A 72,089-nucleotide genomic window follows, 5' to 3' on the forward strand; every position below is an offset into this window, starting at 1 on the left:
GGGATAGATAGATAGATAGATAGATAGATAGATAGATAGATAGATAGATAGATAGATAGATAGATAGATAGATAGATAATGGATGGGTAGATGGAAAGGATGGGTAGATGGATGAAGAGAGAGAGATGTGAGGAGAGGGAGACAGAGACACAGAAACACAGAGACAGACAGAGAGAGAGACAGAGAGACAGAGAAAGAGATGAAGAGAGACAGAGAGATGAAGAGAGAGAGTGAGAGAGAGATGAAGAGAGACCGAGACAGAGAAAGAGATGAAGAGAGAGAGAGTGAGAGAGAGACAGAGAGAGAGATGAAGAGAGACACAGAGAGAGAGAGAGAGAGAGAGAGGGAGAGAGAGAGATGAAGAGAGAGACACACACACACACACACAGAGAGAGAGAGAGAGAGAGAGAGAGAGAGAGAGAGAGAGAGAGAGAGAATGCCAGAGCAGACATTCTGGATTTAGATTAAAATGTAATGATGGGAATGAGGGTCAATGATCCACACCACACACAGTCCCACAGTCCTGTCAACTGTATCAGGGAATAAGATGCCAAATACTAGACCCCAGAAGGAGATCGGCACCTCATAGTGATTAACTTCTGGTTATTTTCTTCCTGTTCAGGTTGAAGTTCTGTGGTTTAATCAGTAATCTGATTTACTTTTCAGTTTAAGAAGATTAGATCCTAGATATAAACTGGAAAAAGCAATCTTCTTGGCAGCAAGTTGATTCATCTGACTGAAATGTACTTGTTTCCATTTGTCAACACCTTGGATAGTGAATTGACTGCCAATCAAGCAATTATGGTATATAAGTGTAATGGAATCATATTCTACCACTAGAAATGGCAAAATGGGGAGAGAAATTGGGACAAATTCTATAAATTGATGTGGAGTAAACAGAATCAAAAGAAAGATTTCTACAATGACATAAAGAAAAACAAATTTGAAAGACTTTAGAGTTCTGATCAATGTATTGACAAATCACAATTTCAGAGGAACAGAGATGAAGCATGAACCATTTCTTATCAGAGAAGTGATGGACTTAACAGGAAGATTGAAATATACATGCTGGGTCATGGCTAAAGTTCTTTTTGTTGTTTATTCCTATTTGTTCTGAAGTTCTTTTCTTTTTTCAGTTGGAGGGAGAGAAGTGGAGGGGAGGAAGTTGTTAATAGTAAAATATATCATTAAAAACTCTTCCAAATGCAAAAAAAGATAGTTTTTATAAGTGCAAAGGGGAAATGGGTTAGGTAATAAGTAAGAGTCTGGAAACTAAATGAGTAGAGTCCACTTTAGATGACTATTTTCCTCTGTGGTTTCTGAAGTCAAACTTCTGGAAGGCCATGATCTTTCAGTTACTCCTATTGACTCATATGTCTGGAAACCTTACATTTATCTCAGATTCATCCATGACCCTAGTATGGAGTGATTAGGCCCTTATCACAGTACTAAATGACCTGACCATTTCCTGTGAAAGGGGAAGAAGGAATATTTCCCTGGCCCAACATAATATTAGAACAGAATCCAGAAGACCTGAGTTCAAATCCTTATTCTGCCACTAAGTACTTATGTGACCTTGAGTAAAGTGCCCATTGGCTTTTATTTTCCTCATTTGTAAAATGAATAGATTAGAGAATAAGCAGTTTCTAAGAGCCCTTCTGGGGCAGCCAAGAGGCATCTTAGTGCTAAAACACTTCTGGGTATAACATCAGGTATTTGAGCCATTATTGTCTCTTCCCTTCCAGGGAAGTTCTAATTAATGACATGGTCCTAGAACACTGTCCCACACTCCCCATTAGTACCTGGGAATCAGTAAGTAGTTTTAAAATGTTGTCTAATCCATCCCCATGGTAGCTGTCACCACCACACAGAACTACTTGGGGTTGGTGAGGAGGTAGGAAATCAAACCCCTATCTTAACAATGTAGATCTAAAACCCTATCACCCTTCCCAATCATTTTATGGTCACATAATGACTTCTAAGAATGCCTTTACTAGGCCCAATCATTAGTTCTCAGAGTAGATGAAAAATGACTGATTTCCACCATTTTATCTGACTCTTACAAAATTCTGTGAGATAGGTCAGATGTGAATTAGGATTATTCCAATCTCTGTGCAAGAAAGCTTCCCTTCAGAGGGATTAAATAAATAGTGGAAGATCCCGTGAAGCTAGAAGGTTAATTCAAGTCTCCTGACTTCACACAATCACTCTGAGAAGTGCTGCATTAATTTCCCAACAGTGAGAAATGTGAATGTCTGTTGGAAAGAGTTTGTGCAAAATCCTTCTCTGGAAATCTTTAAGATGAAAAAGAGATACTTATCATTCTGAGTTAATTTAGTGGCAATCTTGCCTAAAGGCTGGAGGAATGAACTGGGTGACCTCAAGAGAATGCTGCTCAGCTTGAACATTCCAAGTTTTCATCTTTTTTTCCCTAAGTCACCACATTGGCTTTAAAAATATCTTCAAAGATGTCCTACTTTCTGACCTAGGCTGTCTAGGTGGCCTTCAAAAGGACTCGCAGGCTGACTGATGTAAGGAAGAGGGCTCCCGCTATGGGAGGAGGGTCTATTCAAATTGAGAGGGACTTTCAGGGGAGGAGAACTGAGGGGACTGGCAGAAGGAATTCAAAATCCCTAAAGCCCAACAGTCCCGGAAGTCGGTCTGAGACTCCTTGAGCCGGCGAGCTGGGGGTCAATGTTGATTGGCGGTTCCTGGGTCAGCAGGTTTGCTGAGTGAATGACAGGGCTGGCCAGGGAGCGTGACAGTGACCTAAGGAGCACAGAGGGACAGAGCTTCTGCCTCACTGGACACACCATGCTGCCAGCTCTGACTAACGAGCTGCACTGATAGAACTACTGGCCTCTGAAGGGGAATCCTGGACTCCCAAGCAACCAAGCACTGGACTAATTTTCTACATTAGCAGGTCCAGCTGGTGGCCCTACCTTGCCCCATTTTCTTGGGCCAATTTCGTGTGAGTCAAGTGCAGTGTTGGCAAGAGGACCTGATTGTGGTTGGCTCCGCTGGTTTGGGGAACCAAGACCAAATCCCCAGTCCTGACCTCCTTGTTGGACTCTGTGTGGCCATCTTAGTGGCTTTCTAATTGATCTCCCTTAAGGGGGAGCAGGGGAATGAGAACTAATGCCTTGAGTGGTTCCGAGCTAGTACTCTGCCAAACACTTTGGGAATTCATTGTCATTTTTTAATACAATGATGGCAGGCTCACCTGAAACCTGGACTAGGCAGGGCAGAGAGAGGAGGGATAGGAAGGGGGGGAATATTCTTTTTTAAAAAAACAAACAAATGGGGGGATGATGACTCAGGCACATTCCATGGGGCTGAATAAGCTGCCACAAAATGGGGCCAGTGAGGCTCACAAGAGAGAAGTGGAAGAAGGTAGGACGCACCTGTGTGCTCAGGTCGAACTGAGACTGCAAACTAAAATTCAAGGAAGGAAGAGTCAAGCCATGCCATGTGCTGGCCAGGGAAATAAAAAGAAATAGCAGCAGAGCTAAGAGGTTTCACAAGCCTAGAATAGGGACAGGTGAAGAGGGAAAATAGCTAATGTTTTCTACAGCTAACTATGTGCTGGGCACAGTATATTAAGTGCTTTACCATTATTATCTTATTTGATCCTCACAATAGCCCTACAAGGTCGTTGTTATTATTTTCCCCATTTTACAGATGAAGGGACTGAGGCAAACAGAGGACAGCACCTTGCCTAAGGTTACACAGTCAGTAGGTTTTGGAGGCTGAATTTGAACTCAAGTCTTAACTCCAGGTCCAGTGCAGGGTGGTTGTGAGATATTTGTAACCTGTTTAGGATAGTGCTTGAATTAATGTTTGTTTTCTTCTTTTCCCTCTGGCCAACTAGGCCACTCGGGCTAGAATAGTGTTTTGGAGTCCAGGCAATACATTGGGACATTGACAAAGTGGAGCATGTCTGGAAGAAGGTGACTAGGAATGTGCTATATGAGGCCTGGTTGAAAAAATATTGCTTTAGTACTTGAGGAATCTGTGATTTCATCACTCTGGTTACTCCCTTTACAGACATGCAATCCCTTTTTACTTCTCAGCAGATTAATAGCCTAATTGAGTGACTTGCTAAAGGTCACACAACAAATGAATGGCAGAGGTTAGAATCACACCCAGGCCCCTTTGGTTCCAAGTTGATCATTCTTTCCACTATACCATGTGGACTTCCTTAAGAATTAGAAATGTATAACTTCAGGAAGACTTCATTTTATTTTACTTTATTTTATATTTTGGTCCTAATCTTTGGCTTTCTAAAAACAAAGAGGTTCTAGTGAGGAAATCTCTTCTGGCACTGCAGAATAATATTTCTGCCTTCTTACTCCCCTCCGTGGACCATGCATCCAGTAACACCAGCCTCCTGGCTGTTCCTTAAACATGACACTCAATTTCCTCATTTGGGCTATTTCCCTGCCTGTCCCCCATGCCTGGAATGCTTTCCCTTTTCATTTCTTCCTCCAGACTCCCCTGACTTCCTTCAAGTCCCAGCTAAAATCCCACCTGCTATAAGATAGCACAATGCCAGACACATATTATTCCCTTAATTAATACTTATCATCTATCATCGACTGACTACTGTCTGAAAAAGCCTGAGTGAGGCATCAAGGCACTGGCTGGTGACCTGCCCAGGGTCACACAGCCAGGATGTAGCAGGGGCAAGAGCTGAAATTAAGCTGGCAATGAGGCAGCTATTTAATGGGCAACAAATCCTTCAACCTTGGCAGGATAATTTTAAATTAATTATCATATGAAAGAGTATTTATATTTGTTCTTCTTGGACTCACAGAGTAGAAGAAGAAACATTAGGTAAAAGTTGCAGAGAAGTAGATTTTGCCTTACTATAAGTATAACATTAAATGGAGAAAGCTTCCACAATGAGAAAGATTTTTTATTTTTAAAAATATTTTCCAATTACATGTAAAAACAATTTTCAACATAACATTTTCTGAAATTATAAGATCTAGTTGTCTCCCTCTCCTCCCCTCACCCCCCAGAGATAGTAAGCAATTTGATCTGAATTATATAGTTATTATCATGTATATAGTATTATCATGTAAAACATACTTCTGTATTGGTCATTGTTTTAAGAGAATCCTCATAAAAACCAAAACCCCAAAATAAAACTGTAAATAAACTAATGTGAAAAATGGTATGCTTTTATCTGCATTTACCTCCCCAACAGTTCTTTCTCTGGAGGTGGATAGCATTCTTTGTCATGAGTCCCTCAGAATTGTCCTGGATCACTATATTGCTGAGAGTAGCTAAGTCTATCACAGTGGATCATTGTACAATATTGCTGTTATTGTGTACAATGTTCCACAAAAACCATTTTTAAGTAGAATATGTGGGCTTAGCCCAGAGAGTGAGTGAGTTCATCATTAGAGGCTTTCAATCAAATGGATGCTTCTTAGGGCTATGGTATTCCAAAGTTTCTTCTTCATGTATTGGCTCAACTAGATAATCTAAGGTTTCTTTCCATTGAAATGACATATTGAGGAAAGCAGCTCCTTTCCTACAATGATTTTCCACCTGAGTTTCCTAAAAGTGGTCAGACACAATGTAAAAAACAATGACTCAAGAGTCAATGGGAGAGGGGTGAGGCAGCTGGGTAGCTCAGTGGATTGAGAGCCAGGCCTAGAGAGGGGAGGTCCTAGGTTCAAATCTTGCCTCAGCCACTTCCCAGCTGTATGACCCTGGGCAAGTCACTTGACCCCCATTGCCTAGCCCTTTCCACTCTTCTGCCTTGGGGCCAATACACAGTATTGACTCCAAAACAGAAGGTAAGGGTTTAACATTTTTTTTAATTAAATTAATTCATTAGCTACATCTAAAATGTAAATATTCTGGCAGGGCTATGAGAAGACAGATGCACTATGTCACTGCTGGGGAGAGGAGGGAATCCAACAGAAGGTTTTAAACACCAACTAACTGCAAGGTTTGTGGTAGATTCTAGTAATACAAAGTCAAAAATGAGGCCGTCTGTTCTTATCAGAGACATTCTATTGGGAGAAAGGCATCAGAGGAATGGAACTGATGGATAATTATAATATAAGACTAAGGAGCAAGGGAGATAAATAAGAGATCAAATAAAGTGCTCTAAGATATCTGAGGAGAAATAGTAAAAGCCAAGGAGAATCAGAAGTTACAAGAAGACAGATTTTAAAAGAAGATAAGGAATCTGAAAGGCTGAATGCATTCCAGGCATGACGGAGAGTCCGCATGCATGTACAGAAGTAAGAGATGGCATTTCAGTTTCAGCAGCCCAGTTTGGCTGGAATGGAATACTGAGAGTGTAAAGAAGAGCAATGGGAAATACGACTGGAAATATAAGTAGACATGAAACTTTTAATTCCAGGCAAAGGATTTTGCTGTTTTAGTCATGTCCAACTCCTCGTGACTCTATTTGGAGTTTTCATGGCAGATACTGAAGTGGTTTGTCATTTCCTTCTCCAGCTCATTTTACCAAATGGGAAACTGAGGAAAACAGGGTTAAGTGACTTTTTTGCTCAGGGTCACACAGCTAGTACATGTCTGAGGCCAGATTTTAATTCAGAAAGATGATTCTTCTTGACTCCAGACCGGCCACTTAATCCACTACGCCACCTATCTGCCTTAAGAATTTGTATAATATACTAAAGGGAATAAGCAGCCACAGAAGTTTTTTGAGCACATCTTCAGACCCATGCCTTGGGTGGATTATTTTGTCACCTGTGTAAAAGATGAATTTGAAAGGGGAGACACTGAAAGCTGGCAAAACAATCAAAAGATGTTATAGTAGTCCAGCCAAGAAGTAATGACTGCTGGAACAAGGTGGTGATTACATGAATAGAGGGGAGAGAATGGACCTGAGAGGAACTGAACGGACATGGAGGAGTGTAATAGATGCTAATATTAGGGGATTTATGGTAATAGGACAGGGACACCAGGAAGCGAGCTAAAGGAAAGGCTGGATCTTACACTCCTCCCCACACCACTTCCTGTCCCCTTCCCAACTGATCCAAGTGCTCTTCTCAGGAATGGTAAGCTTGAAGGGTTTCCCCAATAATTAATCCCACAGTTTAGATCCTTTTAAGAGTGTTTTATTCTTTATGGTAGAGGAGGGAAAGAAGGGGAGGGGGAAAGAGGAAAATAGATTTCCCTAACTTCCTATGATTTCCAACTAATTGAAGATTTTCACAATGTGTTCAATTTAGGAAATAAGGTTATTTTCTCTATGGGGAGATATTTTTTTTAAATATATTTTATTTGATCATTTCCAAGCATTATTCGTTAAAGACATAGATCATTTTCTTTTCCTCCCCCCCACCTCCTCTATGGGGAGATATTGATAGCAAAATATGATAGAGATTCTTCAGAAATAAGCTCCAAATCTTCTTAGTACTCAGTCAGATAAATAATCATTGACCAAGAGAGGAATTGGTTTTCCTGCGTCCTTCCAACCGTCAGAGGAAAAGAGAAGAAGAGAGTTCAAGCTGCTGGGCTTCCTAACTGCCCCCTTTTCAAGATTCTATTGGAATCTTGTCTCCATCCGGTTGATTGGCAGTTCACCAAATTCCAAATCTCTTGCTTTTTTTTGAGATAAGATATGTAGCATTTAGGGCAATGTCTATTATAGCAGGTACTTCATAAATACTTCTTCCTTTGCCCTCTACGTTGCCCTTTCATCTAGCCTAAGTCAAAGATACATCCAATGTAGTTATCAGATCACGACCAACCAGTAATTTACAGCCACCAGGGCTCAGGATGCAACAAAGGTGTTGCACACCATAGATATTCAAACAATTGCACCATTATAAGCATACATGCCCCCTTTTTAACCCTTACCTTCTGTCTTAGAATACATACTGTGTATTGGTTCTAAGGCAGAAGACAGGGCAATAGGCAATAGGGATTAAGTGACACTTGCCCAAGGTCACACAGCTAAGAAGTGTGTGGGGTCACATTTGAACCCAGGACCTCCCATCTCTAGGCCTGGCACTCAATCCACTGAGCCACCCAGCTGCCCCCCACCTCCCACAAAACTCTTTTTAATCTACTGGTATAATATTTCTGAATAGCCTAGTGGATTCTAGACAATTGGTTCCTAGGCAATTAATTTTATGATTTGCAGCTAATGTGGTTTTAAATTAGCAATCAAATTATTTCAGCCATGGGACTAAGACTTTTAAATTTTCCTATTCTGATACATTTCATACTCTAATATTCTTCTTCTTTGGAAGTCCAACCCTCTCATTTTACAGATGAAAAAACTGAAACTCAAAGAGATTGAAACTTGTCCAGGGATTTGAACCCAGTGATCTTTCTCCTTTAACACATGGTTCCTCTATGAACTTGCTGGGTTGAAGAATCTGGAATGACATCCAAGTAAAGGTTTTCAACAGGAAACTGTATATACAGGACCGATGTTCAAGAAAATAAATAGTACTAGATAACCAGATTTGGGAGGCATCTACACAGAGAGAATAATTGAACCAATGCAAGCATCTCTGATGAGGAAGTCAGTGTAAAGAAATGAGTAGTCCCAACATGGAGCATTGGGAGCCACCTCTGCAAAGAAAACTAGAAATTTTCTGTAATAGGAAGAAAACCATGAGAGAAAAAGGACACAGAAGGTGAGGTAGGAAAGAATACCCAAAAAGAGAAAGGTCATGGCCAGAATAGTCAAAAGTTGCAGAAAAGGCTAAGGAGAATGGGGAAATGCAGTCATAAAGTTTAGCAAAGGAAAGGTCATTTTTAACCTCTGAGTTAAAGTTTCCATAAAAGTTTCCATAGAATGGTGGAATTAAATGCCAGATTTCAAGGGGTTGATGAGTGAATGGGCAATAAATAAGTGACAGCAAGTGTAGATATTCTTTCTAGTTTTATAAACACAGGAAAGATGTAGTATAATAGCTTAACACAGTGAGTTGTAATGAAAAAATTAATGAACTTGGAGTTGCAAAACCTGAATTTGAAAGTTGGTTCTCTTTTACTCCATTTGTGATTTGGGGGAAGTTGATTCACCTCTCCCAATACCAGTTCCCTCATCTACAAAATTAGAGTTTGACTAAATCAAATCTAAAATTCCTTCCAGTTCTAAATCTATGGTTCCATGACCCTTGAAACATATAAAAGCAGAGATAAGGGTATTTGGTGGTCATCTGATATTTAATATCAAATGCAGCATAAATTAGTGTTCTCATCAAGAAGCAGAAGGACATATACTTCTTTGATTGGTAATTACATGGATGCCATGCAATTGTGGAACATATCATAAATGAATTTTAGACTTTGCCTAATTCTTTCATTTAATAGATGGTAGTCATGGGACAGAGTAAAAGGAAAGTTTGTTTAGAGCAAATCTATGTGACTATGTTGGACCTGGTGAACCTAGATGGACCTGGATAATCAGCTGCCCCATGTGTTTAATTTTTTCTTCCCTATGGGTACTGACTACCCTCTTGGGTTAGTAGTAAAGAATATCCAGATTTTCCAAAGGACAGGATACCCCAGGCTCCTTGTCTCTTCCATCTTTCTACTTCCATCTACTAACTCTCTGAATAAGAGAATCAGGGACTTGTAATAGAACCATAGGACTAAAGAAAAATTTAGTAAAGAATTCATATGGGCAGAATAATAGGGCCAATGTATAGGATGGCAAATGGTGTTCTGACAGTGTTCCAATTTGAAGAAAGTGTATGTTAGGCTAAGGCTACTCTGGTTGAATCACTGCTCCCTGAGGCTAGAATCTTAGGAAGTCCTGGGGACAAGTCCAGTTCATCTCTTTGACTTTGGGAAGTGGACTCACTCTTGTCTTTAATCACTGTTATCTCCTCTTCTCCAAAAGTTTACACTATGTCTGGATTTAGTTCTAGGCTTGCATTTGTGGAAGGACTGAATTTTTCCAAGCCCTTGGCAATGTTATCTCACTATATATCCCTGGGAGGAGCCTATGATAAGTACATGTCATGCTTAATTCAGAAGCAGTGGAATTTGGACCAGAGCATGATATCACTCCAAGATAATAATAAATGTAAATGTTTTCCTTGCTTAATATAGTAAGGCAAATTACTTCCTCCCACAAGTTCAAGTATGAGTGATTTTCTTGGACATTTTTTTTATTTTTTAGTTACATGTAGAAAAAATTTTCGACAATTTTTTGACATTTTAGAATTAAAGTTTTCTCCCTCTCTCACCTCCTCTCCCTCCCCAAAGCAATAAATATTCTGATATAGATTATATCTGTACTTCCATGTAACACATATTTTCATATTGTTCATGTCATGATAGAGGTCACATATCACACATATAATAGAAATCACTTAAGAGGAATATAGTAGAAGATGGCATGCTTTGATCTACACTCTGACTTCCACAGTTTCTTCTTTGAGGAGAGTATTTTCACCATGAGTCCCTTGTGGTTATCTTGAAGAATTGCTTTTCTGTTGATTGTCTAGTCCTTCATAGGTGATCATCTTATAATATTTCTTTTTGTGTATACATTATTTCCCTGGCTCTGCTTATTTCATTTTGTATCAGTTGATATGTCTTTTCAGGTTTTTCTGAACTCATCCTGTTCATCATTCCCTATGATGCAATATGCCATATTACAACCATATACCACAACTTGTTCATCCATTCCTCAAGTGATTGGCAATGCCTCAGTTTCCAATTCTCTGCTACTAAAAAAACGACTAAAACTATTTGTGTACAAATAGTTTCTTTTCTGTTGTCTCTAATCTTTTGGGGATCCAGTAGTGGTATTGCTGGGTCATTTAATCAATTTTCTATACTTTTGAGAGAGATGAGTCTTTTATAGGAGATACTTGCTATAAATTTTCTCCTAAACTTTTTTGTTTCCCTTCTAATCTTGGTTGCATCAGTTTTATTTGTACAAAGTCTTTTTAATTTAATATAATCAAAATTATCTATTTAATTTTTATAATGTTCTCTATGTCTTGTTTGGTCATAAATTCTTCCCTTATCCATATGTCTGACAAGATAAATTTTTTCATGTTCCCCTAATCTGTTTATAGTATCACCCTTTATTTCTAGATCAAGTACCTGTTTTGATTATATCCTATTGTATGGTATGATTAGTTGCTACATATCTAGTCTCTGCCATGCTGCTTTCCAGTTTTCCCAGCAGTTTTTGTCATACAGTGAGTTCTTTCCTCAAAAGCTTAGATTTCTGGGTTTATCAAACACCAAGTTGCTATGGACGTTAATTGCCATGTGTTGATTGTCTTAATCTACTATATTGATTTTCCACTCATTTCTTAGCCTATACTAGATTGTTTTGATGATTACTATTTTATAGTATAGCTTAAGATCTGGTACAGTCAGGCCTCCTTCTTTATTTTTTTTTATTAATTGCCTTGATATTCTTGGCCTTTTGTTCTTCCAGATGAACTTTGTTGTTACTTTTTCTAATTCTATGAAATAATTTTTGGGTAGTTTGATTGGGAGTAACTTCTGATTGAGGGTACTAAGAAGAGCATTCAGCCCTATAATTTAGGAGAATTATATTCAAAGTTTCACTCCTGATTGATTGAATCTTAATTCTTCCTTGAGAGAGATGATGGAACTACAAGCTGTATTTATAGAGGAGAGAAGAACTGACTCCAAATTTTATGTATGCATCAGATTTTAGCTGAGTCTTAAAAACATAAATAGGATGAAGAAAGAAAGAAAAGTATTTTAGGAAGAGAAATCAAGATGAACAAAGCCAGAGATAGAAGCTTGAAAGTAATTCTCATAAACTGAGAAAAAAAGATTTCCCATCACTTTTCCATGTACAAATCTGAGTACTTGGCAACTAGAGGTAGCCAATTCATAGCTAGAGGGGTGGAGGGAATAGGAATATTGGAAGCACTAAGGAATGTGCTGAACTAGCTCATTTCACAGACTAGATCTGAGATGAGAAACAGACCCAGACATGTAAATCTACACCTTATAATTAACTGGCTGAGGTTTTCTCAGGACAGACTGTGGAATTGGCAGGTGTGGGGGAATATGCTTTCCTAAAGCATAAACCAATCCATAGAGTTATAGAGGGGTAACATTACAAAGAGGTAAATATATGAATGGGCTTAGTCAGTCATAACCTTGTTTCCTGTTTCAGGAGGGGCAGGACTCACATCCTGTACAGGTCTTCAGTGTAGGGAAGTGGTTGACCCTGTCTAATATAACCAAGAAAGAATAGTATAGAGGAGTAGTGAGAAGTGTGTTAAGTTTGGAGGGTGACCAGAATGGTGAGGAGGCTGAAAATCCTCCCAAGAGGATCCAGGGTTAGTTGAAGGAGCATGGATGTTTACTCTGTAGAATAAAAGACTTAGGGGAAATAGGATCTCTGGCTGCAAGCATTTAAAGGTTATCATGGGGAAAAGAGATTCAATTTGTTTTGCTTGGCCCCAGAGGACAGAACTTGTGGCTTTGGGTGGAAGTTAGAGAGAGGTAGATTTGGGGTCAGCCTCTGAAGAACTTGCTAATAGTTCGAGCTGTTCCAAAGAGGTCTTCAAGTAGATGCTATATGATCATTTGTTGGGAATAGACATGAATCCTGTTCAGATATAGGTTGAACTGGATGACGTCTGGGGTCCCTTTCAGCAGATTATATGATTCTCTGACTCAAAAGACCTTGGTTCAAATCCTAATGGATGCTAGTTAGCTGTGTAACTATAGAAGAATCATTTAACTTCTCTGAGACTCACCTGGAGGCTATTATCTCACCTGGAGATCATAATATTTGCTACTCATTTCAAATGGAGGTATCTGGTTCAGATTAGCAGCAGAAGAGAAAAAGGAATGTGGTGGGGAGAAGGCAGAGAATATGGCATTCCTCCCTGCTTCATAGGGATGTTGCAAAGAAAGTACTTTGTAAACCCAAAAGTGCTACATAAATATTATCATTGTTATTACTGTCATTATCTAGCAGGCCACCAAAGCCACTACTTTCTTGGCAATATTATCATTTGGCAAGAAATACATTCAGAGGAAGAACAAAAAACCTGACAAGGCACATAATTATTCCCTTACACATCTGGGTCTTTCAAATATCTATAGAGTCATAAGTTGTCTTTTTTTTTTCCTCTAAAAAAAGATATAAGGAAAGATTAAACAATGGTAACTCATTTTTTTCAACAACCACTTACTGAATGCCTTCTAGGTGTAATACATTGAGTACCATGTCAAGCAAAGCACACCAGTAGAATCACAGAATGGGGAGGTTGACTTCTGACTACTGATTGTTATCAGCTGAACCATACCCAGGAAGTAAAAGTGAGGCACTTGTGTATACTATTTGAGGAAACCTGAATAGGCCTCCCTTCCTCCAAATACTTCCCTCATTATGTTGTCTGAAATCATCTATGGTGTCTCCTGATGATAGTGTCAGCCCCTCTAAGGTCAGATTCCATATATATATTTAGCTTGTATTTTCTGTTTTATACATGTTTCCTTTCCCATTAGAATAAAATCTTCATGAGGACGGGGATTGGTTTTGATTTTTCTTTGTATTCTAAGCATTTTATACACTTCCTGGAACAAAGTAAATGGTCCAGAAATGCTTTTTGACTGATTCTCAAAGAATCATAAAGTAGCGGGTATCACTGTGAAGTACAAAATGTCTATGCTCTACTCCCAAATTGAAAGGGGTAGAGACAAAATCCTCACACACCATACCTAGTGGGCATGCTCTGGGGTAGGACTTTCTCCTCTAGCCTCATCTAGCTTGCCCTCTCCCTTTGGCTAGCAGGGTCAGTGTTTAGCTCCCATATCCTGAGTAGAGAGATTCAGTGGCACAATGGTTCCAATCAGCTTATTCCTTGGGGGAAAATTTAAGTGAATCCCAAGTCCAAATTTTGGAATTTTGTTTGGGAGACTTAAAACATAATTTATAAACCTAATCTGTCACTTGATATCCATCATAAAAGTCTCATAACTTCCTATGCCAGAACTACAGGTCTGAGCATATATAGATAGTTTGTCAAAGACAAACACTTCCATAGGCCTTCTCCCCATGTGCACACTCTGATCTTAAGTAACAGTACCCATTGAGATGATAGGAACAAACTTACTTATTAAAGGAGAATCAGACTAACAAACTATCATTGGAGATGGGGGAATAGGACAAAGATTTTTATTATTTGCATCTAAGTGGGTAGAGGGAGATGGGCAAAACCAAGTAGAGTATAACCAACAGGCTGGAAATCCATTGGTGAATTAGGGGGTGTCTACCCCAAGCATGGGAAGATTTCTCACTGCAGATTGAGCAGATGAGAACAGTGGCCATGAAGGTGACTGAAGCTGGCACTACGATCAGACATTGAAGAAATCAGGGTCACCTTCTGTATCCCAGGCCATTTCCTCTCAGCTTGATTTTTGTCCTGCCACTGAACTTCAGGGGACTCTGTAAGAGAGAGTGAGACTGATTACTTTGTGCAATTCCGCCTCATTTAAATCCAACTCATACAGGAGCCGAGATATCATCCTGTTGATCCTCTTCATAATGAAAGACAAACAACACAGCATCCTAATTTGCCTTCATGTTAACTCCCAATCATAGTGGCAACTGAATTTATCAATCCTTTTCCTCTCCCTGATGATAGTGTAAGAATTCTGGGATACATAAGGAAGGATGTTGGAAAAATGGGGAAAAGGTCTATGGAAGAGAAAATCATAGGATTATCAATTTTGAGCAGGAAAGGATTTGGGCATCAAGAGGGAACTTGTTAAAGGGAAGTTAAATGATTTCCCCAAGATCATAAAGTAAGCAATAGAGGCAAAATGGAATCAAGATTCTCTGCCTCCAAATCTATCCACTGTACCAAAATACACCCCACCAAAAGAAGAGATTTCAAAAACAAACTTGATCCTCCAGGGAAATTCTGTTTTATAAGAATTTAATTCAATAAACATTTATTAAGCACTTAATATATGCCAGACACTGTGCTAAATTCTGTTAAAGAAATTTTAAAAAAGAAGCAGTCCTCTTGGAGTTTGCTATCTAATGGAGGAAGACAATACATAAAGGGAATCTGAAAAGGGGGTGGTGCTGAATGGACAGGGGAGCAGGCATGTTGTTTTGTGGAATAGAAGCCAACTAGAACAGCTGATGGAAGTTACCAGAAAGATTTTGACCCCTCTATAAAGGAAGGCTTTAGGAGGAGTGTAGTGCTCTGAACTAAATCAGAACATCAATTTAATTAAAATGAGGGGAAATTTTTTTGTTAAAATTGTAATGTCTCATGATTTTCCTCCATTCCTTTCACAATGTTTAACAGAGTTTGCCTAGTTACTAGATAATACCTCTCTGTCTAGGTAGCAAACACTGTGAATTTCTTCCCTTCTGGTTAGTGATTATTGAGGGGTTAGGTCACTGTCATCCTTGAGCAATGCCATATTTTTAGAATATGTACCTAGAAAATACCACCTGATCTATACCTCTATGAGAGCTAGAACTGAAGAACCAAGTTACAAACAGATGTTTTCTCTCAGAAGTCTCAGTGAAACTACTCTGGCAACTAAGGTTTTTCTGTTCCTTTATTACCAACTATCTGCGCACCAACTTTTCCACTTAAATCTCTTTCACACACAAGTATCTTTGATCTTCATTCTTGGCTTCCGAGAGACAACTACTATTTGAATTATGCCTCTTTTCACAGGGACCTTGAAGATATTCCTGCTCTTTTCCAAATGTGAAACAGAGAGTATTCAACTGATCCAGAGAGGGTTCAAATTCAGTGGTTAATGGCAAGGTGTTAGCAAATATGTAACTAATAGTCGTGTTAGAATTGCTTTAAGAGGTGGGGGGGGGGGGGGGCAGCTGGGTAACTCAATGGACTAAGAGCCAGGCCTAGAGACAGGAGGTCCTAGGTTCAAATCTGGTCTCAGACACTTCCCAGCTGTGTGACCCTAGGCAAGTCACTTGACCCCCATTGCCTAGCACTTACCACTCTTCTGCCTTGGAACCAGTACACAGTATTGACTCCAAGACAGAAGGTAAGGGTTTAAAAAAAAATAAAAAAGAATTGCTTTAAAGGACCACAGGCTGTGTCAAAGTCCTGGAGTCAGGAATACTTGGGTTCAAATCTGGTTTTAGGTACTAGCTATCTGACCCTGAGCAAGTCACTTAATCATGTTTGCCTCAGTTTACTCATCTATAAAATGAACTGAAAAATGAAAGAACAAACCAGTTCAGTAACTGCAAAGAAAATCCCCAAATGAGGTTGCAAAGAGTGAGGCAGCACTAAAACAAATAAAGAACAATAGCATTGTATGGATGATCTCTAGAATCTTAAATAATCTACTTCTTATACAGTATGTTTTGAGACATGCTGTCCAAGTATCAGTCAACATTGGTACTACTCTGAAGTAATAATTGATTAGAAGAAAGAAATCCAATTAGGAAACCCCAGAAAAGGACTAGAAACATTCCATGAGGTAATGTGTAGACCCTTCCTGCTTCTGGCTTCTGGGTTTATAAGTTTTAGAGATTCTGTTTCCATCTTTACAGAGCAGTGAAAAGTTCAAAGTTTAATCCAAGGAACATATGTGAAGAGCTAGCTGATTAATATAGTCTCAGACAGCTCGAACTCACAAAGTCCATGAGAGTCATTTCAAACCCCTTTCTTTCCTTTTTAAAAATTATTGATATCTTTTGTTTCTTCATCTCATTAAAATTTCTTCCCAGAATCCTCCTGTCCTCTCTCAGGGCCATCTCATATAACAAATTATATTTTAATTTTTAAAAATTTTAAAGAAGAAAAAAATGCTGCTCTTCTCCCAAATTAGCAAAATTGATCCATATATTGAAGAAGTCTGAAAATCTTTCCTTTCTTGTCCACTCTAACACATACACATAATTTTCCTCCAGTCAGGACTCAGTAGGATGTCTCCTATTTGGAGATCTACAAGGAATCATATTTTACCACCTCCTGTGGCTACCCATTTCAATATCTCACACTTCTATTTCCTTTGTCTCCTTTAAGAATACACATTATGATGATATGATTGCACAAGTGTACAGAGAGAAAGAGAGATCAAAAGAGAGTAAATTGCCTTTGATATTAAAAGTTAATATTGCTATCAATGCTGCTACCCTGATATCTAAACATATTGCTGCTACCAAAAAGAAGAAATGTGTGCCATGTGCTGGGCTCAATTCTGACAGGGAACCCTTCCTGCAAATCCTGGGATACTGGGTGGCCATTTCTAATATGACCTTCTTCAAGCTGGGTGTGGTAGTGGGAATAGGGGGTCACACTGCCCCTGAATTCTGCCCCATCACAAAGACTGCCATTATCGATGTCTTGGTACATAGGGCATGAGGCAGGATACATCCCCAATAGCCTTTGTTTGTCAAGGAAAAGATGTCTGAATGGGTGTCATAGATGGAAAGAAAGCAAAATTGTGGAATCCATGTATCTGTGTGAACATTCAGGCTCTCCAGTCCCAAGGTCCTAGAGATGCCAGAGCAATCTCAGTGCTGATAATGCCGTGTGAACTCTAGACCAGGGTATCTCCCTCTTTGTCTATGGTGTCCCCTAAGCAAGGTTTGAATGAAATCAGAAATGCAGCTCGTACCCATCCAAATTATGAGAGGTAATCAAAAAGCTTGTGGCTCTTATGCGAACTTTTACTCTGACATCTGATAAGCCATTCAGTTGGTCAATAAGTATCATGAAGCAATTTATATGTGTGTAGCATTGTACTAAATGGTGGGGATAGAATGAAAAGAAAAAAACCACAATCCCTACCCTCAAGGAGCTTACATGCTAAAGGGGAGACAATATGTAATTTACTAGGTATCTCAGGTCTTACAATTATCATTAATCAATTTACTGAGTACCTACTTTATGCAGTGGAGAAGACAATGGCAAACCACTACAGCATCTTTGCCAAGAAAACCCCAAATAAGACTGATATGACCAAACAATCCTATGTACAAAGGCCTGTAGTATATGTCCTGGGTCCCAGGGAAGTCAAAGTAAGGTATAGCTTTGTGTACTCATGAAGCTACAGCCTACTTGGGGAGATAGGACATATTCAAAAAATAATTTAAGTCAGAGACATTGTAAGCATGAGTGCAACTCCTAAAGGTTACCTATAAGTCAGCAATAATGCTTTATTAGACATTGGTATGAAATGCAGTCTGAGCTCAAGGTGATTCTAGGGACTTAGCATTATAGAATCAGAGCTTTAAAATTTCCACTCTGGGATTAGTCATCATTCTCTTTCTTGCTCCTTCCTCCGTAAGGTCTCAAGTTCCTCTGGTTAAGAATGAAAATCAGCTTCAGGGTCTTTTTGTCTGCTTTTCCAAAGGGTCAAAGGCACCCTGTAGGAAGAGCACAGCCAGCTGTATAATCTTCATAAATCTTTTTTTCTCAGATAAGGACCCCCCTTAGAAACCTTAAGGAATGACAAAAACCATCTCTTTTTGGTTCAGAGTCTGAAATTCTCCCCTGAGGCATTCACATTCCAGCCACCTTAAAAGTTTGTTGCTTAAAGTGAGGCCTTCTAGGCTGAGGGGGTGAAAAATGAAAGACACTTCTTTTAGACACCCACTCCCTACCAACCCAAAAAATGTTTTCAAGGTTGGCCAGAGTCCAGAGGAGTGCTAAGGAAGTTGGTTGGGGGCCAGCTCCTATTCCTGGCACAGTGGACAGAGCACCTATGGTTCCTTGTAACCAGAGGAGTTTCACTCCACCTTCTTTTGCTCCCCTCATTCTCCACCCTCCCTTTAATTCCCTCCCACCCCCACCCCCACCCTTCAACCCCCAGGCCAACTCAAGTCAACCCTGGGAATTTAGCAGACTGTGGTTCCTGCATCTGGGCAAGTAGAGCTGTGATGGATGTGTGGAAATAGGCAACCTGCTGGGTCAGTTGGTCACAGAGTCTCAACTGCTTTTCCAGCCCCTCTGACTCCTTCACTTACTACCTGCCTCCTCTCTAGGGTAGAGGGTAAATGACTGAATAGCCTCTTGCATGTAGTCCCAGTCTCCTGGAATCCCCAGCAAGCATCTGATGAGCTGAGGATAACGTAGGTAGACAAAGAAAGAAAACATGGATGCTATCCTTAAGTATTTGAATGATTGGCATATTTAGAAGGATTCAACTTGTTTATTTCACCTTACAGGGTAGAAGTTAGAAGTGATATGATGGAGCAAAATAAATAAATAAAAATAAAATCACCCTGGTCAAGAGAATGTGGTTTTGAATCCAGATGTTGATATTCATTATGTGGGTGACCTTGAAGAGTCACTTAACTTTTCAGGTTATTTCCTGATCTGTAAAATTAGGAGATTGAACTAGATGATCTCTAAGACCCCTCCTAGCTCCAAATCCTATGAGCTTATACGTAAATTGAAGAGAATCCAACTGTACCTGGAAAGAAAGGAAATTTTCATAATAATTGGAATTTTCCAAAGTGAAATGGGCTGCCTCAAGTAATGAGTTCTCCATCATTGGAGTTTATCACTGAGAGAATGAATGATCAGATACAAGGTATGTTGGAGAGAGAATTCCTATTCAGGTATCATTTGAAGAAGATGAGCTATAAGGTCCTTTTTATCTCTTGAGCTTTTATTCAGTTAATTCAATGAGAATTTACTGAGCAACAACAATGTGTTAGATGCTAGGGATACAAACCACAAAGAATTCATGCCCTAAAGAACCTTACAATTCTTTGGAAATTTTACACAAGATCTATAAGTATCTATTAGATACTTGTATTTACAAGAAGCATGTAACTAGAGATCATTTGAAAAGGTCTGGGGTATGAGGTGGGTAGAGGGAGAGCTTCCTATAAAAATAAAAAAACCCTTAGTAGGTAGATTTGTTTCTGGGTCTTTCTTATCCACTATCTGTCCTTGATCCTCTTTCATATAGATCCTTGGTTTGGGAAACACAAGACCCTTGGATCAACCAGTTAATTTTTTCTAATTTTAGATACTCTGTTAATCTGTGAATTGATGTGTTTTAAAGGTTGTCATGGGAATCATTGAATGCAATTCCTTTATTTTAGAGATGAGGAAAGTAAAAATCTAGGGAATTAAGAGATTTTGCCAAGATACCACTGGTTATAGCATTTCCTATAGAAGATTCAACCAGGACAAAATCTGAGTTTCCTGACTTTTGTTTAGTATTCTTTTCCATTATGTCACATTTACAGTTTGGGGCTCTAAATTCAGTCTCCTCCTCTTTTTCCCTGGAAAGTCTTTTTCAGAATGCTCTGCATAGTAAGTTAGATCATTATTCAAGATTTATTGTTCCTATTCTGTTTCTGGGTACCTGGTCTTTTCCTTGATTGGTTCAAGTGAAAAATGACTTAAAATCCAAGACCACAAGCCATTCCCCTGGATGCCTATTGGTGGACCTTAAGATGAGCAGATACCTCTGAAAAGAAGGACATAACTCCACCCACTCTTCTTCTTAGGGAGGAGCCCTCAGAAGCTCAACCCTATTTCCATCTACCAGCTAGAACAGTACAGTACTTCAGCTGCTCTCCCACCCAGATGTTAATTCTTGTAGGGAGCTACTGTGTAGTGGAAATCTGAAAGCAAAGAGGAGAGTTTTTGAAAATGCAGAGGACTCTGGGGTCCCAGGAAGCCCACACAGTTCTTTCATGTGCAATGTGAAGGACCAATGGACCTGCCCTTAAATAAGCCCCCTTGCAGCTTCATGGTAAGTGATACAACTATCAATTCTCCATGGTTAGGGAAATAGATCCTAGCATATTAAATCTAGAGAGATCAACCCCCCCCTTCCATTTTACAGAAAATGAAACTGAAGCCAAGAAAGGTTGCCTGAGGTCACAGTATTTAAATTAGATCACCCAGAGCTTCTGATCCCCAATCTTTTTGGCATACTTCCCTACTTTCTAAAAAGAAAGAAACTTGGGCACTCCAAATACTAACATCCGAGGAGATAATCCAACCCCAAACCTAAGAGAACATATGGGTGGAAATGGAATACTGACTTCAGATGACTTTATCTTCTATGTTTTTCCTTAGTGAAACAGAGGAAATAGGGTACTTCTAGACCTCCAACTCATCTTAAGTTCAGCTGCTATTTTTTATTGAATGGATTTTATGTTGATCCTTTTGATAGATAACTGGGAGCCAGGAAAACTTTTTCTTGTTTCCTCATCAAAGTAGGAGATTGGAGCTTAAAAGGATTGCATGTCTTCAATGTCTGTTTTAGGAGGGGTTGAGAAAATAGGGAGGGAGAGAGGGAAGATGACTATCTCTCCTTTTCCCACAGGAACTGTCTCTGCTTCTTAGGGAGGAGACCCTGCTTCTCGATAATAATTACCTCAAATCCTAGCTGTGTGATCCAGGGCAAGTCACTTAATTTCTTTAAGACTATTTCCCTCATCTATAAAATGAGAGTGTTGGATCTCAGGGCCTCTGTGAACCCTTCCACCTAAAAATCTATGATCTTTTGATCCTTTCACCCTTTTCTAAGGGTTCATTGGGAGACATCCTTTTACCATGAGTCCACATCCAGATCCCACTCTCCCTTTCATCACTCCTGATCTCAGTGGCCAGTTACAACAATTATATGAACTCAGATTTACACAAATTGAGAGATAGTTAAACCAGGAGACAGAAAATAGGATAGCACATTCAGAAGAATACTGGACCAAAACTCAGGAAACCTGGGTTAAGGTACCAATTTTGTCATTGCCTTGCCCTCTGACCTTAAGCACATTGTTTCTTCTTATGGCCCTTAATTTCCTCATCTGTAAAATGAGGGGATTAAAGTATATAAAGTCTTCAGTCCTTTCTAGTTTTAGCAACAGGTGAATCTTTGGGGACTCTGGGAAAGGAGGACAGAGGTAGACAAATAAAGGAGGAAATGCCTGTGCCCTGTTATAATCTCCCTGGGTGAGCCAGAAGGCTAATAAATTTGATAGATTTTAATCTAATTGATCTATTTTGATCTAAAATTGACATCAGGGGATAGACTTGAGGAAAGTCTCGAATTTAGAATCAGAGACTAGCTTTGTAAATTGGAAGTAAAAGGCTATTTCTGGTCCATGAGAGATAAAAGGAAAGAAGGAAAAAATATTAAATAACTAAGTATGTTTCAGGCACTGTGCTAAGCCTTCTCCAAATATCTCATTTGATTCTCACAATAACCCTGCAAGGTAGGTACGATCCCCACTTGTAATTGATGAAAGAAAAAGGAGCAAAAGTAGAACTCTGAAATTCACCTTATTTTGGGAACCAGGATGGCCGGTGCTCAGAATAACCAGATCTTCATTATGGTCTTGAAAAGCCTGGCTGCTCTAGAGAGGCTCCATCCTAAGTGGGCCTGAAGGCCTAGCATTCATACCAACCCACTATGCCACAGTATTTCCAGAACACGGGGGTCCTGAAATCCAAAATCCTGGGGAAAGTGAAATTTCTATGTAGTCCTCAAATTTACATTCCCCTGAGAATGTCCTTTTTGACTTCACAGGTGTTTTGCATTTCTGCCTCATTGTAAGACCAGACTCCCAACATGAATTACAGCTCCTGGCATTGGATCTTTGCATGCCTCTGTATTTTAACTCCAAGGTAAACAGAACTACCATGAAACCACCTTAGTCAAAAATGGTTGTATGCCTATGAATCTTAAATGGTGGGCATGGCACCAAAAGTTGGCAGCGCTCTGTTTCATCAAACAAAGGCCAAACAAAGCATTCATTACCACTAAGCATCAGACTTGTGAAACTTTGTGCAGTATAGTTCATTGCATTTACTTTCAGAAAAATTTCCCATGAACCAAGTTTCTTTTAATGCCAGAACTGGATGTTTCTTTCCTGTCTAGAAGGAAAATACTCAAGACTTTTAAATATGAATTAAATTACACAAATTGATACCTGAGGTACTCTTTATCTATGGCACATATTCACAGTGAAATGGAGTGAGATTGGTTGATTGTCACTTAGCATTAAAGGACATTTGGGAATTTCTCCATAAGAGTTACTGTGTTTCTCTCTCTCTCTCTCTCTCTCTCTCTCTCTCTCTCTCTCTCTCTCTCTCTCTCTCTCTCTCTCTCTCTCTCTCTCTCTCTTCCCCCCCAATTTCTCCTTTTCTCTCTCTCTCTCTCTTCCTTTCTTTCTCTCCCCATTATCTCTCAACTGTCTCTGTCTCTCTCTCCCTGTCTCTCTGTCTCTGTCTCTCCCTCTCTCTGTCTGTCTGTCTGTCTTGCTCTCTCTTTCTCCTTCTCCTCTTTCACTGATGAAGTTCTCAGTTTCTGTGTCTGTCTCTATGACTTAGTAAAGTTCTCTCTCATACACACACACACACACACACACACACACACACACACACACACACACACAAATTGAGTAAACAAAACTTGCTTTCTGTTCCAGAATATGTATCCAGGGGAATCAGTCTAATATCGAGGCCAACAGGAATGACAAACTCTCACTGCCTGGCTTTGAGAATCTCACCGAAGGATATAACAAGTTTCTCAGGCCCAATTTTGGTGGTAGGTTATCATACTTTTCCGTGGTTATCAATAAAAAAATGACAAGTACAGTACACAGAGGATAGAAAATATAAGCTTTTTTAAAAAAATTTTATTTAAAAAAAAAGACAGACAGGGAAGAGAAAAATGGAAGGCATAAGAATACTCCCCAGAAATTTTTATATGGCCTTGGACATACAAGTTTTCCTCTTCATACATCTATGAGATTAGGAAATGTTTCATGTTGTATCAGCATAAATTGATTTCAAGTTTTCAAAGCACTTTCACATATATTCTCATTTTTTATTCTTACAACTATCTTGTAAAGTAGGCAGGACAAGTCTGGTTAATCCTGTTTTAGAGAAGAAAGTATTTAGGATCCTAGAGGCTTAATGATTTTTCCATGGCTACATAGGCCAGGATTTTCTAAAACATCAGACATTTTCTAAAACATTCTAACTGTACTATTATTCTGTAGTCATCTATAATATAACATAGGGAAGAAAGGTCATTACTGATTTCAGCCCTCATTAGTACACACCCACTTAGCCTAGTCCATCCAGATAGGTGGGATCCTAGGGTGGCCCACATGTCTCACATAATGTAAGAGCCCAAGCTTTCCTGGCAAACACTGAGTGAACATCTCCTACCATTTCTGTCTTGGCCAAAATTTCCTAGGAGGAAGCTGCCCTCTGGTGGCACAGTTTAATTTTATTACTAAAGTGGAAGGGGAAAAAAAGAACAAAAGAAATGCTCAGCTATTTAGTAACACTTCAAAACCCCAGTAGCTCCCAGGGTATTCACTATCCATCATCTGAATTTTCAGGGGGCAGGAGTGCCTCTGGGAGTCTCACCCACTCCCACCTGCTGGCATTCTGATATACAAAACTTCTTTTCCTTGAGATTAACATTTAATTACTGTTTAACCTCATTGGAATTGAAAGTCCATTTCCAAGTGTTTTCTATAAAAATTCAATGCTCCATTTTCTTAAGCTCTGGCAACCAGGTGGCACAAATGGCACAAATAGATGAAGTGTAGGACCTGGAATCAGTAAGACCTGAACTCTCAAATCTTGTCTCTCAGACACTAGCTGTGTGACCCTGGGCCAGTTTCTTAACTTCTCTCTGTCTCATTTTCTTCATCTGTAATAATAGCACCTACTTCAAAGAGTTTCAGGAGTGATCAGACAAGTTAACATATGTAAAGGCTTTGCTAACTTTAAAGTACTATATCAGTGTTAGTTGTTATTTGTTGCAGAGGCAGCTCAGATTCAATGGTTAAGAGCAAAGGGCTTGGAATCAAGAAGATCTGAGTTCAAATCCAGTCTCAGACACTTCCTAGCTATATGACCTTGAGCAAGCCACTTAACCTCTGAATGCCTACATGAGAAGTAGGTGGCTCTGTGGATGGAGTACTGGACTTGGAGTCAGGAAGACCTAACTTCAAATTCAGCCTTAGATATATCCTAGCTGGGTGATCCTGGGTTTTTCACTTAACCTCTGATTACCTGATAAAAGGATCCCACTGAAGAAGGAAATGGCAAACCTCTCCAGTATCCTTGCCAAAAAAAACCCATGGATAGCTATGGTCCATGGGGTCATGAAGAGTCAGTAGGACTAAATAACAAAATTTATCATATTAAAAGAATGCTTTGTTTGTTTAGTATCAAGTTGTTCTAAGGGTTTTATAGAATGTAGATTCCTTTCCTTTTTTCTTACCTCCCCCTAATTTAGCACACAGCTATGGTGTTTGGTGAAAATCCATCTGTTAAAGGAAGAACCATCAGTTCCTTTATTTCAAGTGAATATTATTAAGGAGGGCTCATTACCCTGGACACTACATTTGTTCTCCTTCCCAAAACTGCCAGGATACAAGAAGAGCCAATTTCCCCTGGACTGTCCTCTAGAAACCTGCTTCCCAGACTGAGGGGGTGTCCTGAGATACAGGGAACCACTTATCTCCAGTGCTGGGATATTCACTCCCCTGGCTGGTCTGTAGAGTTCTAGAATTAAGGCTATACTTTACCAAACTTTTCCATAGCTCTTTCTTAAGAACTGCATTTTCTGACAATCTACATTTTATTTCAATTTAACAAAACATTTAAAACATACTCGACTCTCTCCAGTCCCCATTTTGGCATTTTAAACATTAAATGTCAATAACAGTTTACTAGAACTTAGCCTCAGGATCCAAACTGACTAACTCCTGAATGCATTAGGGAGTTCATGTTTTCCATTGGAAAGTATATTGTCCAGGAGTCCAAATACTTGGGCCCCAGGACTCTGCCACTAACTAGGGAGTAGAATTTCAAAGATATCTTTTTTTTTTAATCAAGGGACTTAAAAATTGTCTGATCAAGAGGTTCTTAACTTGGGTTCCATGAGTAGATTTTGAAGCATACATAAACTTCAATGGGGAAAAACAGTTACATCTCTATTTTCCCTAATCTCTCATTGCATTTTAGCATTTTCTTTCACTATGAATTTAAAACAACAAAACCATATTCTGAGAAGGGGTTCATAGACTTCTCCAAACCACTAAAGAAGCCCTTGATCCAATTTAATTTCCTTGTGTCCATTATAGATTGAGAACTTCAAGGGACCTTAGAAGTCACCTAGTCCAACTCCCTCATTTTAGAAATGAGGAAACAGAAACAAAGACTAGTTAGCATGTACAAAGTCACACAAGTAGTAAATGGCAGAAGTGAAATGTAAACCTGGGTCTTATCCCTCCAGGTTCTTTCCATTGGACTTTGCTAAACCACTTCATTTTCTAGACAAAGAAATTGGGATCCAGAGAAGGGAAGGAGTCTTGAAACCCCACTTCATATTGCTAATTCATGGCAGAACGAAGATCTGAAGGATCTTGAGGAAAATCACTGACAAAGTACACTTAGCACATATCCAGTGACAGTCTCATACCCTGGGTATAATGATAAAAGCACCAGACTTGTACTCAGGAAAGACTTGGGTCTGAACACAACTTCACAATTTGTGTAACCATGGACAAGTCTCTTAATTTCTCAGAGCTATAGCTTCTTAATGATAACTATTGTATTTGTTAAAAGAATCTTGAGGATAAAGTGAAATAATGTATGTAAAGTTCCTTGCCATCATTAAGATAGACAGTATATGACATTATTATTACTACTACATTTATTATTACTATTGACTTCAACAAATATCTTTTAGTCCTTAAGGAGGAACTATCACAGTGGGCAATAGAATAGTGTCCATATTTTCCTTTCCCAATATATTAATTTGCCAATGCCAACAAAAATAAAACTCATGATAAAACAAATGCAAAATTAAATTGAGTAGAATGAGACCTTCTTTGTCTCTGTATGCTATTATACTGAATTCAGTACCCTTCACATTTTGGGAGGTGGTAGAGGAAGTGTCCAGACCTGTGATTTCTTCTCTGGAGTGAACTCCCAGTTTGGAAATTCTCTCTCAAGCAGATCAGAGAGTTGCCTGGGAGATTGGAAAGCTAAGTGACTTTACTACAGTCACATAGCAAGTTCATGCCAGGGGTAAAATTTGAAGTCTTTCTTGATTCAAAAGACTACCCTTCCTTCAACTTCAAAAGCCTGTCTCTCACCTACTAGAACTTAATGGGTGTTTGTAGAATTGAAATGAATGAAGTTTAGTGAATAGAGATGGCTTATATCAGGGAAGGGTCATCTGTTAGGATTTAAAATCCTTGTCTTTCCCTTAAAGAAAGAAAACAGAAAGGAAATGGAGATTTATCTTGGCCCTTCCCAATGAGCTGGTTAGTAATCTCAGGCAAAACATGTCACTCCTCTGGGTCTCTGTTCCTTTGCCTGAAAAATGAGAGGGTCTTAAGATGAAAGTTGCAAAGGTCCTTGGATATGCATTTTCTCTGAAGTCTTCATTTTATGACTTAGAAAACTGAGGTCCAGAGATGAGAATTAACTTGCTCATGACCACCTAAGTTGAAAGAAAATAGAAAATTTAGAATTGCTCCTAAGATATTTTTACTCCAAAGCCAGCACTCTTTCCACTATATGATGCTAATTTGAGTTCTAGCTCTCATATTTTGTGATCTGAGAACAGTACCCTTTATTTTTCTAGAAAAACCATCTTGGTACAAATTTCTGCTGAATCTCAATAGTAGTAGTCTTCAGACTTTTTTTGATCATATACCTCTCAATTAAAAAAAATTGAACAGACTAGTATCTTTATGTTTACTTATTTAGAAATTGTATGCATTTACTACTTTACCAACAATTACTGCTATACCAATAATGTTATAAAACTTAAGTAAAAGATAGAAAATTTTAAAAGAACAGAAGATTAAAAAAATTACCTTAGAGTCAATTAGTTCCAATGGGAATTTTCTGAGTAGGAGAGTGACTTGGTTAGGCTAGTCCTTTGAGAAAATTATTTTCGTAGGCATGTCAGAATCAGTCCTTGCCCTAAAGCAGCTTACAGGCTGATTTGGCAGACAAAATTTTGGAGATACAAGAATCTTGAGACATAATCTAATTAGGAGGCTTTTGTAATAGTCCAAAAGAGAGGTAGTTGATAAGGGACTGATATTGTGAAATTGATGGAGGTTATTTAAATAGAAAGCATAAAATTTGGCAACTGACTAGATCTGTGGGGTGATAGAAAGTAAGTTATCAAAAATAACACCAAGGTTCCTAATGTGCATAACTCAAAGTATGGGGATGCCCTCAGTAGAAATGGAAAAGTTTGGGAGAAGAAAATATTTAAGGGAAAAAATGCATTTACATGCCTATTCATCCTGGGCTGTTCACCCTTTTCAAATAAAAATAAAATAAAATAAAATAAAATAAAAAACAAGAAGAGAGTGGGGACTACTTCTCCTCAGTGCAGAACCAGTAGTGAGAGGTTCCTGCTATAGCCATGAGTAATGTGAGGATGGAGTGTGGGGACAATAGAGTGGATGGATGTGCAGAGAATTTTTTTGTTCACTATTTGAGTAGGAATATGGTTATGGTACAGAATGGTAGCTAGGGATGTGCTGATAAATGTTTAACAACCAGCTCTTGGGAAAAGGGGACATTATACACAACACACTTTTAAGTCTAATCTTTAGTTTTAATATTTTCTTCATCATTTTGTTAAACCTAGACAATTACCAAAGCAATAAACCCTTGATTATAACTACTCTGAAGAGGCTGAAGTTATGTGTAGCCTCAGTGGACCAATAGTGGGAAGAGATGGAGTAAGACAGTGTTTAAGGGGTTTTTTAGAGTTGTGTTGGAGACAAGGCTGGATTGGCTATGGTGGACTAAAGGGAAAATGGCCCATTTTCCCATTCTCCAACTGGTTGATCACATATACCCTGGGGGGTCAAGCCAAGGTACTTCTGTGTTTATTAGAGGCAGAGAGGTGCCCAAAAGGGCAGAGTGTGGGGTCTTTAGTCAGGAAAATCTGAGTTCAAATCTGGTCTCAGACACGTAATAGCTGTATGACCCTGGGCAAACCATTTAACCACTGTTTACTTTGTTTTCCTCATCTCCAAAATGGGAATAATAATCCAGAGTTGTAAGGATCAAATGAGGTGATTATTGTGAGTCACTTAACATAGTGTCTGGCCCATAGCAGGTGCTGTATGTTATTCCCAAGCCACCACTTTAGAAACTATTGATGTAGCAGTGTACTACATACAGAACCCCTTCCTAGCAAGATGTGACAAATACCTCATCATCAGATTCTGAAAGAAGTAGTGTGGAGTAGCGCATCGAAAGCAGACCTGAACATGAGGAAGACCCGAGTTCTAGCCCCACCTCTGATGCCTCCTGGCCTGGCAGACCTAAATTTCTTCAACTCTTAGTGCTCTAGGTAGCTCTCTGGGGCCATCGGTTGAGAAGGTGGCAATGAGCAGTGATCAGATCAATTTATTCATTGTCTTCTACCAGTGAAATCATAAACACAGCCATCATCATTTGGTCTGTAAACAGAAAGTGCTAATGTACTGATGATTAAAAAAAATAACCTCACACTTTGGTCCTGATGTCATCCTCTTCTATCTTTCTTCTTCCCTAGGGAAACCAGTTGTAATAGCACTGACTCTCGACATTGCCAGTATTTCTAGTATTTCAGAAAGTAACATGGTGAGTGCCTTTCTTTCTCTCCTATACCACAAGAGATTGACTTTTTTTCATGTTTAATGGGTAAATGGTCTCCAGTATCATAAAAAGTTTTAAACATCAAGACCTAATCTCAGTTGAAGCTGGAGGGAAAGCTTGTCAAAGTCAAAGTAATTCACTGATCCTTCACCAGGAATGCCACAACCATGAGAGTGTTTATTTAAGCTGGAATAGTAGGAAAGTGCAAAGAGGTTAAGTAACCTCTAAGCCAACTGCAGCCCTGTAGAGTTCTCAGCAAAGGCAAGAGCTCCCAGAAGGAGTAGATTCTGATTTGGGTGACAGAGCATTCTTTCTTAATAGGGAATTTACAGACACAGTTTGGAACTATTTGAGCTTATGGGGATTCTACAGGCACACTTTGAAACTGATCAGGATTCTATAGATGGTTGCTTCTTTTGCATATCAGGAATCTGATCTGGACACCTTAGCTTCCCTTGTTAGCATGTCTGGTCTCACTGTCTGGAACAGGTTCAACTGGTCATAGCAGGGCTGCCAGCAGTCTTTGGAGCCTGGGACTCTGCTGTTGGACTTAGCAGGGGTGTGATACATTCTTGACAACTACACTCTACATTATTATATTTTAAATGTCCATAGTTCTGTCCATATTAATGGGCTTCAAAGGTCCAACACATAAAAATTTAGTATTTTAAGAGAGAGAAAGTGTGGGGTGGGGAATATATATTGGGGAATACTTGATATCATATAATCCCTGAGAGTGGGAAAAATGCATGACTTGCAATTAATATTTTTCAATAGTTCTCAAACTGAGGAAAAACTAAAGAGGGAAGCAAAGTGACATAATGGACAGAGTGCCTGGCCTGGAGTTAGGAAAACTCCTTTTCCTGAGTTCATATCTGACCTCAGACACTTACCAGCTGTGAGACTCCAGCCAGGTCACTTAACCCTATTTGACTCAGTTTCCTCATCCGTCAAATGAACTGGAGTAGGACATGGCAAATCATTCTAGTATATTTGGCAAGAAAACCTCAAATGAGGCCACAAAGAGTCAAGCATAACTAAAAGTGCCTGAATAACAGTTTTTAAAAACTAAGTGAAATTAGTTCATTTGCTAGTATAGTAGAAAGCATTTTAATGGACCTGGAAACAGGAGAATGGAATTCAAATCCTAACTTTGGGCAATTCACTTAACTTTTCTACAACTTCTTTTTCTCATTTGGGAAATAGCACAAATAATACTGGCACTACCTACATCACAGGGTTATAGTGACGAAAGCATCTTATAAACCTTAATATTATACTTAAATATGAGTTAGGGCCCATTGTGAACTAACTAGGAGTAACTCAAGCACTCAACATATGGACAAACAGTATTTGATATTTGTATCCAAAAAACTTTGGAGCTAGACTAGAGAAATATAAATTTTATGCAAAGGACCAGTTAAAAGGCTTAACCAGGCATTATGGAGAAAAAGGTCTTTGCTTACCTCTTCAAGTTACTACCCAAACTAAATAAGGTTGGTCTGTTCTCTTGTTGACACTGGCTGCCACACCTATTGCCACACTGCTCTTGAACAATTTATTGACAAATGTCTCTTTTGGACTTTCCTTTGATCTTAAATTTAGGACAATCTTCTTTCAGAAGATTAAATTTTTCTGTAAGGTTTTTTGCAAGGCTCCTTTCACCCCAGACAATGACCTACCTACCCTCATGCCTATAAAAACTGTCTCCTTAGGACTACACTGCCACCATCTACCTGAGGCAGCGCTGGTCAGATCAACGGCTGGTGTTTGATGGTAACAAGAGCTTTACTCTGGATGCTCGTCTTGTGGAGTTTCTCTGGGTCCCTGACACCTACATTGTGGAATCCAAAACATCTTTTCTACATGAAGTCACTGTGGGGAACCGATTGATTCGCTTGTTCTCCAATGGAACTGTCTTGTATGCTCTCAGGTAGATCTGTCTGTTCATACAAGCAAGATGGTAGCAATCAATGGATCAAGGGTCAGAGCAGATTTAGCTATTTTTCCAGCAAATTTAAAAATGAACCAGTCATACATGACCCTATTTTTCTCTAAGGAGACAGTAACTTTTCTTGTCAGTCTCTGTTTATGTCCTTATTTCCTATAGAAATGGAACCCTTCTGTAGAATTTAAGGTACCACAAATATACAGTTGTCTGTGGATCTAGGCAGGAGTCCAGAAGACCTTTTGTATGGTGGCTGTTTGACCTTTCTGAGGGTACTTTTCTATGTCTATAGAGACATTCAATCAGATATCCATTGGCCTGAGGCTAGGTTGTTTCCATTTTAAGACTTGTAGAGCTGGAAGAGATCAGAGATTTCATCCAGTCCAACTGTCTCTATACAGATGAAGAAATTGAGACTCAAAGAAACTAAGTGACAATCTCAAGGTCATACAGTTCTTTTAACAGTGAAAGCATGAATAGAGAACCAAGGTATACTGACTCTCAGTCTAGATATTATGGAAAACAGACTCTCCTTGGGACTGAGTTCAAGCTCTTAAAACTGGAATTTCATAGGAAGTACCAGTGTAATGTGTTTCAGAGAACCAAGAAAGAACTGAATTTTTTGTACTCCTCATTTCTCTTTTTCCACTAAAAATTGGGGGAGGGGGAGGGGGAATATAAAATTTCAAACATTCCACGGAGTTCTGCCCTTTTATAGGAATTTAAACATATTAAATGGTATCAGAAATAATAACTGTAAGCCTTGGACTTTATGTCCAAGATGTCTGAGTCACTTTGGAGTCACTTTTAGTGAAGTAATATGGTCCAGGAGAAGGAGAACAGTGGCAGTAATTCAGGGCTCTTTTCCTGACTGACACTAACTGGCTCTATGACCTTAAGCAGTTCATTTAACCTCTATGCGCCTTGATTTGCTCATCTGTCAAATGGAGGTAATAGTCATTTCCTTACTACCACAGCTCATGGAGAAGATTCTTGGAAAAAATTTCAAACATTATACAAATGGAAGATATTAGCCAATGCTTTGCTTCTAAATTAGGAACGCTTCAACTTCCACCTTTTGGGACCTGTTTCTCTTGATGTTCCTTTAACAATATCTAAGCTTCAAGCAGAGGCATTGAAGTGTCATTTGTCACCCAAAACCCTAGTGATACTTTCAGCACAGGTCCAAACCACATGTTCACTTCAAGAATCAAGCTAAAAGTCCTTGGGGCCTCACTATTAGAAGGGAAGACATACTTTGTAAAGCATCCCCTTAGGACATGCTTTCTGAAACTCAGGCTCTTTCCCCCCCCAGAATTACTACCACTGTTGCATGTAACATGGACCTATCTAAATATCCCATGGACACGCAGACGTGCAAGTTGCAGCTGGAGAGCTGTGAGTATAATATCCTGTGAGCCCTTGAGATTATTTTCATGGCTGACTTTAAATCTGTTTAATAGCAAAAAAAAAAAAAAGAGCATCAGCTGTATATAGTGTCTGTTCTTGATATTAATCCAGGATGACAAGAGCCCCTCTGACTGCTTGCACCAAGAGATTTGGGTAAGTATGCTAAAAGAGAGAAATTTTTGGCTATTATACCTTCTTTGGAACACAATTATAAGTGGTTACCAATTTTTTTCTGGATAATCTTGGCCCTCACAATCCAAAGAAATGTTTTTTGATACAGTTACTTTCCTGTGGCAGACTATCAGCAATTTTTGCTGCTTTATGCATTTGTAGACCTATAGTACTTCTAAAATAGGAAAATGAAGGAGACGGGCTATCATGGAAAGCCTCAATCCACAGTTTTCCCACTTAGCATCTCTAAATGTGGGATAGAAGGAGAGAAAGAAAATGAGAAACATGGATAAGATTAAAAGAAAGTGAAATGAATTCTAATGGAGTGAAAATAAAACAGATTTCTTTGAATTCACCAAACAGAATAATAATAGCTAACATTTATATAGCATTAATGATGCTCTAGGCACTGGACTAAATACTTTATAATTATCATCTTATTTCTGTCCAACGACCCTGTAAGGTAAGTCTATTATTACCCTTATTTTACAGATGAGAAAACTGAAGCAAACAGAGCTTAAGTGACTTGCCTAGGATCACATACCTAGGAAATGTCTTAGACTGGATCTGACCTCGAGTCTTCCTGACTCCAGACCCAACTCTCTATCCACTGCCACCCTTAACTGTTTCTAAGATAATTGTTAATATTATATATCTGTAAAGCACTTTGCAAACCTTAAAACTTTATTTCAAGGCTAGCTATCATCATCATCATCAATATTAGTAGCAGCAGTGACAGCAGCAGTAGTAGCAGTAGTAGTAGTAGTAGTAATAGTAATAGTACTTGTAGTAGTAGTGGTGGTGGTGGTAGTGGTAGTAGTACTTATAAAGGCAGTGGTATGATAGTAAATAATATTTAACGACCTGCTCTCCAAAGGGAAAAAATATATATTCTTGAAAGTCTAGACAATTAACAAAACAGCAACTTGGGAACATCTAGATGGTTCAGTGGATAGAGCCCAGACCTAAAGGTGGGAGATCCCAAGTCCAACTCTGACCTCAGACACTTCCTAGCTGTGTGACCCTGGGCAAATCACTTAACCCCCATTACCTAGCTCTTACTACTCTTCTGTCTTAGAACTAATACACAGTATTGATTCTAAGATGAAAGGTAAGGGTTTAAAAAACAAACTGAACTCAAACACTGCCTTACTGTCATATTTTCTGATTTCCCAAAGTAAATAAACATTCACCCTTACCTTCCATCTTAAAATCAATATTATTGGTTCCAGAGCAGAGGAGCAGTAAGGGCTAGGCAATTGAAGTTAAGTAACTTGCCCAGGGTCACATAGCTAGGAAGTGTCTGAGGTCAAATTTGAACCCAGGATCTCTATGCCTGGTTCTCTATTCACTGAGCCAATTAACTGCCCCATGTGACAAAATTTTAACAATTGGTTTGAGTCCAAAACATTCTAGCACTTCCTGTTTCTGAGATAATTTATAATCAGTAGCTTGGGCGACTAGTGAATATAGGCTAACAGGGTTTTAAATAACAGAAAGGGTCATGATTGAGATTTTCCTTCCCAAAAGGATCCAAACTAATATTTAATAGGGGAACAAACTTTTTTGTCCCACCTTTGAACAAAAAATGTATGAAGTATTTTTGGTTCAGGTTTAGTGTCTCATAGATTCCTACCTGATAAGAATCACACATCAGCAACCTGAGCTCCTAAAGAGTAGTTTCAAGCTTTTCTGGCTAAAAAATTACTTAGATTTTTTTGTTTGTTTAGTTTAGAAGCCAGTGTGCTCAGAATTACTGTTTAGCTCTAAAAAGTGAGAACTATGTGGTTGTTGGAAAAACACATTGTTGTAACAAAGTAGAGCACAACAGAAGGGAGGGGAGTTTTTATATGAAAACCTTTCTTTTATTTTATTTCGTAAGGCATTAAATCATTGAATTAGAAACTTCTAGATTTAAAGGTCATAAAAACTGATTTCCTGGATCTTTGACAATATCACAGACAAGCAATCATCCCAAATCTACTCCCACTCCTCTGATTAGAGCAAGGTCCATTAGCTTGGTTTGGTTTGGTTTTATGATATTTTGGCAATTGTATTTTGATAGACTTGGTTTCCTGTGAAATCCTTTGTATTTTGTTTTACATATTTAAAAACATGATTCAGATAAAGGATCCATAGACCCCACCAGCTTACCAGAGGTCCATGACACACAGAAAGATTAAGGACCCTTGAATTAGAGGAATCTCTTAACCTGAAAAGTCTCCCCATTCCATTTTTAGACAGCTATGATTACTTAGAAATTCTTCATGTTGATCTAAAATCTTCCTCTCTATAATGTTCTTCCACTGATGATAAGCAAAATAAATCTAATTCCCCTTCCATGGGAGAGACTTTTTACATATCTGAAATTATCATGCTTCTAAGCTATCTAAGCTTCTAAATCTTAGTCTTCTCAAGGTTCAAACTAGGATCATGTAATTAGAGCTTCAGGGAATAACCACAGTCTTCTATATCTCTATATTTTACAAATTAGATAATTGGGTCCCAGAGATGCTTAGTGATGTGTCTGTGATCACACAGTAACAGAACTAAGATTTGTAGCCAGGTCCTGTGACTCCAAATGCAGCACTCTTTCATCTGTACTGCACTATTCTTTGCTCTTTATTCAAGCAACCAATCCTCTTGTAACCTGATCTGGGATCCTCTCATCTTCCAGGTTGCTCTCCTCTGGACAATTCAATTCAACCCAATAGGAATCTATTAAGCACTTGCTGTGTGCTTAAGAGTTGAAGATAAAAAGACAAAAAATGAAAAATTGTCCTTGCCATCCAGAAGTTTAAATTACGCTAATCTATCCAAAATAAGAACAGATAAATAAATACAAGGTAACACGAGAAAAGGCAAGGCAACTTACTAGCAACTAGAGAGAATTAGGAAAGGGTATGTGTAGGAGTTAGCATCTAAGATAAATCTTGAAGTACACCAAGATTTCTAAGAGGTAGAGGAGACATGTTCTAGCTAATCAGCATCCTGGAGCACAGTACTCTAGATATGGTCTGAAGATTGTATAATGAAATAGAATTATTACCTTCCTAATTTTGGATCCAGTACTCTTTATAAATTCCACATTCAAGTGCTCTAAAGGGCTTCATTATTCACCTATTGGCTAAAATAAATTGACTGATAGGGAAATGAGGACAAAAATTCTGGAAAAAATGTTTATAGTAATTTGTTTCTACACCAAGATCTAAGGAGTAACCAGAAGTTGGTTCTCTATTATTTCTGGAGTGTTCAGAGAGGATTAGCAACTCTGGCAACTGTTGCTGATCCCTTTTCAGGGCTGTTAATCCACCTTTGGTGTCCACCTGTCAGCCAACTGTTGATTATGACTCCAAGAAGCTGTAGTATGCACAGTGGCCACATCCCACTTCTTGGCAGGAAGGCTAGACCAGATTAAGGGTAACCAATAGATCTCAAACTAGTCACTGAGTTGGGGTGATGTCTACTCTAAGCATTTGAAGATTTCTCCTGGCAGAATGTGCAGATGAGAACAATTTGTTCCAACAGTCATCAAGTCAGCTGAAGCAGGCACTGTGGAGCACTTAGAACTTGGTCAGAGAGCAGAGATGCTAAAATCATACACTGCAGCCCATTCCATTGCCAGTCATTCTGACTTTTGTCTTTACTATGGACTTGGGTTACTCTGTAAGAGGGAATGAGATTGACAACTTTGGGCAATTTTGCCTCATTTAAATCCAGCTCATGCAAGTCAAGATATCATTTTGTGATATCATTGGTCCTCTTTAAAAAATGGACAAACAGCAACTTTAATCTCCCCTGTAGACTGAGTGGATTTACTATACCAATAGTATATGTGGAGAAATGTATGAAATGAATAGCTTTGTTGATAGAAGTGAGAGTGCCCAATGTGCCCTGAGTCTAAACCAGATGACCAGGATAATCTCAACAGAGTCCAAATAAGAAAAGAGTTACCAAAAGAATGTAAGAGGAGGCATGCTGTTAAGTCTAATGTAATATTTCCTTTCTGACCACAGCAACTGGGGACATTTGGGGGATAGTACAATAGTTGCCTAGATCTAGGCTATTTGAACATCCACAACTTTACTTACTAATCCATGTAGCAATACTTATAAATGTATCAATTCCTTTAATTAGGTATATTAGGAAGAATTTAGACAGATTGGGGAAGAAGTAGGTTTGAATTCTACTTCTTAACATTTCCAAGCTGTGTGACCATGGACAAGACAGTTATGCCATCAACTAATGAAGACAATAATATCTGAAACATCAGACTTCCATGGCTGTTGTGGAGATCAGATTAGATATGTGAAAATGCTTTGTAAATCTTAAAGCCTAATATTAATATTAATTATTTTTATTAGATGTTTCCATTTATAGTTCTTTAATTGCAATAAGTTTACATTTCTTTATGCCTAGCAAAATTTTCTTTAATTTGTTTTCCTTTAAGTTAAATTTTATTTTTTCAACTAAGAAAAATCGATTTCCTTTTCTTCCCAACTCACACTTGCCTGCTGAACAATAAACAAAGCCTTGTAACAAATGTAGTCAAATACATTCCCACATTGTCCCTGTCTGAAAAGTATTTGTCTCATTTTGCCTCTAGAGTCTATCACCTATCTGTCAGGAAATGGGTGGCATAACTCATCTTTGATCTTTGATATTGGTCCTCTGATCATTGCATTGATAAGAGTTCTTAAGTCTTTCAAAATTATTTGGATTATTTTTTAGTGTTGTGGTTCGGATAATATAATTCATTCTCCTGGTTCTGCTCACTTCACTCTACATCTATTCATATATCTTTCCAGATTTCTTAGAAACTGCTAGTTTCATCATTACTTATGGTAAAATAGCATTCTATTATATTCATGTTCCATAATTTGTTAAGTTGTTCCCTATTTTATTAGAATTCCTTAGTCTTTGGGACTTTTTTTCCCATTTCACAAATTGCCACTGAAATATTTTTATACATATGGGCACTTTTCCTCTTTCTTTGATCTCTTAGGGATGTAGACTTAATCTTGAAATGCTGAGTCAGTGGTTATACAGAATCTGATGACTTTTTGAACATAACTCCAAAATGCTTTTCAGAAAGGCTAAATCAACTGATCCACCAACCATCCATTACTGTGTCTACTTTTAAAATTAAACTTTTTTTTTAATTTAAAAGTCCATTTCCTCTCTTCCTCACTATTGAAAAAGGAAATAAAAATAAACCTTTGAGACAACTATGCATGGTCAAGCAAAACAAATTTCCCATTGGAAATTAGATAGATAGATAGATAGATAGATAGATAGATAGATAGATAGATAGATAGATAGATAGATAGATAGATAATGTCTAATTCGGCATCCTGAGTCCCTCACCTGTCAGTCTGGAAGTGAGCAGCATGCTTTATCATCAGTTCTCTAGACTCGTGTTGGTTCATTGAGCTGACTGAAGTTCTTAAATGCTTCAAAAGCATTTGTTTTGTTTTGCTTTTACAGTTGTTATGATAAATTGTTTTTGTTCTGCTCACTTTATATTAGTTCATACAAGTCTTCTTAGGTTTCACTGATATCATCCCTTTTATTTTTCTTATGACATGAGAGTATTTCATTATACTCATATACTGTAATTTATTTAACTATTCCTAATATGATAGACAACCTTCTAGTTTCCAGTTTTTTGCCACAACAAAAAGGACAGCTATAAGTTTTTGTTCACATGAGTCCTTTTGCTTTTTGATCTTGAGATATAAAGCCTAGGGTTGGTATTGCCATATCAAAGAGTATTTATGGTTTACTTAATTTAAGAACATAGTTCCATTTGCTTTCCAGAATAAGTGGATCAATTCACAGCTCCACTGACAGGACATTGGTGTGACTGCTTTTGCACAGTCCCTGCAGCATTTGTCATTTTCCTCTTTTTTTTTTTCAACTGCCCATTTGATGAGTACAAAGTAGAAACTCGATGTTGCTTTTTAAAAATATTTTTCTAATTATTAATTATTTTGAGCCTTTTTTAACATGGCTACTGAGAACCTGGATTTTTTTCCCTTTGAAATCTTCCTATTCATATCTTTTGGCCATTTATTCTTTGGAGAATGCTCTTAGGCTTTTGTATTTGAATCAGTTCCTTATATCTTTTGGAAATGAAACACTTTTCAAAGAAATTCACTGCCATGATTTCTCCCAAGTTACCTGTTTCCCTTCTAGTTTTAGCTGTAGGCAGCAAAAAATTCTTATTTTTATGTAATCAAAATTTCCATTTTCTCTTCTGTGATCTATCCTTTGCTCATAAATTCTTGCCCTAAAATCTAATTCTTGGATCAAAAAGCTAATTTCTTCAGTATTCTTCTTCATTACTTGTAATGTAAACCTCTCTGTGTTCATTTGGAACTTACCTTGAAATATGGTGTGAGATGTTAGTTCTATACCTAGTTTCTACCAGACTGCTTTCTCACTTTCCCAGGTTTCTGTAAAATTTTGAGTTGTTTTTTTTCCAGGAGCTGATTTCTTTGTGTTTATCAAACACTGTACTAATGTGTTTGTTTCTATATGTTGCATACCTAAACTGTTCCATTTCACTGATAAATGTATTTCTTTACAAGTATCAAATTATTTTGATGATTACTGCTTTGTAGTACAGTTTGAGGTCAGATACTGCTAGGTTCTCATAGTTTCCATTCTTTTTTTCATCATTTCCATTGAGATCCTTGATCTTTTGTTCCTCCAAATGAATTTTATTATTATTTTTTCTAGCTCTATAAAATAATCCTTTAATATTTTGACTGGTATAACAATGAATAAGTAAAATATTTCATATAGTATTTATTGATTTTATTATATTGGCTCAGCCCCATCCCCCATGAGAAATTAATATTTTTCAATTATTTAGGTCTGTCTTCATTTCCTTCTTTTACTACCATAATCATGAATTTCCTATTTTTGTGTTGGTAGGTAGACTCCCAAGTATTTTGTATATTCTGTAATTATTTTAAATGGAATTTCTCTTTCTATATCTTTCTGCTATGCTTGATTGATAAAATACAAAAATGCTTTTAACTTATGTTAATTATTTTATATCCAACAATTTTGTAATAGCTATTTCAATTAATTTTTAGTTTCTATAGTTCTCTAAATAAACAACCATATCACCTGCAAAAAAAGCAATAATTATGGTGCTTCTTTGCCTAAATTTATTCTCTCAACTTCTTTTTCTTCTCTTATTGCTATTTATAATATTTTATTGCTAAATCAAATAGTAGTAGTAATGATGGACACTCTTGCTTTGCTCCTAATCTTATGAGGAAGACCTCTCATTTAAACCCCATTATAAATAAAGCTAGTTCTTAGTTTTTAGATGGATGCTACATGGTATATTGAAGAAGGATTTCACTTGACTCTCATGTTTGTATTTCAGAGTTTTTATTCATCTTCAGGCTTTTTATCAGGTCTTTTCAATTTATATGTGGATTCTCCCTAATGTTGCCTGCCCTTTAGTTCTAAAAATCTGAGGAAGTTTTCTTTCATAATTCTTGATATATGATACCTGGCCCATAAAATAATCTAATAGTTCTTAATTTATTTCTCCTTGATGTTTTCCAGGTCAATTTTTTAAAAATATGAGATTCCTTATATTTTCATCTTTTTTTCCTTTATTCTAATATCCTATATAGACTCATAAAGTCATTGATTTCTGTTTGATACATTTTAATTTTCAATTTTCATTTATTTCCATTAAACTAAGCAGTTAATTTTCCCTCCAAGTCATTAATTCATAGTTTTCTTTTCTAATTATTCTAGCAGTTTAATTTTATATACAAAGTCATTTAAAAACTTTTAAAACTCTATCATAATTTTTTCCCAGGAATGTTAATTGACCCTGTGTTCAGGCTGTTTTTTTCTTTGATGTTTTTATTAATGACATTTTGGAGTTGATCTTGCCTAGATTTGTGTCTTGCTGTTTTTGACTATAATAATTCTTTATCATGGCACTCTTTTTTTGTTCACTCATCTACCCAACCTTACTTCCAATAAAATTGGGACTTTATTTTAGGGCCTTACTCTGTGTATATCTGAAGGGATGTCTGATCTTATTTTATACTTTCTAGGACCCTGCTACTGTTCTCTCTTGGTACTGAATACTTGTTCTTCAAGAATATCAGGGATGGGGGGCAGCTGGGTAGCTCAGTGGATGGAGAGCCAGGCCTAGAGATGGGAGGTCCTAGGTTTAAATCTGGCCTCAGCCACTTCCTAGCTGTGTGACCCTGGGCAAGTCACTTGACCCCCATTGCCTAGCCCTTACCACTCTTCTGCCTTGGAACCAATACACAGTATTGACTCCAAGACGGAAGGTAAGGGTTTTAAAAAAAACAAACAATAATCTCAGGGATGGTTTAGTCTAAGATGCAACAAAAGCAAGCCCTTGACTCCAATTTGAGTCTGGGTGATACAACTATAGGCTTGCCCAGTAGGACTTTTGGTAGACTATCAGCTAGCTAAAAAGCTCTGTATGTCTCCATGCACTCCTTGGTTTTTGCTTCCTGACCTGGTTAATTTGCTGACAGTGAAGATTAGGCTAGGAATTAAATTCAAGACACTACTTCTAGATTTTTAACGAAACATCTGCTGCTCACTTCTATTTTCACTCCTCTCTCATTATTGAGCCTAGGCATGCTATTGCTCCTCACCCTAGTCCTCAATTGCCTTTGCCATCCCTAGACTCAGTTCCTCTCCTCAATCCATTATGATAGACCTCTAGAGTCAAAATGTCAGAGGTTCTAGTAAGCTCTTATTCCTACTTCTTACACTGATGCCCAGGTCAGTTCCTATTGTATCAACAATCCTCTTTACTGTATCCAAATTCATGACCCAGTACAGTTCCTGGATTGAAATAGTATAAATGGTGCCCTCTTGGCCAGTGCCTCCTGACTTCTTCTATCTATCTCCCTAGTTTGACATAGCCAAGACAAATGACCTGCTTTTTTTATTTCACAGCTTAGTCTAGTACTCTTTTAGGACTTTCTTGGAGTAATTGTGAAGATAACTGGACTAAACTATTTTTTCTTATTCTACTTTTATTCTTTGAATTTTCAATATCCATTCTACTCCCAGATGTAGAACTGTAGGATTTGGTGAACAATTTAATTCAATAACCATTTGTTAGTATAAGCTATGTGTGATCCCATTCCATGCTGCATCCTGATGTAAAGGTGACCCTGGAGTTATGCCAATCAAGTAAAAATCTCAGAAGGTTCTACCAAGGTAGAAATTATTATGGATGAGCTGTCTGATCCAAGGATACAAACTAGCTAAGTTCTTAAGGGTTTAATCCAAAAAGACTGGTCACTCAGGCACCAGAATTTTACTGGCCCCAGAAACTCAAGAAGATAGTAACTGAGACATAGGAGGGGTCTTTTATGGAGAAAATACCCCCAATTAATGAAATCACAGATTTTTAAGCATTTAACTAAGTGGAAAACACTGTGTCTGGTACTGGGGGAGATAAAAAGATAATCAGGATATGGTCTCTGCTTTCTGGAGTCCTATAAACTTACTCATTTATTCATTCAATAAATAAATATTTATTAAGTACCTGGTATATTCAAAACAATGTGCCAGATACTCAAAAGAAGCAAAGTTTAGATAATCCTTGGTCTCTGCCCTTAATGAGTTTACAGGTAATTTTTATACAATATTACATGATTAACAAGAGTTGTGTTTTGTTTTAGTGTTCTTTGTGAGGTACGAAGGGAAAGGGAGGCAAAGCATTATAGGCATTCAGAACAGTGTGAGCAAAGTTATGAAGGCAGAAGGCTACATCATATATTAAGAAACAGAACATAGATTATTTTGACTTGAGTGCATTGAGAAATCAGAGAAGCAAATTGAGTGAAGCTCAATTTTTCTGCCTGTAGATCTACTCTTTTTTGACAAAATTCCAGTGGTAGTTCATAGAATTCCATACATTGCTGATAAAAAAATTCTTGATTCTTGAACTCTATCAGTTTTCAGACTGGAGTCCCTATCTTTATAACCATTCTATTTTCTTTCTTAACCAAATATTTTTAAAGTTTCTGTTCTGAGACCTATCAGGGTTCTTTCTTGGATTAGTTTTGATTAAAGACAATCCCTCTTACCTTGTTTTGTTTTGTTTTGTTTATCTTCCTAGATAAGTTGACCTGCATTGCCTAGTTCCCAAAGGTGATATAGAATAACAGTTACAGACATAGGAGTTAATGTGAGATAACAGACAGTCTCATGCTTACCCTACCCATACCCTTTATAATTTTCCAAATTTGCACCTTGCCCTAGTCCTTCATCTTTGTTACCTAAAAATATCCAATCATTTTTAGATTATTCTTATTCAGAACCTATTGTATTTCTTTGATCATTTGATTTCCCTTTCTCTTGGATTTTCACACTTCAACTGTCTTGAGATGAAGCAACTAAAATTGTACATGCTATTTCTAATATGAACATAGCATGAGAGTAACATTATGCATTCTGTATTCTCATGTCTTTCTATTCTAGGAGTCACTATATAACTGTTAGCTTTCATCTTTATGGCTTCTGTTTACCTGGGTGATTTTCTCTGGGTCTATGTTCATTTTCCCCTTGTGTGTCCTTGGAATATCCTCATGCATTAGATTGTGTTGTAAGCTGCCAAAGGTCTTGGGCATAATGGTACGCCAAGGATTTGAGCAATGACAATTGTCAAAAAGTTGGTAATATCTGTGTCCCTAACATTTTCTCAGGTATGCCTGAGCCAGGCATTTGGGGGTTCTGTTAATCAGCAGTGAATTCAAGAAACTTTTTCAGATTTATAACTGTTAACCTTGAGTGGATCATCTTATAATCATTGTTTGGCTAATTTTTCCCTTAATTAATTCATTACTTCATAGATCAGCCAATCAATAAACATTTATTAAGAACCTATTGTGTGCTAGGCACTGTCTCAAGTGCTGGAAGCACAGAGATGAAGCTTAACTTGTCAATCTGCTGTCCACTCATTCAATTGCTGCAACTTCTCAACACTTCATTCCATCATGTGGACTTAATGAGTACCTGGATAGCTTATAAACATTTGCAAAGTTGGAAATTCACTATAATTGGCTTTATTATCACCTGAAATAGTCACTGGACTTGAGTGTCTGGTTGATTTTGACATTTCGTAGAAAGTTTGCCATATTTAAAGTTCTACTACATATAATTCCAATGAAACTACATTTAAGTGGACACTGTGATAGTCTCATGATAAACACCAGAGATTTTATATGAAATGAATTAACCTCAGTCCTTCATTTGTCATAAACATCCCAAAGCAACCACCATTGAAGTCACCACTAAACTGCAGAAACTTCAGAGAGCGGCATTTGTGATTGGTGTCCAGGGGCAGCCACTCAACAGAGATGATTTCTCAAGGCATCAGATACAGCACATGTAAGAGATGAAAAATTAGTCAAGCACTGGAGGCCATTGAGTATTCTTTATGTAAGGGCACAAACGGGCAAACATTAGAGTAACAGAATCATTATGAAGCAGCCATCATTTTTCAAAGGTAGACATTTAATTAAAGATTTCAGACAGACAGATTAATTATCTTGTTTATTAAATTAATGCAATAGCTTTCTTGATGCAGTGCAGCTGTTTGGTGGCTAATCCAAACTTCAGGTTATCAAAAAGATAACTCATTTTTTCCCCACATGGAAAAAGTAATTGCCCTTGACGTGTTCTACTTCAGCTTGTTCCAAATCCCTGAGGCTGGATTCTTAATACAACTCGATGGCCTGCCTGCTTAAACACTACCTGTGCTTCCCTAGTGGGGGAGGGGGGGGAAGAAGAACCATTCACTAAATGTTCAACAGCAGGCAGCTGGTTAATAGGAACCTTGCCAAGAAGATTTTTTTTTAAATCTATCCATCAGAAAACATTTTTACAATCCTACAAATATTCCCCTGGGCCTTTCAACATCTCATAGTGTCATCATACAGGTTTATTTGATGTTTTTGAGCATCTGCAAAGCAAAAACATATAATTCCAGAGTAGGATTTATATCTTCTGTTTTTACTTATATTCTGACTTTCTTTCATCTGTAGCTTCTTTGAGATTCTTTGAATACTTATGTCACTAGATGACAGTACACCAGGGATGGTATAAGGGAAAGTACAAACTGAACTTATATCAGAGATTTAGCAAATAGACACATCCTCTCTGCTGGAAAGAGTTTTTGATTTTCCTTGAAAGCTGTCTCCCACAGTCAATGCACATAAAATTAGAATCTGCTGGCCTTTAAAAATGGATCTATAATTTTGTGAAAGTAAAATGGTTTTTAGGTGTTATAATGGCATATGTTGTGCAGTCATCAAAGACATCTAGAGGATTTTCTTGCATGTAGGTTGATGACTGGGTTATGGGTATATATAGTAATCATAAATAATTGGGACAGTGAGAATCATCAGAATGTGAGAATCCTCAAGGAACAGCACCTGACATTTCATGCACATAGTAGAAGTTCAGTAAATATTTGCTAAATAAATAAAAAGAAGAGAGGATGTCCTGTGTAGTGTTTCAGGGTTCAAAAACTCTAGAGAAAATATCAAAAGGGGCAAGTGAAATTATTTTTCAGTGGCAGAGTCAGGCCTGCCTCTTAGAATGTTCCCCTATGTGTCTCCACAGATGACATTTACTATGGTCTTGGTAAAGTGCCTTATACCCAGCAGCTTCTATGGGGATTGGGAGTTGGGTTGGGTGAATTTATAGAGAACTGCCACTCATATTCCTAATCCAAACTACCTTCTCTTTTTCCAGATTATCTTTCACTTTTTTTTTGAGAATTTACATTTTCAATTAATTGCTCAATTTACTTTGATGAAATTTAGCATTGAGTTTTCAAGTTTTTTTTATTCTGCTGGTTATTTCCATTATGTCAGTCATGAGTAATTATTATTTTTCTCTTGAATCATTTGGGAACATGCTGCTATTGTTCTATGCTACCTTGGGGTTCCATAGGATCTTCTGCCTTAACAGGTATTGATTCATTTTTATTCATCTTGCAATATTTATTCAGAAATGTTTGGACTTCTTAAAATGATCAGGAGGTCATTTTGTTCCTTTCCTTTTTTAACATCTTTTATGTTTATTTATGCTCAAGATCTTGAGTTTAATTTCTCCTCAGATCTTTGGTAAATTCAGTCTCTTTTCCCTTATATTCCCCCCATCACTCAGTTTTTGTCTCCTTCCCCTTTGATATCAGTTTCCTCAGGGACTAGATATCAAAGTTGTCTCAGCTTCCTCCCATGCTGGGGAATAATAGCATTTTCAGGCTCTCCCTCAAATGACTTCTGGAAGGGATATATCTCATCTAGTTGCCGGTATCATCTCTTTCAGGTCTGATCTAATTCTCTATATACCCTCACTTTCTGCTCCAGTTTCCAATGTTCTTCATTCTTTGGTTGAATCTCATCACAGCACAACATGCTGCTACCCAGATGCCCAGGCAGAATATATTTCCCAGTTCCTACAATAGAGGGTAAAGGAGTAGGAAGAGTTGAGTTCTATTCCAAGCCCATGGGTTGGGTTGTATAACTCTGCTAGAATAGGATGACCATTAGGGAAGGGGATATGGAATGTGAGTCCATTAGGGATTAGGAATCAGCCTTATCTCTTTAGGTTCATTGGTTATTATCTCCATAAAGTTCTTGGTACCTTAGACAATGGGAAAAGCTGAAATTATTTTACCTCATGTACATAATTCCTATTTAGGAAAAATATGAGAGGTTGCAAAGATCAGAGAAAATGTTGAGTCTTCCATGTTATTGGTCACATGATCCAGAGACCCCTTCACCCAAAGGAAAACTGTAACTATATTTCTACCCTCTAAAAAAAATAAACAAATAGTCCTAAACAAATGAATATATGAGTAACTGACATGTTGCCTCTCAAGGAAATTCCAAAGGTCTCTATGATGATCAACATGTTATGGGTCTTTACCTGAAAATATAAAGTCAAAGAAACATGTTTTTAAAAAATTATCACTTCATTTTTAACTTGACATAGGAATTTCACTCTAAAAATAATTCCAGGATTATTAAGGAAGAATCCTTGTGCTTACTTTGTTTGCTATGTTCTACTAAGGGACACCTGGGATAGTTAACACCATGTAACCCTTATTTTTACAATAAAAATCATAACCACAAATAGGATATGACTTATATGACAACATCCCATTGACACTGATTTTTTTTTTCCAGGGGGTTATGATGGAAACGATGTGGAGTTTATGTGGTTGAGAGGGAATGACTCTGTCCGGGGCCTAGAAAATTTACGACTGGCTCAATATACTGTGCAGCGGTATTTCACCTTAGTCACTAAGTCCCAACAGGAAACAGGTAAATGAGGGAGATGAAATTCAATAAAAGGAAAAATTACTGAAATGAGGAGGGATGATAGAGATAGGGTAGGATTACTGAATGTAGAAGTATCTTCAATTCTCCCTTTTACTTTTTTCATTGCCCTTCTGGATAGAAAAGTCTCCTGAGAAAAGAGAATTGGGCCTGTCCCTGTCCATTTAAAACACAGAAGCGGAATAACTCTCTAAGGAACAGAAGACATTTCTAGGCCAATTCTGAGGCAAAGTGACATTTTTCCAAAGTCATTTTCTAATAGTCAGTGAAACCCTGGGGCTCTCACATGCATAAAATTCACCTTGAAATCACTTTGTTGAAATGATATTTCTTCTGTGTTTTATGGGATTGGCTCTCTGCCACAACAAAAATTAATACTGTATTGATAGGTGAGGAAGCTATCAGAAATTCACAACATCAGCAGGGTTATTTCCACACTGAAAAAGGAACAAATTGTTTGTTTCGCAGTGTTTCAGTAATTAGATATCCTACAATCTCAGGTCTGTCAATAATCTTTCCTTAAATATGCATATGATTTCTCAGGTATAAAATAAGACTGCAGTGTTTTTTTCCTCAATACCCTGTGATAACATCAAGGATCCTTACTACCAGCAATGTTTATGAATGTCAAAAACACATATCATATTGAGCAAATAGCATTTTTCAGATCTGGGATCTACTTAAATTTTGTAATTTTTCAGGTCTCAGCATGAGCCAAGATTACTTCAATTTTAAATATCACAAATAATTATTGATAGCTGGCAACTTCTACTTTTAATAAAAATTGGAATTATTATTTAAAGTCACTAAAGATCCAGGATTTCATAAAAAAAAAACTAATTAAATGTGGAGGTTAAATGTTCCTGAAGATTCCTTTAGAAGTCAGGGGAAAGGGTTCAAATATCAAGAAGCAGCATGGTACAGTAGATAAAACACTGGCTTTGGAATCAGTAGACCTGGGTTCTACTCCTGATTCTACCATTCTCTGAATGTGCAGAGGTTGAAACATAGCCTTAATTTCCTCATGAGCAAAATGAGAAAGTCAATGCCCTGTAAAGGCACTAGATTCAATTAATAGACTTTATTTTCCATAAAAGGAGCCATTGGGTCTTCAATGACTTTTTGGGCATTTTAGATACTTGGTCTAAGTTTCAATTCTCAGGTTTCCATTTTTGCAAACAGAGCCTCCTGTGTTTCCTATCACACCACAACTTTCCCATGACCAGTTAGATCTCTACAATTCCCCTAGTATAAAATCTACCCCTTCATGTGGTCTATTGACAAAATGATTGCTCCTGGCTTTGACCATCTCATCCACTTCTTTCCACTCGCCATCATTTTGTAGATATTCGTTAGGTAGAACAAAGCCATTGCCTAGCCAGACCAATCTACTATAATATACAGGCAGATATTTTCTAGATAACTCATTATTCATCATTCTTTTATTCAAAATTAACTAACTTCTATGATTAGAATATGATAATTACTCAGAATGATGACCCAGAGTTATTTTAAGAGCTTTTTGAATCACCAAAGAGGCAGGCCTTGGCACACCTAGGTGGTATAGTAAATAGAGTGCTAACCTTGGAGTCATGAAGGTATGGGTCCAAATCTAGTCTCAGGTATTTACTATGTGACCCTATACAAATCATTTCTGTCTGCCTAGTTTACTTACTCATAAAGTGGATTAATAATAACATCTACCTCAAGGTTTTTTGTGAAGACAAAATGAGATATTGATAAAGCACATTTATAAAGTAAACAAAGTAAACCTTAAAGTCCTACATAAATGCTAGCTATTATAATAACCAAAGAAATATTGAATTATGATAAGTATAGTCTTAGGACTTCTTTTTTTGAAAACTAGACTTTCAATCATGCCACCACATATGGTAAATCTCTGTCAACCTGACTATTTGGTTAGCCAGAATATTATATTTCTCAACCATGTCAGAGAATTTATCTATTTCTAAGTGAATCAATATAATTTTATATCTCCTGTTTTCTCTATTCTAGGTAATTATACCCGACTGGTCTTGCAGTTTGAACTTAGGAGAAATGTCCTGTACTTTATTTTGGAAACCTACGTTCCTTCTACTTTTTTAGTCATCTTATCCTGGGTTTCTTTCTGGATCTCTCTTGATTCAGTACCTGCAAGAACTTGCATTGGTAAGCTTCCACCATGGAAATGATAATTTAAGAAAGATATCTCAACTGACCATTCAACTTTAACATTGTCAATATCCTTCCTATTATTATTACATTGGCATCCACAGGTCTCATGAGGTGGTATCTTCATAGGTTTGACTAATAAGACAGTATTGCATGTTTTCAATAGTGGAGACCTAAATCTAGAGAGAAATATTATATTTTCTATATATGGGTATTTTGTGTACTAAATACCCCCCCTTTATCCTCTAAGGCAAAAGGGCTAATTTTTAATTAAATTTTTTCAATAAAAGAAAATATAACCTCTTTCCCTCCAACATTCCCTCAACCCCCACACTGAGAAAGAAAAATAGAACCCTTGTTACTAACACATGTATAGCCAAGCAAAATAAATTCTAAAACAAATTCCTGCACTGTTCATATCACACCCACCCCTCAAAAATATGTCTCAATATACAATCTAAGTCCATCCCTTCTGGGTAAGAAGATAAGTAGCATGTTTCCAAAGAGGATTAAAAAGGTGGGGTGGGAGTGGAGGGGGCATTCCTGTACAAAATCAATTGATTGCACATCTGTTTAAATTGTTCTTGAATTTTTCCAGAAAAGAACTCAATTCCATCTCTATATGGAGAGAAAGAAAAAAAATTTGAAGTCTTTTTAGCTGTCATGAGAATATTTTTCCTCTTCTGTTTTGCAGGTGTCACCACTGTACTATCAATGACAACACTGATGATTGGTTCTCGTACGTCTCTGCCTAACACTAACTGCTTTATAAAGGCCATTGATGTATACTTGGGAATCTGCTTTAGCTTTGTTTTTGGGGCCCTGTTGGAATATGCAGTTGCCCATTACAGCTCCTTACAGAAGCTGGCAGCCAAAGACAGAGTAAGAATTTTTATTTTAACAATGAACCCCTGCCAGGGATGTAAAAATATAAATGGTCCCCAGATCTAGGATCATATTGGCAAAGCATAAGAATTGATTATTCAGATTATATCCAGATGGGGGAAATGGTGATCAAGAGTGGCCCAATAACACAGTGCCTTGATTAGATGCTAGTATGGATGATTTCATAAATAGCCATCAATGAATAAATAAATATTTATTAAGTACCTACAATGTGCCAGGCTTTAAGTTAGATGTTAGAGATACAAAAAGGGGCCTAAAGAAAATCTCTTCCCTCAAGGAGCCTATAATCTAATGAAGAAGACAATATGCTAACAAGTATATACAAAGCAAGCTATATACAAGATAAATAGAAAATAATTGGCAGAGAGAAGCCATTACCCATTAACAAAGAAGGAGGGATGGGGAGAGGAATGAGAATCATACAGAACTCCAGGATGAGGAAACCACCTCTACTAATGCAAAATATAGTACCTTCTTCCAAGCTTAGAGCCTTAGAAAGTTGTCTAGAACACTGAGAGATTCAATGACTTGTCCACAGTGCCCCAGACAGTATATAGACGCGCAAATACTTGAACCCACATCTTCCTGATTGTTAGGCAAGCTTTAAATCCACTAAACCATGCTGCCAAAGAAGATGACTATATATAAAAGAGCAAAAGTATTGATTTGATTACTTTTATGTGCAACTTAGAAAAGGTACATATTGATTAAAATAAATCTCTGGGTTTGCTTTTTGATGCTCACATCATGTGAATGTTGCAAACCCAAAAGTTTTGTTAAGCTTGGCAAATTGATACTGAGATCAGTTTTTTAAAAGGAATTCTTCCTGCCTAACTGACCGTCTATCCTTGACCTCCCCATGCCTGTGGCCTGAAAAAGGTTTAACTCATTATAATTTTACAAAGGTCAGAAGTCAACCACATGGCCTGCTTCCTAATATTGTAGTCTCTGAGGCAAAGACCATATGGCACATGACTAATGTCAATTAGCCCTCTTAATTACCTTATTAGTTACCTTATCTCCCTTGATGTGGGCAAAATTATCATTTCCATTTTTTATCCCAGGAAACTAGAGATTGGTAGTTTCCTATATAACAGATAAGTCATAGCCCTCTAAAATCTGAATTTTAGAACATATTCCTTAGCACTAGATGTCACTTTATTTACTAAACTTGTATTTAAGCACAATGGCTCAACATTTCTCACCTTTGACTTCTTTATTTAATTATCCACCTGTTTATTTTTCTCAGTCAAGTATTTGTAAGCTAACTGCTTTCTCTATAAACTAGGGGACTTCCAAGGAAGTAGAAGAAGTCAATATTACTAACATTATCAACAGCTCCATCTCCAGCTTCAAGAGAAAGATCAGCTTTGCCAGTATCGAAATCTCCAGTGATAATGTCAACTATAGTGACCTGACAATGAAAACCAGCGACAAGTTCAAGTTTGTTTTCAGGGATAAAATGGGTCGGATTGTTGATTACTTCACAATTCAAAACCCTAGCAATGTAGACCATTACTCCAAACTATTATTCCCTTTGATTTTCATGCTAGTCAATGTATTTTATTGGGCATTCTACTTGTATTTTTGAGAATCAAATGCTTTGAAATTTTCTGTCATAAGTAGTTAGTATTTGGCATTTTAGTCCTAATTACAGAATAACTTTACAGAGCTACAAGTAGCCAAAACATAGCATTTTAGTAGTCATCCTTGAAAGGTGACTCTGATATTTATTCTAATATATCGTATCTCTTCTGGTGTTATCTAAGATCTTGTGATGAGAACACCAACCTGTTTCCTTCTTTTTATTTTGAAGGACATCCTCACAGTCCCCTGAGATGCCATGCCATAGTTGTCTATGTGATAAATGTCATTGGACTCTTATATACCACTGCTCTTTACTAATAATGAGAGCAAGTAGGTGGCATGGTAGAGTACTGGACTTGTAATCAATAAGACCTGGGTTCAAATCTGTGTCCTTAGGCACTTACTCCCTATGTAACCCTGGAAAAGTCATTTAACCTTGTTTAACATGGTTTCCTCATCTGTAAAATGAGTTGGAGAAGGAAGTGGCATATCACTCTATGATCTCTGTCAAGAAAACCCTAAATAAAGTTATGAAGAGACAAACACAAATGAAATGTCTAAAGAACAACATTTCATAATAATAGCTTATGTTTATATAGCACTTTTTATGTGCCAGGCATCGTGCTAAACATTTTAAAATATTACCCCATTTGGTCCTCACCAAAATACTAGGAAGTAAGTACTATTATTATCCCCATTTTACAGATGAAGAAACTGAGGTAAAAAATGTTAAATAATTGTCTAGAGTCACACAGCTGACCTGAGGTCAAATTTGAACTCAGATCTTCCTCATTCTAGGCTCAGCATTCTAAACATTGTACCACCTAGCTGCCTATGTAGTACATTAATATTTGCCAGGTGCTTTTTCTCATATACAAAACTTTAAAGAGATCCAAGTGAGAGAGGCTTCTGCATTGGAGGAACATGTTATTTGCCAACATTCCACAGTTCCTTGTAGTCTATATGTGACATATTCTCAGAATTTCTTGCAAACACATGTGATACTTTGGAAGTATAAAGGCAGCTCATCTCAGAATCGCTGTGCTAAAGCTAAATTAAAATGACCTTTGTCACACGTTTCAATAGTTCTTTCCATTCGAACTTTGCATATAAGTGAACAAAAAATGTTTAGAGCATTAAGACTCTGAAAAGTAAGTTTATTGACTATTTGTATTGATATTTTACAATGAATCCTCCATATTGGAACAACTCTCAGGCCCATATTCCAAAAACATCTTATCATCCATGGGCCTTATTACTTCTTACAAGGAAAATATAGCATATATATCTCAACTTAAAACAAAGTAACTCTCTCCTCTCCAATATCCATGGTAGACATGGAAGTAGTTTTTATATTACAGAAAACCCAAGAGACATATTAGTAACAGATATAGTTTCAATTTCTAGTTACCCTTATTTATATATTGATAAGAGAAAGGAGCCCCAATATAACAAACCATATCTTCTATTCAGTAAGTTGACTCCCTAAACACAATACTTTCCCCCAGTTGAAAAAAAAAAACAAATATGGAATCAGAAAACCTATGGATTATGTTTGTTTTTGGTTTTATTTTTCATTTTTTTATTGCCTTTAGTTTTTTAATCCCACAGTCTTCCTCTTCCCCTCTTGGAATCCTTTTAATTAAAAAAAAAAAAGGTCAGCAAAACAATCACCTCCTATAGTATATACATCATTCCACATTCAAAGTTCCCTACCTTTCTGCTTTAAGGAGGAAAATGTATTTCATCACCTATTTTCCAGAACAAAAAATAGTCATTGCAATTAATAGGAGTCCAATGGCCTTTGGCGATTGCTTTCATTTACATGATTGAAATCACTGTATATTTCTTCTCATGGTTTTGCTTACTTTGCTAGAATTCCTTCTATTTGTTGTTTCTTATGATACAATGAAATTCCATAACATTTATTATACAAAAATTTGTTCTTCCATTTCCCAATGAATGGGTACCATTTTGCTTCTAGTTTTTTTGCTAACATAAAAATGCTATTACAATTTTTTGTATACATTGTAACTTTATGGTGGGTTTTTTTTTTCCTACATGCTTGGGGTATGTACACAGTAGTTGTGTCACTGAGTTAAAGGGTATAAAAACTGGAGCAACTTTTTTTCCACATAATTTCAATTGTTTTCCAGAATTGAACTAACCATAAGATCTACTATATTTTAATCTTGACTCTATTATTTACTACCTGTAAGACCTTGAACAAATAACTTAATTCCTTTAGACCTCAATTTCCTCACTGGAAAAAATGGATGAAAGAATAGTTTAACTAGATGGTCTCTAAGGCCCCTTTTAGCTCAGTTCTATTCTCCTTTGAGCCTTCCAAAAAGAAATTTTTACTAGAACTCTAATGATCAGGAATATTGGATTCTGTATTACTCATGGAGAAGGTATGCTCAGGACATTGATAAAGCCTTTTTATTAATCCTTTTATTGTCTCCTTAATGAGGCATTCAATCTCCTTGAGAAACTTGGATGAACCCCTGGCCCTGGGTAACAACATTATCCCTTTAACACCATATAAAGATGATTGACTCACAAAGAGAACTAGAGCTGAATTCAGGAGCCCCTCTGATGGATGCAAGAATTCCTCTATTGTATCCCCACTACTACTGGCTCTCATTCCTACAACTTCTAACTAGTTCTGGGTACTTCTTCACATTCACCACTACCTGCATTCACTTTCACCTCTTAAGGTCTCTTAGTAGTTGTCTGATGTGCCTTGTGGAAGTGAAAATTTTCCCTCCTCAGATCCAAGTCCCAAGTTTTGTGTGAAGCTTTCTCTTCTCTATATTTATCTCCAACTTTTGTTCTATTTCCCCTTTAAAAGCAAAGGCTAAGGGTCTTCCCAGGTACATGAACTGTGAGATAAATTACTGATGATCATTCATTCATGATATCATATTAAAGGGGAAAAGGGAAGACCCAAGGCCAGATGAGATCAAACTTTATCAAACAGCTAATGAGACTTGAGATTCTGAGAAGTCTTTACTAGCACCAAGAGAGTGCTCTTCCTGGGCACACCTCTTACATTTAAATATCTTTAGAAGTAATGTATTAGTTTCTTCCAACTAGTTATCTGATATAGTCCATCATTTTGTGGACAATGGGAAATGTAAATTAAAAAGATTTTCTAACACATACTATAGAAATATAGTACCTTCCATTTGGTCTAAATTAGAATAGCCAGGTCAAAGCAATCTCATTATACAGTAAGAAAGAAAATAAATCAGGTTAGAAGATTTTCCAGTTCAGCATAGTCTTTTTAAAGTATCATCCCTTAACCTCCCTGATTTTCTTTTTAATAATTAATACATGCCCTTATCTTTCTTTCCAGAAACAAAGCATCACTTGAGATCACATGTATTCTTTTGAAAACACCTGCGCCATTGGGGATATATTCATTTTTAGCTAATAATCCCATAATTACATTTCTATGGATTTAATTGCCAACAATTTTTATAATATTAAAAAACAAATGGAAGGATTAAAAAGATAGAATGTGATTGTACAGTCCAATTCTGTTTATAATAAGAAAATCTCAAGTAGAAAGGCATTGCTCTGCTGAAACACCATCCATCACATGAAGTAATTGCAACAGTGAACCAAAAAGATGAATACCAGATTTAAGCTATGTTCTTCAGTGGAATTGGTATTGAGAGAAGTCCCTTGGAAAAAGTGCACATCATGGTGGAAATTCAATGGATTCACCCCTACACTGAGATGAGATCACTGTGATAAATTAAAAACAATAATAACATTACAACACTATTTACCAGCACAAACAGTTAATGTCAGACAAAGCCATCATTCCTATTTTCAATGATATCAGTTCATTAGGACATTTCTTTTGCAAATAGGTAGCTAAGACTGGAAATCCTAAGAGATCAAACTCTTGAAGAATGGCATAACTTAATTTCCAACTTTATTGTTCAGGTCTTAATTACATCTTATTTTCTTACAATTTGCACATACATTTTATCAAAAGATACTTTTTTTGTATTCCTATGTATTTTTGTATGAGTTCTAAAATTAAATAGTTTATGAAAATACCTTCTCATCTAATAGGGTTACAATAGCAATTCCTGAATACATTCCACAAGTTACTCCAATGCAGCCCAAGGTACAATTTATTCATTATCATTAATGTTCTTTTTATAGAAATCAAACATATCTATCACATTTTAAGGCACACAAAGGAGATGGTAATACTCTAAAGCACAAGAATAAAATTCAGAAGGCTTTGGTAAAATGGGAAGAAAAATGATCTTAGAAAAACGTGATAAAACTCAATTGAGAAATACTAGAGACAAAAAAGAAGGAAGGAGAGGAGAAAGAAAAAGAAAAGAGTTAGAGAAGATAGGGAGAAGGAAGAAGAAGATGATGATGATGCCATAGAGATTATAGTTGAATATGTTATAGTAAAAAAGCACAACATGATATTAAAATGTATTATGAGGAGTATAACAATAATCCTGCTATATCTGCTCAAGCAACAAGCATTTATTAAGCACTAAATACCAGACAGTATATAAGTGCTGAGGATACAAAAAAGGACAAAAGTAATTCCTCCCCTCAATGATGTACATCCTGAGGTCATACAAGATAAATATAGAAAATGGAAGGAAAGAATCTAGTAGGGAAAGGTATTAGTAGCTGGCAGAAAGGGGTAGGAAAAGAGGGGAGAAATCAAAGGGAATCAGGAAAAGTCTCCTGCAGAAGATAGTATATCTTAAAGGAAGCCAGAGAAAATGAGATGAAAGTGATGGAATATGGTATTCCAGGCATGAGGGACCATCAATACAAAGTTATGGAGACAGAAGATGGAGTGTCCTACCCTAGAGCTGTTGGTAAGCTAGAATGACTTCATGCAGAGAATTAAAATTTAAGGAGAATGAAAAGGTAAAGAGAGGCAAGGTTCTGAAGAGCTTAATACACAACAGAAGAGTCTGAATTTGATCCTTGAGGTAATAGGGAGCCATTGGAGTTTGATGTGCAAGGGTGGAAGGGGTGACAAAGTCATACTTATGTTTTAGGAAAACCCCATTGGTAGCTGAGTGGAGCATGGATTAGAATAAGGGAACACTTGAAAGAGAGAGACCAGAGAGAAGACAATTATTATAATAGTCCTAGTAAGAGGTAGCCATTCCATGATTAAAGTCCAATTTGAGCCACCAAGAATTTTAAAGAATATGTAAACATTGAAATGGATTGAAAGAAGCATGACAAAGGGGAAAAAAAGAATGGAAATAACTTGATATAAGGAAGTATTCCTTAGGCTCCTGAAGAAAAAGAAAAGAAGTAGTGTCAAGATGCAGGGCATCTTTGAGTACATGAAGAGTTTTTCTGAAGGGTTGTTGATCTTTTGTTCTTCATGTTGTGAATCTTAAAATTTCTCAGACTCTACCTTAGAACATTTGGTTAAGGCTATTCCCCATTTTAAACAATGAAGGTACTTGGTCAGGAATGTATTGGGAACTCTAACATTACTCCACCCATACTTAGGCATACTTTAGGGGAAGATAAAGTTTTAAAACTCCTTATTGAACAATAAAAAAGTCCCCAACCCATACTTATAGTGAGGCAAAAGCCCTTAGGCTAGGTCTATTTTTAGATCTAATACAAAAGGGTGCTAAGTACCTATGAAGGTCAAATTAATCACTAAAAGGTCAAGCAACTTACAAAGGGCAAGCTTAGCAAAGAGCTGTGAAGTACTCAGAAGATATAATCTACCCAGAGAGTTTTGAGGGCAGGGACTGTCTTTCTTTTTCATTTGTATCCACAGTTTCTTGGAATGTGGTGCTTAATACGTTTTTTATTTAATTGAATGGAATGTAGAGAAAAACATTTTGAAGGTGAGATAATAAAATCCTTGAATGAACTAGCAGGAATATGTTGATGGTAGGGAGGTGTATGATTTTCCTATCAAGAAATATTGGGGAGTAGATCCGACTATTTGTCCTGTTTCACCTGCCCAAAAGATTTCTTGAATTCTCTTCAAGTTCTAGGAAGCTGATGGCTTCTCTGAAAGCCAAAGATTCAAGAAAAACATTTCTAAGATTTTTCTTTCTCTTCTAGTATTCTCACAAAATTAAAATACCAGATGGAAAAATTTTTGTTCATTCACAATATATAATTATTGACACATAATAACATCTCTAGGCAGATCACTCCCATTCACTCTCCTGAACTCCAATAGAATACCTCTGCTTGCTTAATGGTTGTTTCAAACTGGATGTACCACAGATATCCCAAACTCACCATGTCTAAGACCAAATTCATCTTTTAAGCCCAAACTCACCTCCATTCTAAATTTGCCTGTTTCTGTTATGGGCACTACTATCTTTCTATTCATCCAGGTTAACAATTTTATTATTATCTTTGACTTGTAATTCTCCATTCTTATAGTCAAATCTTTTATTTTTCTTATTGCAAGTCATCCCCACTAGTTGACAGCCAAATGCCATCTCTAGGACAAACAAGCAAGCCAATCTAGATAAAGCAGAAAGATACCCTTGGAAAGGTAAGAAATACCCTTTCCTAAAGGAGTTCATTCATTGCTATATTCCCTCATATCCCAATGGCAACAGATCACGATCTTGAACTCAAGAGCATTAGGAATACCTGAACCTCTGGCCCTACTTTAAACTAGGTTGTCATTGAGAGGAATGATCCCTATGGTTAATGGATCTAGCATCCTCACTACCACCTATACCAGCCCTTAACTGACCACCATCAACAGATAGGTCAATAGAAGGGTTCTGGGAATATCCATGTCTCAACAACCCCCAGTCACCATAACCCTAGCCCCATTTCTAGCCCAGACCCTACAGGTGTTACTTAGGGGAACAAGAAGAAAGGATCCATTGTCTTTACTAAATACCATCAGCAGGGCAGGGATACCAGCCTAGCAGAAACAAGTTACTGGAAGGAAGATCTAAGATACAATTGCCAGATAAGGCACGGAGTTGCCACCACCTCCCTTCAGACTCTTATAAAGTCAGCTCCAGACCCTGAAGGAAGAGAAGGATGTGGCAAAAAATAAGTATTCCCCACACCAAGATAAACTCAGAATGGGTCAATGACTTGAATATAAAGAAGGAAACTATAAGTAAATTAGGTGAACATGAAATAGTATACATGTCAGAGCTTTGGGAAAGGAAAGATTTTTAAGACCAAGCGAGAGCTAGAAAAAATTACAAAATGTAAAATAAATAATTTTAATTATATTAAATTTAAAAGTTTGTACAAACAAAAATCAATGCAACAAAAATTAGAAGGGAAGCAACAAATAGGGGAAAATATAACAAATACCTCTGACAAAGGTCTAGTCACTCAAATTTATAAGGAACTAAATCAATTATACAAAAAATCAGGCCATTCCCCAATTGATAAATGGGCAAGGGACATGAATAGGTAATTTTCAGATAAAGAAATTAAAACTATTAATAAGCACATGAAAAAGTGTTCTAAATCTCTTATAATCAGAGAAATGTAAATCAAAACAACTGAGGTATCACCTCACACCTAGCATTTTGGCTAACATGACAGCAAAGGAAACTAATGAATGCTGGAGGGGATGTGGCAAAATTGGACCATTAATACATTGCTGGTTGAGTTGTGAATTGATCCAACCATTCTGGACGGCAATTTGGAACTATGCCCAAAGGGCACTAAAAGAATTCCTACCCTTTGATCCAGCCATAGCACTGCTGGGTTTGTACCCCAAAGAGATAAAAGGGAAAAAGACTTGTACAAGAATATTCATAGCCATGCTCTTTGTGGAGGCAAAAAATCGGAAAATAAGGGAATGCCCTTCGATTGGGGAATGGCTGAACACATTGTGGTACATGTTGGTGATGAAAGACTATTGCACTAAAAGAAATAATGAACTAGAGAAATTCCATGTGAACTGGAATGACCTTCAGGAATTGATGCAGAGTGAAAGGAGCAGAACCAGGAGAACATTGTACAGAGAGATTGATACACTGTGGTACAATCAAATGTAATGAACTTCTCTGCTAGCAGCAATGCAATGATCCAGGACAATTCTGAGAGACCTATGAGAAAGAACTCCATCCACATTCAGAGGAAGAATTGTGGGAATAGAAATATAGAAATAAAGCAACTCCTTGATCACATGGGTTGATGGGGATATGATTGGGGATGTAGACTCTAAACGATCACCCTAGTGCAAATATCAATAATATGGAAATAGGTCTTGATCAGTGCCACATGTAGAACCCAGTGAAATTGATCATTGGCTATGGGAGGGGGGAGTGGGGATAGGGTAGGGAAAGAACAAGAATCTTGTAACCATGGGAAAATATCCTAAATTAATTAATTAAATAAAATTAAAAAAAATTAAAACATACACACAAAAAAAGAAAAATAAGTATTAATATTTATCAACTATGTGCCAGGCCCTCCAAAAATAAAGAAATGAGGCTAAGGCTAGGGTGAACAAGGGTTGGAGGATGCCCTGAAAGACAGATTGAAGTGGCAGCCATAGCAGAAAAAAGTCTAGATACTAATCATAGACCAAGGCACTGGAAGGAAGCAGAGCCTGGTCTCAAATATTTCTCCAACCAGGGATTATAGAAGAGGAGTACAGACCCCAGCCAGTCATCTAGAACTGAATACAGATAAATAATAATATCTGGGCTATAGTGGGTAAAGTATCTAATACTAGTACCCTTTTGTCTCACACCAGAATGCAGAGGGAAACAGGATCAGAACCAAACAACCCCAAATAGTAAAAGACACAATAAATTATGGCCCAATTAGAAAATCAGAAAAGAAATAAAAGTATAAAAGAAGAGAGGAAATTAGAGGAGGGGAAGGGAGAGTGGAGAGGAGGGAAGCAGATTGGAGAAGATAAGAGGGGATAGAAGAAAGGAGAAAGAAAAGAGGGGAAAGGAATATAAGATATGTGTTTATTAAGCCCCAGGGATTATATGCCAAAAGTATTGTGCCAAGCAATTACATATCAAGTAGAAAATTAGGACAGTCTCAGTTCTCAAAGAGTTCATATTCTAATAGGAGGAGATTATAAATATATTCCCATATATTGGGAAGTTTCAGCTAAAAGTCAGATGGAAAAGTTGAAGGGAAAGACATAAAACACCTGTTAATAAATCTTTAGAATAACATGGATTGAAAGAATACATCCATTCAACCATTTGACAGTTCCAAGGACTTTGGGAATAAAAATTTTGTTTTTCAATTCCTTAGTAGCTATGGCTGCTAGAGGAACCAAAGGCTGTAAGAACTTGCAGAAGTAGTTGCTAGGTGCCCTCTCTACAAGAGTTGTTCCCCCAGATTGGTCTATAATTTTAGGGTTGCAGCTGTTCCTGAAGCTCTTGGGCTTCCCTGTCTGCATGTAGGTGGCAATTGTCATTGGTGGTAGCTAATATGGCAGACTTCTCCATAAGGAGAAGAGAAGAGAGGAGAAAGGAGAAATGGATGTGTGATGGGTCAGCCAAGAAAGACAGTATAGTGTATAGGGGCCCTGTTCTTCCCAAGGCAAAATCAACCTCCTCTCTCTCAAGATGTCTAGCTACTTCAATCAGGCTCACTTCCCTAAAATATTAATTGCAATTGCTTGGCAGATGGTAGTAGTGAAAGTGGGAATTTACTCCTTGGATGAGAGCTTCAGGAAATAGGATAGATTATAGTCTAGAAGGGTCATTGCTACTCCCAGGGCTTTTGGATATATCTCCCCATCAGTGGCAACTGGTCAAAGATCATTACTGAGGTTGTAACCTAGTAGCTATCTGTTCCTATGATATGCATACATAATTTGATCTCCCACACAAGGCTCTTCCAATTTCTTGCCTTGACTGATTGAATCTGGTCCATGATAGTATGTATGTGACACTTTCTATTGGGCAAATACTTCTGTTACATGACATACTGGGGATAGAAAGAGAAGAAAAATAAATGGATAGTTTTGTGACCAGGAAATGATATAAGGATATTGCACTACTTCATTCTAGGTCACTATCCCTGAAACATCAAAGCTTAGACAAAATATTACAACCAATACAGACATCACAGAATTTGGACACTACTTGAAAATTTAAGAAGTAGGCTACCAAGCACACAGTCTAAGTATAACTACAAATTAATAGGGGACTTATTTTTTTGGTCTGGAAAAATAGGAGCAAAAGTAGGTTTACAATATTTCAAGCAGAAAATGTTGAAGCAGGACAGATGTATAATCTTAGAGACTCAAATAAAGCAAGGGGATGACTCAACAGGCATTTTAGGAAAAATGAAATTGTAACAAGAAATTTATTTTGTCATACTAGCACTTGTATTTCAGCTTATTCTTTTTATTCATGTGCCATTAGCCAGAGACCTAGAAACCTGATCAGCATCTCTCTCATAAAAAAATCTTAAGAAGTCATCATTATTCTTTAGTCTGCTCTTTCCAAAAGCTAAGTAAACTTTCCTTAAGGAACATTTTTTTCTTTCCCATTATGGCTTACCTCCTTGTTTTGCATCTGTAAGGCATATATGTGTTTTGCACATTTTTCCCAGAGGCTGAATTACATTTGGTTTCCTTTTCCTGTGAGCTCAGAGACTAGTTTAATTTCCTGATCTTAAAGGAAGGCTTAACTGAGGCTTTTTGGACCTGAATAGTTTTACAATCAAACCAAAATAAAGAAAATTCAAAACTATCACTCAAGCTGCTAGAGTCTAGTATATATTCTTTCAGGAAACAGATGTTTCAGTTAAGTAATGACTGAGCATTTCACATTTTTTGATTCATTTTTATTTTTATTTTTATTTTGTTTTTATGTCTCCTTCACTTCCAAATATATCCTTCTCCATTCCCTACCCAGTGAGTCATCCCTAGTAACAGTGAATAAAATAGAAAGGAAAATGGCTCCTAGACTGCAAGGCTGAGGGACTCCAAACATAGTGTTACCCTCTACAGCAATAGGAAAGGTAGATGGGATGGGTTTAGGAAGAAAGATAATAAATTCTGTTTTGGAAATACTGAGTTTAAGATCTCTACACAACATCTGGTTTGAGATGTTTGAAAGGCAATTGGAGATGGGAGATTGGAGAACACCAGAGATGGTAGAGCAGGACAGGTAGATATAAGAATTATCAACACAGAGATAGTAATTAAATACGTGGGAATTAAGTTCACCAAATGAAGTAGTATAGTTCATTTTCTGAAATAATTCCAAAGAATTTTCCAAAATTCTTGGGAAAATGCTATAGCTCCACCAACACAGTATTTTTTCTATGTATCTTTCTGTAGTGTAATATAAGGAGAGAGAGAATGGAGTCTCCCCCTACTGAGTCAGAACCAGAGTAAGGTAGAGGTGGAATGGAGTCAAGTAGAAAGAGAAAGGGGATGGATTGATTTTTCCCTCTCTTTTCTCCCTGGCAAACCTCACTCTGGCTGCCTTCAGGATCACAAACTTCTGTTCCCTCAGAGACTTGGTTGAAACAAATATGACACAAACAGCTTCTCCCTCTCTAAGGAGAGAAATGTCACTTCCCTCCCCCCAATCTTCAAAGTCTCCTTCCTTTCTTAGGAAGCCAGTCACTTGCTCTTATGAACAGCTGTTTATTCTAAGGGAACAAATGAAGGGTAGGGTAATTGAATTGAGGGATGAGGTATTGGAAAAGAGGAGTGGGAGGTCCCTAAAAGTAACTGAACCCCTTTTCCCCAAAGTCTGGCAGGGTCAGGCTTGCCTGCCTGACCCTCTGAAGTCAGTTGTGAAGATGTCCTGACTTTTTGGCTGCTCTAGCTATTGTAACAAGTTCACAAGGCCTTTCAGAGGATTTAGATGAATTCTTCTTATAGTGAACAGCTTCCTGTTGAAGTCCTATTCATTCAGCTTGTCTTCTCTGGAAACTGGGTTAGGAATCACAGGAGGAGGGTGCTGCTCCAGAAGTCAACTCAGGTCCTCCTTTTTCTTTTGGGCTTCCCCCCCAAAAAAAGTCAGTTCCCAACTGTCCAGATCCTCTTACTTCCTCTCTCCTTCCTTCAGAACTCTCTCCTTCCTGCCCTTCCCATGTTCCAATTGGTCCTTCAGCCTGCAAAATCAGCTTCTCTCTTCCTTCTGGCAGGTTAAGTCCAAGTTCCTCTTTTACAGTAGGTCTTAAAAATATTGCTTACTTCTACCTTTTGCCATCTTTGCCATTTTTCTGGATGTGAGATAAAACTTCAGAGATGTTTTGATTTTTATCTCTCTTTTCGGTAATTATTTTTCAGCAATCTTTCCGTGTGGTTATTAATTGCTGACAATTCTTTTGAAGATGGTTGTTTTCATTTTGTTTTTGTTTTTCCCTATCCTTTGAGCACTTAATCATTAGGGGAAATCTCATCATTAGGGAATTGTGTTTGTATTGGTGTATCAATTTCCCTTGTTTCCTATAGATCTAGCCCATCCAATTGGTCCCTCCCATAAACTTTCAGGGACTATTAAGATAGTTCCCTGAGGATCAGAAGTTAACTATTGCAACTGGGTAGGATTTAATAGGAGAAAATATGAGATTGTGTGATTGCTCCAAGTTTGAGAGCCCTGAGATATGGCCATCGAGAGAGCAAGGAGACCTTTTTTTTTGGACTGCATGCTCAGTATGTGTGAACAGTGTAATACAGCACACACAAAATATAATTCTACTTTGGGCTATATTACAAAAGGCATAAAGCACAGGATTAGGGAGAGAATTGTCCTATTGTAACCTTGGTAAGAAAAAAAATCTAGAATATATCATTTATTTCTGTGTGCCCTGTTTTAAGAAGGACATTGAGAAGCTGGAGATTGAGAAGAGCCCCCTGAGTGAGTGGCCTCAATATCATATTGTGCAAGAACTAGTTGAAAAAACTGAGGATCTTTAACTTGAAGAGAATATTTGGAATATGTTAGCTGTCTAAGCATGTAAGTGACTATCAAGTAGAAGAAAGATTAGACTTGTTTTACTATTTTCTGTTGCCTCCTCATCTAAGTCCTGCTCACTATTCAAGTAGCACTCTGGCCTTGTAAAAAATAGACTCGAATACAGGACTACAATCCCCACGAGCCTTTGCTCCACTTCCCCAGAATGCCTTGTAATCTCACCTGGGCCGAGATCGAGAAGGTATTTAAGCTGATTCAAAGGCTTTTGAGTCGCTCTCTCTCTCTTGGCTCTTTTTGGACTTCCGTTTTGGAGCAGGCGGTCTCCTGCATGATGTGAGGTTATTTTGTCTAGGCCTCTGGCCTAGGCACATGTTTCTTACTTGTATATTCTTTAATCTTTAACCTTTAATAAACCTCTAAAAAATATAATACTCCTTGCAGAGAGAAACTAATTTCTACCTGCCTCACCTGTCTCAGTCTCCCCAGTCTCCCCTAAATTTTAATCTTTACAGCCTGCACCCTCTTTTCTCTCTCTACTCTTTCTTGGTAATCTTATCAGCTCCCAAAGTTTTCACCTCTATGCAGACTATCCCCAAATCTCCATACCCACCCTCATTTCTCCTGAGCACTGCTTCTGTTTTTTCAATTTCTTCAGTAGATATCACCATTTGGATGTCCAGAGGCATTTCAAACTTGATACATACAAACCCAAGGTCATGATCTTTCACTCTGAACTCTTTACTCCCTCCGTTCTTATTCCTGCTTAGGGAATTACCATGTTCCCATTGACTTGGTATCGAAATCCCAGGAGTCATTCTGGACTCTGGACTTTCACTTTTCCTCCCATAGTCAATCAATTGCTTCTGAATTGCTCATATCCATCTGCTTTTCTCTCTGCTCACACAGTTATTATCCTCATTCAAGTTCTTACCCTCTCTCTTTACTATTCTAAAAATCTAACAGGTCTCCTTGAATTTGCGTCTTTTTCCAATTTATCATTCATAAATCTATCAAACTAAAGCACAGGTATTTCTACATCACAGACCTGACCATGTTACTTTCCTGCTCATGAAGCTTCACTGGTTCCCTATTGCCTCTAAGATAAAATGAAAACCCCTACTGTAGCCCAATAATAACTCCACTGCTCTCTTGCTGCCCATCTCACAGTGTTCTCAAACGTTGAGCAACCACATGACTTCATACTCTCTCCTTTTAAAACCCTACAGAGAGCAGTAATCAACTTCTGCTCCCCTAGAAGCTTGGAGGAAAGGCTAATAGGAGAGGCTACCTATAAAAATATATAGGAAATTAGTACATGAAGAGCCATTTTCCAAATGTCAAAATGCTTGGCAAATAAATTCAATCCTGTGGGCAGCTAAGTGACTCTGTAAATAGACAGTGAGACCTGGAGTCAGAAGGACCTGGGTTCTAATTTGACCTCAGATGCTTTCTAGCTATATGACCCTAGGCAAGTCACTTAAATGCAACTGGCTAGCCCTTATCACTCTTCTACCTTGGGGCCAATACTTGTATTGATTCTAAGACTTAAGTAAGTAAGGGTTTAAGTAAATACATAAATAAATAAATTCAATCTTGGCTCCTGCCTAAATTTCTGGGCTTATTACATGCTATTCCACTTTATGCACTCTGCATTCTACCCAGTTGGCCTACTTGGCCTTCTCCACATCCTATCTCACTTCCAGGCCTTTGTACAGGATGTCCCCCATGCCTAAAAGTTTTTCTTACCTCATCACTGTCTCTCAGAACCCTGATTCTTTTCAAGGCTCAAATAAATTGCCACTTCTTATTATAGCCCTTTCCTGATTTCCTTATTTGTTAATGCCCACACCCAAATTACTTTGTATATGCATGGTATTTCCTTATCTGCAAACATGGTGTACACTCTAGTAGAACAGAAAATCCTTGAGGGCAAGGACTCTCTCATTTTTACCTCTGTATCCTCAGCACCTAGTCTATGTCTAGCACATAAAAGGTATTTAATAAATGCTTAATGTTTAATTGAGTTGTCATGCTTGATCCCAGAGGGCAAAACTCAAAAGAAAAACTGAATTGCAAAGAGATACATTTAAATTTGATAAAAAGGAACATTCTCTAATAATTAGAGCTATTAAAAAGTAGAATTTAAACTTGATGGAAGAGAAAGATTTCCTAACAATCATAGCTATCCAAAAATGGAATTGATGGTCTCAGGTCACTTGGTGGATTCCTCCTTCCAGCTGACTGAACTCTTTAGTACACCAAAGAAGAAAAAGCTCTGCATGTAAATGTTAGCTGGATAGTCTGTAAGACCCCTTTGGAATCTGCAGTTCTGTGAAAAACAAGATTTCCCAGTATCTCACTACTCTATTACCTGCAAAACCAAAACATGCTCTGAACACGTCTCCAAAATCAGACCATTATCTCCAAGAAGTGTTTTTTTTCTTTTCTTCATGGCCACTTCATTTGACCTGGATAAGCTACCTTTTTTGCCTCAATCACCCAGGGATTAAAGCAAACATTGTCATCTTGCCCACGTAGCATCTCTCTACTCCAAGAACAGCTGCCAGACCATAGCTAGAAAATCATATTTCATTTTCACAGGAATGAAAGATCTTGGGCCATGAATCCCCTCTGTACTGCACATGCAGATTACATAACTGCTTTAAAAATACATTTGTATGTGTAAGTGTTGCCATGGAGTGTAATGAATCTTTTGCATTTTTAAAGGCAAGCTGTATGTTCTGACAATCCCAGCTGCAGTAAAGGTATTTCACATTCCCTCTCATTTGCTTACTGTATTAACCAAGACAGTACAGAAAGAGCGATAAAGTTATATCTTGATTAAAGTAACCCATAATGGCTATTGTAAGTGCTAGGGGATAACAGCACTATTTTCTGGACAAACTGGTACAATTCTTTCCAAACTGAATATGGACATCACTTCCACTGTTCCACTGTTTTCCACAAAAAAAATCTTAACAACAATATGCCATATGATCTGTCATCAGTGTTCTCATTTTACTATTTTATAGGTATTTTGAATTTATTAATTCTACAAACATGTATTATAACTCCTCCCCCCGCCATACACAAGACCCTAAATTAATGTCAAGGAGATCTTTTCAATGTCACTGGGCAGGATTCCATGGCATATAAACCAAAGAACTTGACTCATTCTTTCCACTCTACAGACACTTGTACTCCCCTCAAAAAGATTTTCATTTTCAGATATAGTTACCTACCTGGAGGAAAAACAAAGAAATATCATGGAAAATCAAGATTTTTCTTCTCTGAAAGTTTTCTTCATAAAATAACCATAAGAAAGAAAACCAAGTAAATATTTTGTGCTTTATAGAAACCCACAGTATCTGTTTCAACTGGTTTTCAGTAACACAACAAATGTCCCTGGTAAAATTCCTGATTTTAACAAGGATTTTGTTTGTTTGGTTTGCTTTTTCTGTAGTGGGAATCAATCATCAGGTTTCTGTTTGAAAAGCAAAAATATTACCATCACTTTTAGACAAAAATGAGACCTGGCAATGTAACATAAATCTTGTAAACTTCCCCATGCCAATGTAAATAAGAAATCAATGTTTATATTGAATTTCATTTAAAGGTCGATATTTGGTAGTCCAGCAATTCCAATTATTATATATATTTCTAATTTTTCTTATTTTTTAGTACTAAATAAAAAATTTCATCAATAATTTCTTTTATTATTATTTTCTCCTTACCTACCTAACCTATAAAGTGTAGGTAGTCAGGAATTTTGCCTCCTCCAAGATCTATATCTTTCCTTGTGCAGTAGGAGCTTAATAAATGCTAGTTTTATTGTAGAAATTGACTTAAAGAAAGGATGGCATAAAATCAGGGTCAGATCTTATACATATGGGCCTTACATCTGTAAAAATTAAATTTAGTCTCTAGTAATAGAAATATTATATTTTGTGAGGTTTATTAAGGATTATTAAGGATTATAATCAAGGAATAAAGAAAATACATCACGTGCCCATGGCTGATTAGCCAATTCAGAATGCCCATGCTTAGATTACTTACTACACCATTGCAATGGCTGAGTAGAGAGGTGCATGTGAGGCAGAGAGCCAGTTAAATACTCATTGTGATCTCGCCTAGGTGGAGACTCAGGTGAGATTATAGGGAATTCTGGGAAATACCAAGGACTTCTGGGGATTGAAGTCTAGGGTTCAAATCTCCATTTTACACATTCATGGGCTATAATTTCAAACAAATTTAAAAGTTTGTTGTTTCCATAAATTTCCATAAATTCTATCAGTTTCAACTGTGCCAACTTACATTACGTAGGCCCAGATTTCCATAGAATTTCATATGTTAGGTTCAATCTAACAGATTCAACCTAAACAAAACTTCAATTATTCTTTAATTATTTCAACTAGTTTTTTAGTTGATTCTCTATGATGCTTTAAGTATCCCCTTATAACATCTGCAAAGAATGATAGTTTAGATTCTCCATTGCCTACTTTTAATTTCTTCAATTACTTTTTCTTTTCTTATTACTAAACCAATTACTCTTGATGAGCATTTTCCCAGTACATCACTCAAAGAACTGTGTCATAAGTGGCTGCATTCTAATATTAATTTTTTGGAATTATGTGCATTACATTTGGAGTTAGAGCACCCAATGTCAAATTCTGTGTCTCTACTTACTATCTAGGTGACTCTAAACAAATCACTTCACAATTCTGGGTCTCACTTAGCCTACCTAGAAGAATAGGGGAATAGAATAAACCATTTCTACAGTTTCTTCTATCTCTCATTCCTTGCATCCTCTTAAATATCAAATCCAGCTCTACTCTTAGAAGCTCTATGTTCAAAGGGAATGACTTAGAACTAAATAGCAAGAAATAGATTGTGGATTTGGATATACCAGTAGTATATAGTATAGAAACGTAAATGGTATCCAGACTTTAACCTGAACTTTCCACTTAATGAAATAGGATAAATAATGCCTTCTGAGCCATGGTTTCCAGGGCCAAGCTGGGAGCTATCTTCTAGTGCTGGAGTGGATGAAAGAGGAAAGGGATGAAGGAGAGTGTTAATACATAGAAGTGTGCAAAAAAAACCCACTGGAAATAGCAAATGCCCATCAATTGAAGGCCTGGCTAAGTACGTTGTGCTATATGAATGTAATAAAATGTTATTGCATTATAAGAAAGTACAAATATGAGAAATTTGTAAAAACTTGTTTGAACAGAGCAAGGAAGATGGAAACAAGAGCCAGAGGATTGGAGATCTTCAGCTGCAAGGGATCTTAGAGGTCATATAGTCAAACTCTTCATTTTATAGAGAAAAGGAAAGAGATTTACAGAGGGTTAATGACTTGACCAGAATAATCAAGGAAAATATCATTCAATGATATCAGAATTCCTATCAGTACAATTACCAATCTTGACTCTAGAAAAGTGTTTCTTAACATTTTTTTATGTTATATATGTTTTGGGCATTCTGATGATGCCTGTGAAACCTTCCTCAGAACAATGTTTTCAGATGCATAAAACAAAATATGTAGTATTAAAAAAGAGGAGCAGCTAAGTTGTACAGTGGACAAAGTGCTAGATCTGGACTCAAGAAGATGCAAGTTCAAATCTGACCTCAGTCACTTACTAGTTGTGTGACCTGGGGCAAGTCATTTAACCCTATTTGTCTCTGTTTCTTCATTTATAAAAGGAGTTAGAGGAAGACATGGCAAACCATTCCAGGAATGGGATCATGAAAAGTCAGACACAACTGAAACAATAATAACGAATTAAAAAGGAATAGGACATTCCATTTCCAATCTCTAGGTATTTTCACTGGCCATATCCCCAAGCCTGAAATGGTCTCCCTCCTCATCTCCACCACCTAGTTTTTCTAGCTTCTGTTAAGTGGAAGTTAAAATCCTGATCCCTGCTTAATGTCTTCCCTCTGAAATTTATATCCATTTCATCTCGTTATATCCTGCTTTTTCATAGCTGTTTTCATGTTGCCTCTCAAATTGGGCTGTTAGTTCCTAGAGAACAGAAATCATCAATTGTCTTTCTTTTTCACTCCCAGCATTTACTACAGTGCCTGGTACATGGAAAGCAATTAAGTATTGCTTTTTGAATGGTTGATTATATTGAAATACAGTTATAAAAATATTAAATACTTCACAGGTTAAGCCCCTCTGCTTTGGAGCACATGTAATAAAACCTCTCTCCCTCTTCCTGTTAGAGAGATGGCACACAACAGGTGCAGAGACATATAGCATCAGACACCACTTAACTATGCTTTTGCATTACAAAAGAGAGTCCTAAGGAAGGAGGTATCATCAAAAAATAAAATCAATGTAAAAAAAGTTAAAATATCAATTAAACATATATTATATACATAGATACACACAAAGTAATCAGTTTATCCCCTTGTATACTTCTACGTTTCTTAAAAAAAAAAATACTTTAATTTGTTCATTCTTGTCCTCACATTGTCTTCCTACAAACAAAAAGCGCTGCCACGTTTATGTGTCAGTTTATTCTTCAGGGAGTTCTTTTTTTTTTTTAATTTTATAATATTTTATTTGAGCATTTCCAAGTATTATTCATTAAAGACAAAGATCATTTTCTTTTCCTCCCCCCCCCCCACCCCCTGTAGCCGACGCGTGATTCCACTGGGTATTACATGTGTTCTTGATTAGAACCCATTGCTATGTTGTTAATATTTGCATTAGGATTTCCTTTAGAGTCTCTCCTCTGTCATGTCCCCTCAACCGCTGTAGTCAGGCAGTTGCTTTTCCTCGGTGTTTCTACTCCCACAGTTTATCCTCTGCTTATGAATGCTGTTTTTTCTGCTGGATCCCTGCAGATTGTTCAGGGACATTACACTGCCACTAATGGAGAAGTCCATTACTTTCGATTGTACCACAGTGTATTAGTCTCTGTGTACAATGTTCTCCTGGTTCTGCTCCTCTCGCTCTGCATCACTTCCTGGAGGTTGTTCCAGTCTCCATGGAATTCCTCCG

The 72,089-nt window shown here is 37.3% G+C and overlaps 1 protein-coding gene across 3 annotated transcripts; it reads left to right on the forward strand.

Annotated features, from left to right (window-relative positions):
• The first annotated feature begins 20,438 nt into the window (after nucleotides 1-20,438).
• GABRP (gamma-aminobutyric acid type A receptor subunit pi) lies at nucleotides 20,439-54,198 on the forward strand. Of its 3 annotated transcripts, XM_001380335.5 has the most exons (10): nucleotides 20,441-20,694; nucleotides 22,477-22,574; nucleotides 23,378-23,496; nucleotides 29,515-29,582; nucleotides 31,313-31,530; nucleotides 32,861-32,943; nucleotides 47,364-47,501; nucleotides 49,533-49,685; nucleotides 50,383-50,570; nucleotides 51,883-54,198. In XM_001380335.5, exons 2-10 carry the CDS (start codon nucleotides 22,519-22,521, stop codon nucleotides 52,183-52,185), a joined length of 1,326 nt encoding a protein of 441 aa, XP_001380372.3. In that variant the 5' UTR covers nucleotides 20,441-20,694; nucleotides 22,477-22,518; the 3' UTR covers nucleotides 52,186-54,198. The 3 variants fall into 3 exon arrangements, with proteins under 3 accessions (XP_007474062.2, XP_001380372.3, XP_056667549.1); XM_007474000.3 differs by lacking the exon at nucleotides 49,533-49,685 and having other exon boundaries at nucleotides 20,439-20,694; XM_056811571.1 differs by lacking the exon at nucleotides 22,477-22,574.
• Nucleotides 54,199-72,089: the final 17,891 nt, after the last annotated feature.

The sequence above is a fragment of the Monodelphis domestica genome, chromosome 1 (genome assembly GCF_027887165.1).
Source record: "Monodelphis domestica isolate mMonDom1 chromosome 1, mMonDom1.pri, whole genome shotgun sequence".
In the NCBI taxonomy this organism is placed as follows: Eukaryota; Metazoa; Chordata; class Mammalia; order Didelphimorphia; family Didelphidae; genus Monodelphis; species Monodelphis domestica.

What these genes read in the sequence shown, in the direction of transcription:
- GABRP (XM_001380335.5), top strand. Translation starts at nt 22,519, where the DNA reads ATGAATTACAGCTCCTGGCATTGGATCTTTGCATGCCTCTGTATTTTA. An exon ending in CAAGTTGCAGCTGGAGAGCT is followed by an intron (nt 32,944 to 47,363) that starts GTGAGTATAATA and finishes TTTTTTTTCCAG; the next exon opens with GGGGTTATGATGGAAACGAT. An exon ending in AGCTGGCAGCCAAAGACAGA is followed by an intron (nt 50,571 to 51,882) that starts GTAAGAATTTTT and finishes TCTATAAACTAG; the next exon opens with GGGACTTCCAAGGAAGTAGA.